At 38.0% G+C, this 72,089-nt stretch overlaps 1 protein-coding gene and 1 non-coding gene across 2 annotated transcripts; both read right to left on the bottom strand.

Annotated features, from left to right (window-relative positions):
• Positions 1–11,452: 11,452 nt before the first annotated feature.
• On the bottom strand, positions 11,453–11,559 carry LOC111827220. The gene has a single exon (XR_002830717.1). It is a non-coding gene; the product is annotated as a U6 spliceosomal RNA (small nuclear RNA).
• Positions 11,560–38,304: 26,745 nt separating this feature from the next.
• AGTR2 (angiotensin II receptor type 2) lies at positions 38,305–41,288 on the bottom strand. The gene is made up of 3 exons (XM_006082200.3): positions 41,177–41,288; positions 40,964–41,025; positions 38,305–39,751 (listed from the first exon to the last, which is right to left on the bottom strand). The coding sequence occupies exon 3, from the start codon at positions 39,713–39,715 to the stop codon at positions 38,627–38,629; it is 1,089 nt and encodes a 362-aa protein (XP_006082262.1). The 5' UTR covers positions 39,716–39,751; positions 40,964–41,025; positions 41,177–41,288; the 3' UTR covers positions 38,305–38,626.
• Positions 41,289–72,089: the final 30,801 nt, after the last annotated feature.

Consider the following 72,089-nt stretch of genomic DNA (forward strand, 5'->3'; position numbering starts at 1 on the left):
CAATTTCCTAAGAAAGACAAAAATTTTAGACTCCAGGAGTATAGATAGAAGTCCGGCAGAGGCACTCCATCCACTAGACTTTCTACTGATACATCATCCCCTTAGTCTCTCCCAACTCCCATCTTGATAGACACTCTCCCTTATGCACTGTAAAATTATTATATCCATCTTGAGAAATCCGGATCCAAACATTAATTGAAATTCAACTAGGTATATAAATGTAATATGCTACAATATAATGAATGGAAAAAGTTATAACTTAGAGATGATATTTAGATAGAGGCTTTGAATCTTTATAAAGTATATTAAGTAATTATATTTCTATAAGGCAAAGCTGAAGGGGAGAGAGGTGGCTTCAGCATATCAGATGTATATAGGAGCTCCAAACATGAGAAGAAGAAAAAAAAATCCTTAAAAGCAAAAAAGGTTTTCTTAATCATTTTTGTGAGTTGATTAGGTAAGAATAATTAAAGTTACATAAAGGTTAATGAAGCACTAGCCAGGGAGCCTTGGCAGCTAATCACTCAAGGATTAGGGAAAGGTGCTATATTTTATTCAAATGCTGCCTTATCTGTGAGTACCTACCATACTTCTACTTTTATATGATGTATTAGAGGCCCGGTGCACAAAAATTTGTGCACTCGGAGGGGGGGGAGAGGGGTCCCCCAGCCCGGCCTGTGCCCTCTCGCAGTCTGGGACCCCTCAGGAGATAACGACCTGCTGGCTTAGGCCTGCTCCCGGGTGACAGAGGGCAGGCCCAATCCCTAAGTGCAGCCTCTGGTCAGGCTCAGAGCAGGGCCGATTGGGGAGTTGGGGTGCTGCCACGTCATGCACAGAGCAGGGCGGATGGGGAGGTTGCAATGCCACCCTCAGTCACGCTCAGGGTAGGGCCGATTGGGGGGTTGGGGCACCGCCCCCTGTCACTCACAGAGTAGGGCCAATAGGGGAGTTGGGGCACTGCCCCCTGTCACACACAGAGCAGGGTGGATCAGGGGGTTGCGGCGCCGCCACTGTCACACTCAGGGCAGGGCCGATGGAGAGGTTATGGCTCTACCCTGTCACACACAGAGCAGGGCCTGTGGGGGGGCGGGGGTTGGGGCGCCGCACCTTGTCACACACAGAGCAGGGCCGATCAGGGGGTTGGTGCGCTGCACCCTGTCAAACACAGAGCTACAGGGCAATCAGGGGATTGGGGAGCTCCCCCCTATCAGGCACAGAGCAGGGCTGATCAGGGGGTTGGGGCGCCTTCCCTTGTCAGGAACAGAGCAGGGCGGATAGGGAGGTTGTGGCCCCACCCCCTGTCACACACAGAGCCGCAGGGCGATCAGGGGGTTTGGGCGCTGCCCCCTGTCACACTGATCCCAGTGCCGGGAGCCTCGCTGCTCCGCTGATCCCAGTGCTGGGAGGCATATTACCCTTTTACTATATAGAATAGAGGCCTGGTGCATGGGTAGGGGCTGGCTGGTTTGCCCTGAAGGGTGTCCTGGATCAGGGTGGGGGTCCCCACTGGGGTGCCTGGCCAGTCTGGGTGAGGGGCTGAGGGCTGTTTTCCGGAAGCGGGTGACTGAAGATCCCAACAGCTCCTTTTTTCTTTTTTTTTTTTTTTTTATTCTGGGCCAGCTTTAGCTCTGAGGCCTCGCTGCTGAAAACATGGATACAATGTTGCAGTCAGGCTGGCTGAAGCCTGGAGGTTTCTAGGGTTTTTGTTTAGCTTCTATATTTGCAACATAGTTGCTTAGAGTTGCAGCTGAGAGGCCGGCAAGTTAGGCGGAGAATGTTGGAGTTCACCGTCACTGGAGCAATCAAGCCTCCCTGCTCGCTTCAGTGCATGGCTGCCAGCCGCCATCTTGGCTGACAGTTAATTTGCATAAGGATATGCTGATTAGCCAATGGGAAGGGTAGCGGTCGTATGCCAATTACCATGTTTCTCTTTTATTAGTGTAGATACTGTAAGACAAGACTAAAGTAAGGAAAATCCCAATGTCAGTGGTCAGGAAGTTAGCAATATGTGGTGGCCTTGAGAAGGTAAACTGTCTTTTGCTATTCCTCACTACAATAGGATAGGGAAAAGGAAATGTGCCAAAATTCCTTGTGCAAAAAAGATACTCTACATCCAGGACTGGTCTAGAAAGATGCCTCACTGACACCATAGGCAAAAGAACCTGTGAGTAAAATGAGTTTCATTGTTAAGCAGGACTGGCTGTCTGCCAGGATCAGCAAAGTGAAGTAAAGGTGTGGTCAGTAAAATGGATAAAAGACAGAGAGTGCTGGGAAGAGAAAAACAACAGTACAGTGATTACCAGAGGGAAGGGGGATGGGGGAGGTAGAAAAAGGTATAGCGGGGATAAATGGTGATGTAAAGAGACTTGACTTTGGATGGTGAACACACAATAGAATATACAGATGTTGTATTATAGAATTGTACACCTAAAAACCTATATAATTTTATTAACTGATGTCACCCCAATAAATTCAATAAAAATTCTATTTAAAGAAATGAAAAAGAAAAACAGCAGTTACAGAAGAATGGTCTTTTGCTCCACTAATGACTAGGAGTGGAAAGTAAGATATTGAGCAGCCATATTCTATGAGATGTGTCTTTGGGCAAAGTTTTGACTCCTCAGAGCCTCAGTTTCTTATGAGAAAAAAAGAGATGCCCTTACCTTAACCAAATAGTATTGCTTTAAGGATCATTTATGGTCCTCTGTGACAGCTCAGTCTCTATAAATGCAAGATACTTTTGTTCCATCTGGAACCTGTGAAGTACTTCCAATAATTTCTGTAACTGCAAAGGAGGGAAGCAGATCATTCTGATGTAGATCTTCCCTCCTTCCCACACCCTCCACGCATCCACAGAAACATATACAGAACTATGCCTGAGGTGGAAGTAGTTACTAGTCACACAAACCATAAACATTGCAGAGGCACATGGTGTCCAGGTTTGGTTCTGGCACTTTCTATCCATGTGATATCTTCTGCTTTTTGTACTGTGTTCATATCATGACTTAGAGCAGTCTACAGGTGACTAAAAAGTAACTGGAGGTTTGGGGGTTGTTTACCTGGAAAGCATGGATATAAGAGAGGCCCAAGAGAGAAAAGATGAAAACAGAACTCCTTGAGAAAGAAATATTTTCACAACAATATTAGCAAGATTCCATGTAGAACCCTGCTTCCATCCTCTGCACCCATTTTTCCTTTCTTAATGTCTCATACACCCCTGACATCTGGGCAATAGAAGCTAATGGAAACTGTATCTGGAGACTTTGTACTTATGGGAGTTTGCTTGCTTACATGCTGGTTAACATCCTCTGAGGGAGACCAGAGATATTGACAATTTGAAAGCAATTGTAAATGTATTAGAAATTAACTCATTTTCTTTCAAATAAATGCTTTTTCTGTAAAGCAGGAGTGGGAAACGTCCAGCCTGTGAAATCATTTGGTCTGGCCCTGCCAAGGCATTAGCGTTGAGTTAATTCAATGTTTGACAAAATATAGTAGGCTATTTTTTTTAATCTTTATTGCTGAGATATTACAGGTGTTCTTTTTCCCCCCGCTATTGCCCACCTCCACCCAGTTCTTACCCCGCCCCAGGCCTTCACCACCCTATTGTCTGTGTCCACAGGTAATGAATATATTCCTATAAGATCTTTGATTAATCCCTGCCTCCCCCTTTTCTCTGAGATTCGTCAGCCTGTTCCATGTTTTCATGCCTCTGATTCTATTTTATTCATCAGTTTATTTTGTTCATTAGACTCCTTGTTCATTTATTTTTATTTTTAGACTCAATTGTTGATAGATATGTATTTATTGCCATTTTATTGTTCATGTTTTCCCTTCTTCTCTTCCTCTTCCTCCTCCTCCTCCTCCTCCTCCTCCTCCTCCTCCTCCTCCTCCTCCTATACTTCCTTCTTCCTCCTGCTTTTTTTTAAAGTATACCCTTCAACATTTTAAGTAATAATGGTTTGGTGATGATGAACTGCTTTAGCTTTTTCTTGTCTGTGAAGCTCTTTATCTAACCTTCAATTCTAAATAATAGCTTTTCTGGGTAATCTTGGTTGTATGTCCTTGCTATTCATCACTTTGAGTATTTCTTACCATTCCCTTCTGGCCTGAAAAATTTCTGTTAAGAAATCAGCTGGCAGTTATATGGGTGCCCCCTTGTAGGTAACTAACTGCTTTTCTCTTGCTGCTTTTAAGATTTTCTCTTTGTCTTTAACCCTTGGCATTTTAATTATGATGTGTCTTGGTGTGGTCCTCTTTGGTTTCCTCTTGTTTGGGACCCTCTAAGCTTCTTGGACTTGTAAGTCTATTTCATTCACAGGTAAGGGAAGTTTATTGTCATTATTTCTTCAAATAGGTTTTCAATATCATGCTCTCTCTCTCCTCCTTCTGGCACCCCCATAATGCGAATGTTGGTATGCTTGAAGTTGTCCCAGAGCAGTGATGGTGAACCTATGACACGCGTGTCAGAGGTGACACGCGAACTCCATTTTTTTGGTTGATTTTTCTTTGTTAAATGGCATTTAAATATATAAAATAAATATCAAAAATATAAGCCTTTGCTTTACTATCAAAATATCAAATATTTTTTGATATTGCAAATATCAAAAAATTTCTATATGTGACATGGCACCAGAGTTAAGTTAGGGTTTTTCAAAATACTGACACGCCTAGCCCAAAAGGTTCGCCATCACTGTCCCAGAGGCTCCTTACACTATCTTCATATTTTTTATTGTTTTTTTCTTTTTGCTCTTCTGAGTGGATGTTTTTGCTTTATCATATTCCAAATTGTTGATTTGGTTCTCAGAATCCTCTACTGTTGAATCACTGTAAATAATTATTTTTTTAAAAAAATTTTTTATTGATTTCAGAGAGGAAAGGAGAGGGAGAGAAAGATAGAAACATCAATGATGAGAGAGAATCATTGATTGGCTGCCTTTTGCATGCCCCCTACTAGGGATCAAACCTGCAACCCAGGTATGAGCCTTTGACTGGAATCAAACCCAGGACCTTTCAGTGCACAGGCTGATGCTCTATCCACTGAGCAAAACCAGCTAGGGCCCTGTAAATTATTCTTTTTTTCAGTTAGTGTATACTTAATTTCTGACTGGTCCTTTTTCATGTCTTTGAAATTCTCACTAAAATCCTTGAAAGTTTCACTAAGTCCCTTGAAGCTCTCTTTGAATCCACTGAAGCCCTGATAAAGATCCTTGAGCAACCTTATAACCATTGCTTTAAACTCTGAATCCAGTAGTTTGCTTTCTTCCATTTCATTTATTTCTCTTTCTGGGTATTTCTTCCATTCTTTCATTTGTGACATGTTTCTTTGTCTCCTCATTTTGGCTGCTTCCCTGTGTTTGTTTCTATATATTAGATAGAACTGCTATGTCTCCTGGAATTGGTAGGGTGGCTTTGTGTAGTAGGTGTCCTGTAGGGCCCAGTAGCTCAGTCTCCCTAGTCACATGGGACCTCTAGGTGCACCCCTGTGTGAGCTGTGTGCACAGTCTTGTAGTTGTGCCTTGATTGTTGTTGGTGTCACTGGGAGGAATTGACATCCAGGCAAATTGGCTGTGAGGATCAGTTGCAACTACAGTGGAAGAGCTGCTGTGCAGGAGACACCCCCTATGGAGCAGGACTTGTTTCAGTGGGGCTTTGATGCTCACTGAGTCTGCCCCTTAAGTGTTTTGCTTGTGGATGTGTAGAGTTATAATCTGCTATGGTCTGACACTGACCACTGAGTTCACTGGCTTTGGGGTCTTCAGGGTGATGCAAAGTCAGCCATTGCCTGAGGCCACCCAGCAGGAGCGACATAGAAATCTGCAGATGGCTTCTATTTGTATTGGGCTTGGAAATCCCTAGGTGAGGCCCAGCTGTGAAGCAAGGCAGGCTGGTGCTAGTGCCCAGTCTTGGGCATCTTATTGATAGGTATGAGGCATGCTGATGCCAGCTGCTGCTTGTTTGAGAGACTTTAGCAAAGTCTGAAGCCTGAGCCAGGACAGGCCATTCATATGGAAAAGCTGCTGCAAACAACTTGGGTGGGGCTGCAAATTGGATGGGGCGGGGCCTCAGAGAATCACCAGGGCAGAGCAAACAGTATGGCTATGCTGATGGAAGCTCAGATATTGCTGCCAGTGACCCCCATGTGCACCCCTATCTAGGAGAAGGCTGCCCCAAAGTTGCTGCCCTGATGCCAGACAATCCAGTTCCTCTCATTAGATCCCTGGTTTCCCCAGTGCTACCACTAGAATGAGCAGGGCTGTGTAATTACCTGCTCTGGCTCTTTGAGAGGGACTGCCTGAGTCTCCAGCAGCCTCTGTGTCCTTCAGCCACAATCCCTGCTGGTTTTTACAGCCAGAAGTTACAGGGACTTCTCTTCCCAGCTATGGAGTCCTGGGCTAGGGGTCTGGTGTCGGGCTTGGACCCCTTGCTCCTCACAGGAGGCCTCCACAGAGATGATTTCCATCCCAATTAAAAACACACCACACATGGGTGTTGACCAGACCATCCTGCCTCTGCCCCTCATGCCAGTTTTGATGTTCTTTCTTCTTTACTTCTCTAGTTGTAGGACTTTCATTCAGCCAGTTTTCAAGTGGTTCTGAATGATGGCTGTTCTGTATTTTAATTGTAATTTTGATGTGGTTATGGGAGGCGACAAGTACCAGCGTTTACCTATGCTGCCATCTTGAGTCTCCCCTGAGTTCAGATTCTAACAGGCTAATTTTTAAGTTGATAATTTTGTATGGCCCTCGAATTCTGATATAAATATCCAAATGGCTAACTTTGCATCACCTTAGCAGAAAAAAAGGTTCCCCACCCCTGTTGTGAAGTTTTCTCCATTTGGTAGGATAGAGCACATTCTCCTATAGAAGCTGGAGCCATAGCCCATCATAATTATAGCCTCCAAGTTGTGTAAGTAGCTTTTCTTATTCTACCCTGAAGAGCAGCTATTACATTAGTAGGTTTAAAATGGAGTTTTGAATTTTGTTAAGAGTAATAAGACTAAATGCTGCACAAAATTAGCTAATTTTATTTTTAGAAAAACCTAATACAGTTCCACAGATGAGCTTATCTGTAAGTCCTCAGCAGGATGTCTATTTAAGATAATGTCTATTTAAAATATTTTCCATCAATGAAATTATAAATTGATTTAATAATTATCAATTTTATTTCATCTTGGGGGAAGTTACAACTCTGAAGATTTAAAATTTGTTGTATTTTAGTAACATTACTCCTAGGACTATCTCACAATGGTAAATTTAAAGAAAAATATAAAATGCAAGAATGTTCACTGTAGCATTACTTCCAATAAATTATAATAGGAGAACATTTATTTAAAGTGTAACTTGGGCCGTAACTGGTTTGGCTCAGTGGATAGAGCGTTGGCCTGCAGACTAAAAGGTCCCAGGTTTGATTCCGGTCAAGGGCATGTACCTTGGTTGCGGGCACATCCCCAGTAGGAGGTGTGCAGAAGGCAGCTGATCGATGTTTCTCTCTCATCGATGTTTCTAACTCTCTCTCTCCTTTCCTCTCTGTAAAAAAATCAATAAAATATATTTTAAAAAAAATAAAGTGTAACATGGGTGCAATACTAATAGCCACAAGCAACATTATTTCAAAGGATAATTAACTATCTGATATGATGTAACAATAGATAAAACATATGATACAAATTTAGTAAGAAAAATGTATATGCACACATGCAAAAAGATTAAAAGGAGACACATGAAAACATTTAAAAAATAAAAATAATAAACCTCCTATTTCCAAAAATGCTGTCATTTTCCATTTTGGAAATAATTCTAACACTAGCCATTATATTGCAGAAAGAAATTATTTTTTAGAAGCATTTAGATACATGTAATGATATACATGTTTTCACTAATTTAACACAAATTGTTTACCACAGCTGGAGATTCATGAGCAAAAAACAAATGAAGAAAAAACTCTCTGGGAAAAATTTCTTTGCATTTCAGTTAGCCTGTATCCATTTTGAGAAGCTAAAGGCAGGGATGGAAAGAGGAGATGGTTAAGAACAAAGGTTGGTGACATTAACAGGAGAATTCCAATCAAAACAGAAACCAATATGAGTTGATAACTGAGGTTATAAACTGTTACATATGGATTATTTCATTTGGGAGTCTAAGGAAGAGGCTTGGATAGACCCACTTCTAAGAGACCAAGCTCTTCAGAAGTGAAAATGGAAACTAAAGAACTCAACATGATTTGTATTCCTCACACCTACCCTTGGAGAGTAATTTATCTGATATTGACCAATTTAATTTGCTAGATAATGATTGCCTCATTTTTTCAAGTGTAACTCATAGTGAATTCTGGAGATTATCTGTTTTTCAGCCTCCAGTTTTTTTTATAATGGACACCAATATATCATATCACACAACTAATTGAAGTAATTTGACATCCCATAGAAATTATTTCTTTCCTTTCAACATTTGAGCACCTTTTTATGTAGGCACTATGGGAAGCCCTGGGGTACCCTCGCCCTCCAAATAAATGGGAGTGAAACTATATGGGTAGGAAGTGAGAGAAGAAAGTGGGGAGGGAGGAACATATTTACAAAATACAGGATGCCCATTTAAATTTAAATTTCAGGTGAACAACAAATAATATTTTAGTATAAGTATGCCCCATGCAATCTTTGGGACATGTATGCATTTTTATTTGCTAAATCTGGCAACCCTAAAATATGTTTATATATCCAAACCCTTTAATAACAGCATAAAAATACAGTAGAAACACTGAGAAGAGAACATCAAATTCTTCATGGGTGGACCAGTATGTTATCTTCTAAGGAAGAATTATCTGCTTTCTTACATGCAGAACTAAAAGGATCACAAAGATGGAGGAAAGGTGTTGGGAGGGTTAAAGGTGAACCCACGTGTAAAAGCAGCCACCAGTATAAATAATCTTGAAAGTTACACACTATCTGAATCTCGGATTTTTTGGTTGTAAAATGTGACTAGTAACTGTGACGATTACATATGACACTGCAAATGGAAGCTCCTACCAAAAGACTTAACTTATAGTAAATTTCAATGAATATTGATTATCCTCCATTGTCACCAGTTCCTGCTCTCTGCCCACCCCTTTCCCCGCCATTATATGGCTGGAACAAGACACAGTCCAAGAAGCAATACTGAACCAGCACTTCAGCAGAGCTGACCATATTATGAAACAACAGACCTCACTCTTAGAGAGCAAGTCTCTCCAAAGTGGTGCGTCAACATTATAAATTACAAAATGATGAAAACTTCCTGCCTGGAAGTATGATAGAAAGTACTCCTTATAGAACAGGTTATGGGACTTTCAGGTACTTATGACTAAATTTTTTCTTTCTCTTAAGGAAACATCACTTAGGGTAATTGTGAACAGAGGGTTTACCAGTAGAGAGCTGTTGGATTCCCAGTGCCAGGTTTACTCATCTACCAGGAGGCAACACAAGAGGGCAAATCAAGCCTCTCATATTAGGAGACTCTCCAATCATTGATAGCAAAGACTAATAAAGAACTTACTGCACACCAGGTACTATTTTAAAACTTTTACTTATATTAACTGATAATCATTTTCTATTGAGAAAATTAACTCTCAGAGAGGTTAAATAACTTATATAAAGTTACACAGAGATAAGATATATATGTAGGCAGTATGGCTCCAGGGTACACTCTCTTAATTTCTGTATTATACTGCCCATGCTACTATGACCATCCTGTAACTGAGCATGCTGCTATGTGAACCACATGTTCAGCATGAAAAAGTAAGATACACTTCTTATGCAAAGCACTTTATAATCTAATAAAAAATAAACACACAAAAGACACACAACAACATAGGTCCAGGCATGATTAAATCCCAAAGTGAGTGATTGGGGCAGCAAGAGTGATAGAAATTCAGAAGTGAGAAAGGACTTCATGGAGAAGGCTGAACTTAAAGGAATAATGTTTTGTGCCTGATCACTTCCTAAAATAGCTTTCTTCTCATGGTTTGGCTTTCTTAATGATTGATGGAGTTTACTGACACATTGATTTAACAACCAAGATGAGCATCATTGCTGGAATGATCAATGAACTATAATGAAGCCTGGCTCCTCATTCAAACTATCCATTCTTCTCCAAGATCCTGGCACATCTTCTTTGTATAGCTTGTGCTTTCTATTGTTTGATTTTTAAATAAGCCCTGTCCACGGCTTTTCTTGGCTGACAATCAATACCATCCTCCCAATAACTTTAAAGATCAATAAACCCAGAAAAATCTTGGCATTCTATATATTTTATGGCAAGGTCCTCTGTACCATGGTTTTGATAAATTTCCATATTGTTAGAAGCAAAATTTGAAATCAAATTTGTGCTTCATTAAAGAAAGAAAGGATTGCTACACAACACTGCCTACCTACCTTTGCCATATTCAAATGACAGTCCCTTAGCTGCCATCTTGTGGTAAACAACACACACTGTAAAAAAAGTATTCAGCATTTCATAGTAAGAATCGAGATTTCCATTTTAATGTCTTCTTAATGGATGGTTCCTATCCCTTTCACCTGCTCTTACGATAAGCACTTTTTCTTTTCTTGGTTTTTTTTTCTTTCTTTCTTTTCATTTGTTTGGTCTGAAGTTTGTTGCATCCCAGAGTAATTTCAATATTTATACTCCAGTAGCTCTTTTATGACACTAATTTCACTTTACATGAGAAATAAAAGATGTTCCATGTTTTGGATGAATGTTTATACTACTAAATGCGAAATAATTTAATATTGCCCTACTTTGAGACAAACTATGAAGTAGTTGAATGTGACCACACACACACACACACACACACACACACACACACACACACAGTATGTTTTAAAATCTCAGCACTGTGTACTTCATTCTAAGAGACCACCAATTAAAGACAGTAAACCTTCACATTTTACTTTCAGTGAGTTCACTTGCTATCCCTAAAGTTAGTTAATTTAATTTTTGAGCCTTATTTATTTTGTTGAGACAGCTTGGCTCCCACCTCTCACACACTTTGATTTGCCCTTGTATATGCTTACTTATTCTAACCTTTAAGTTAATTTACATATTCAGGCCTTAGATATAACTCTGGCTAGAGAATGTATGAAGGAGAATTTGCTCCAGGATCAAGTTTGTGTTGCTATGTAATCAAGGTAGGCAGTATTTATTCGAGATTAGGTGTACTGTGTGTGGACTGGGACTATCTAGGTCTGTATCCTGAATCCTGTCTTTCTGTTTTACTAGCTGTTTGCCCTTGGGCACATCACTTAGCATCTTCATGCCTTCGCTTCCACAGATTTAAAGTGGGGATTATAATGGGATCTATTTCATAAGATTGTTGAAGGGATTACATGAATTAACACATTCATTGAACAGCATCAAACAGAAAGTATTCAAAAAACATTAGCTAATATGACTTACCATTTTATTTTTTTAATTAAAAATATATGGAACGCTTCACGAATTTGCATGTCATCCTTGCACAAGGGCCATGCTAATCTTCTCTGTATCATTCCAATTTTAGTGTATGTGCTGCCAAAGCAAGCACATGACTTACCATTTATTGTTTGTTTTTATACATTCTATATCATTAAATAACATTATTATTATTTATGCCTTTCTTTCTCCCTAATGCCAGGTCACTCTGCTGATGTCTGACTCTCAATGTTCTATCATCTTATTCTTGTAATTGGTTTAGCAAATGTTCACTGAGTCCTCAATATGTGCCACACATAATTCTAGGTACTGAAGCTACAAGAGTGAAAAGCACAGCAATGCCTTAGGTCTCATACAGCTCACAACTTGGAAGGTATTGGATGATAAACAGATAAATTCATGAACCGCATAATTTCAGAAAGTAATATATACTAGAAAAATAGGACAGGGAAGTGTAATAAAAAGTAAGGGAAACAAAATCTGAAGACTCAAAAGCAGGAGTCTAAGTTGTGTACTCATGTCCTACAAGTTCAAAGCAGCTGAATCTACAGTCTTTTGATGATCTTCCTATGTATCATTCTGCCTTTTCCTAGGACAGAGGAATAAAAAAAGAAGTGGTAGCAAATGAGGTTAGAGAAGTAGGTAGAGACCAGATAACATAGGGCTTTGTAGAGCATGTTAAGGACTTTTTCATTCTAGGTGCAATGGGAATCCATCAGAGGGTTTTAAAGCAAGGAGTTATAGGATCAAATATATGTTTGCTTATTTTTATCTTCACCAAAGGTTATGCTAATTGATTTTAGAGAGAAGGAAAGAGAGGGAAGAGAGAGAAGCATCAATGGGAAAGAAAAACATCCATCGGTTGTTGCCTCCTGTATGAGCCCTGTCCAAGGGTCAAACCCACTACCTAGGTATGTGCCCTGAGTGGGAACTGAACCCACAACCTTTTGGTGTATGAGACGATGCTCCAACTAACTGAGCCACACCAGCCAGGGTTTAATGTTTGCTTTGTAAAAGATCATATTTTCTGTTTGTCATCTTAAAAGCTAAGAGGACTTGTATTCAGAGAATGAAGCAGGTGTATAAATAGAAACAAATGTGAGAGATGACAAGTGAGTCCCTTACTCAAAGATGTGCTATATTTATACCTGTGAATTCCACATACCTCTTTATAACAAACTAGAGGCCTGGTGCACGAGATTCATGCACTGGGGGGGGGGTGTCCCTCAGCCCAGCCTGCACCCTCTCACAGTCCAGGACCCCTCAGGGGATGTTCACCTGCTGGCTTAGGCCCAATCCTCTCGCAGTCAGGGACCCCTCGCTTTCTACCACCCACCTGCAGCGGAGGCAAGAGAGGCTCCTGCCACCATCACTGCACTTGCCAACCATGAGCCTGGCTTCTGGCTGAGCGGCGCTCCCCCTGTGCTCCTGTATTGAGCATCTGCCCCCTGGTAGTCAGTGTGAGACATAGCAACCAGTCATTCCACCGTTCGGTTAATTTGCATACTAGGCTCTTATTATATAGGATTCTCCCTTTTTGCATAAGATATTTCTAATTGTTTTCTGTTTATTGCCAACCAACCAAAATATTTCTACTTCACTCTTTCACCTCTAAGCTTACAAAATACATTCTCTCTACCTTTCTCATAATACTGATTTCACCTTTATTTCCCTTATAAACATCTTGACAGCAAATATATATACTAGAGGCCTGGCCTGAGGGGATCAGGCTGAAACCAATCTCTGGGTCCGGGGTGCGGGTGAAGCAGATTTGGAGCCGACAGTGCCCCAGCAGCAATCTAACCCATGGCTAATTCTGCGAGGAATTGGGCTCCCTCCTCTACTATTGAGAGCATCTGCCCCCTGTGGTCATTGCATGTCATAGCTACCAGGCAAATGGTCAATTGGTTAAAAGGTTGGACGATCGCTTAGGCTTTTATATATATACTAGAGGCCCGGTGCATGGAATTTGTGCATGGGTAGAGTCCCTAGGCCTGGCCAGCAATAAGGGCCAATTAGGTTCTCCACCTCCCCACCTCCCCACCTCCTCCTTCCCTTGCTCCCTCAGCACCCTGCCGCTGCTGCTGGTTGCCCGCCATGTTCCGCACCACCCTCTGTGGTCAGCGCACATCATAGTGAGCGATTTAACTCCTGATCTCCCGGTTGAACTCCGAGGAAACACTTTACATATTAGCCTTTTATATATATATATATATAGTCTTCTAATGTCCTACAAGTTCAAAGCAGCTGAATCTACAGTCTTTTGATGATATTCCTGTGTATCATTCTGTCTTTTCCTGTGACAGATCTGGAAGCCAAAGGATTAATAAAACTGGGACACATTGGGGTGCTACAGACTGCGGAAACTGATTAAATGTCAAGTAATGGGAATAGACCCTGCTAGACAGAACAAAGATGGCCTCCAAGAAAATAAATGTTATGTGGCATTGATAAGCTGTTGACATAGTGATAGCAATTTGTTAAAGGATTACCCAACAAGTATACAGAGCAAAACCACAAAAGGTTTAGGAACACAGTATTCAAAGATCTAAGTTTGCAGTCAGCACCAAGGAAAGTCTAGTAGCTAGTAATAGGGCTTTCATCAAAGGAATGTAGCTTGAGTTCAGAACTGGCAAGAACAAGTCAGGGTCCCCATCCCTCAAGAATTGATAGCCTATCCATACAGAAAATTCCCAGGGACCAAGTAAAGACCCAATTACTTGAACTAGGATTAAAAAAATGGAGAAAAACTACAATCAAGTGCCTTGATATTGAATTCCTCATGTCTTGGGTTTCTGTTCCACGTATTTGTCCTAAACCAGGAGATACAGATGAATTTAGAATTGGTAGAAGGTTGAGATCAAAGACCCCAAATGTACAACAAATCTATTACATTGCCTTCATTCATGAATTGCACATCGATGCAGAAAGTAGCAGAAAGCAGTGAGTACTCAACTTATTTGTCTCTCCAACTACTGTTCTCCTTGGGAAAGGTCAGATTTTTGAGAAGCAAGCTTATTCTATAACAACTCAAGTGAAACAAAAAAAATAGCTTCTCAAAGACACTAAACACTTCCAATTTGATAATTTTTTCGGTCTCGAGTCATGGAAATGAATGCCTGTATCGAGAAACAAGAATGAAGGCATGTGTGCACAAGGAATCAGGCAGGTCACTGAACACATTGCTGGCAGAAGAGCGAACTGCATAATAAAGTAATTCAGAGTAACATCTCTGAGAAAATGCATTTTATATCCCTGTCTTCCCCAATCTAAAGGGACAATAAGTGAAGTTAAACCAAGACATGGTCTTGAACAAAAAGCAAAAGCTGATGTTATCTTTCAAGTCCTAATTTAATGTTTATATTGACCTCGCAAAATGCTGCCGTTTCAGTCAAGCAAGGAAACTTTGTGATCTTAGTGAAGTTTTCCAGGTTAAGATTCAAAGAAAAATGTATGTTTTCAATAAGCCATTGACTTTCTGAACCAGAGCAAATCTTGCCAATCTTAAGATGGTTAGGCTTCTTTCCTGAGTCTTTGAGAAAGGAACTGAAATTTTCTATGAAATGCTGTTTTTATTTTCAGCCATGCCTAATGCAAAATTACTGATAGTGCCCAAATATCACAAAAGTCAGAACAGAATCCATATTCTCCATTGCCCTAAAACTAGAGAGAGTCACAGAGAGATGATGGAGAATCTAAACCGCATAGCCTTGAAAAGCTAAATGTTTACTATACAAATTCTGCAGAAGTTTGAGGAATTGCACTTTTGGTGCTCGGTCAACACTTTCCAAGAATCATTGTTTAGTGGCTCTTCCATTAAAAAGCTTTATTAATCACAAAAAGGCTGCTTCCTTGATTTCAGTATTGCATTTCTATCACATTTGTTCTGAAATCACCAGTAACGGATAAATTGATGCTGAATGCTTCTTGAGTGATGATACATAACAGTGTAAATTAATGCCAATCCAAATTCATGAACATTGCCTAGAAATCCTATTACATACTTCATCTCCCATTCCACTGAGGCATTTTCCAAACCTTAACTGCCCTCTTCAGGGCCCTTAATCAGGGCCAACTACATAATTTGCATGGTCCAATACAAAGTGAAAATGCAAGGCTCCTGGTTCAAACAGGAAGATAAAAGCATTTTTCTTCCTTCTGCAGTCTCTGCCTCAATTTGTCAATATTCTTTTCATCTATATATATAGAAAAGCCTAATATGCAAAGTGTCCCCTCAGGAGTTCAACTGACCAGGAAGGAGTTTGATTGCTCCCTATGATGTGTGCTGACCACCAGGGGGTGGCATGGAATGATGGAAGGCCCCAGCTGGCAGGTGGCAATTGGGGAAGGGAGGCCCTGGCTGGCAGTCGGCAGGTGCTAGGAACCCTACCCGTGCATGAATTCTGTGCACTAAGACTCTAATTACTATGTAATGCTGCACTTCTGGGACAAATGTAGACACTCATAATTACCCAGGTCTCTTCCCACCACTTAAGGAATGGGCTGTGCACACCTGACCCTGATCATTAACATGTTCCTAGGCAGGGGCAGGGGAGTAGCCAACCCAGAATCAGTCCTGGGGAGGTGGGAGGTGAGCTAAGACCCAAGGGTGTTCCACTTTCCCATCGGATGTCACGTGTACAAAACAAATTCGAAGATAAAATGATTAAGAATTCCAAGGTGGCAATCACAGAGTATTAAAACCACAAGTGTGGAGCCCCCTTCTGAGTGAGGAGCCCTTTATGACTGCATAGGTCACTCTCTCATAAAGTCCACTCTGCCCTAATGCACTTTTGACCTACTACAAAAAAAATATAGGGGCTTGAAATGTGGACTTCTTCACCTTAATAATCTACCACACACAAATACAGCAATATCCTGTACCCAACCTTTTTTTCATCATTTCATCAAATGAAGTATGTTTCCATCTTGTCAAAGCTAATTCATTTAGGTGTGCTCCATCCCAATACCATTTCCTCTGATACTTTCCTCTGTCAAGTGTATACTCTATCCTGATTAACATATCCTTCTAATTATCCTATTTCCTTAATTATCTGAACAGAGTAAATTTTTCTAGAAATAGTCATCTAGCTTCAAAACGTACCCAAAATCTGACCACTTTTAACCATCTCCATTATTCCTCTAGTCCAAGCCAGAATCATCATTCTCCTAATTTACTGCAATACCCTGCTAAATCGTTTATCTGCTTCCAACTCTTGCCCTTCTAGAATCCATTCTCCACACAGTAATTTTTCAAAACACAAGTCCAGAACTATCGATCTTTCATTCTAAACCTATGGTACATAACATGAATGGGGTACTTTTTATGGATACAGTGTTTTATTTTATTTGGTCTTATTGATCAAGCTCTTCCTTTATGGTTTCTTCCATTAATTTATACTCAAAAAGTTCTTTCTCAGCTAAAGTTAAATAAGTATTCACCATTATTTTTCTGGCCTTTACCTTTTCTTTGTTTCTCATACTCAACTATTTAATAAATCTGATGTAAGGAAATAAGTGCAATATAAATTTATTTTTCAAATATTTAAACAATTGTACCTGTACCATTACCAAATAATTCTATTCCTTCCACTAATTTAGAAGGTCATATTGGTTATATTCTAAATTCTTTATAAATCAAGTGTTTTGTTGCTGTTGGTGAGAGTAGTGGTAATGGTGGTGGTTGTTTTTCTGTTGGACCATGTTTTCCCATTAATTTAGATATTAATTCTTTTTTTTTCTTTATTGATTAAGGTATTACATATGTGTCCTTATTCTCCCATTGCCCCCACTCCCCGACTCATGCCCTCACCCCCCTGGTGTATGTGTCCATTGGTTAGGCTTATATGCATGCATACAAGTCCTTCCGTTGATCTTTCTCCCTCATCTCCACCCTCCCCTACCTTCCCTCTGAGATTTGACGGTCTGATCAATGCTTCTCTATCTCTGGATCTGTTTTTGTTCATCAGTTTATGTTTTTCATTATATTCCACAAATGAGTGAGATCATGTGATATTTATCTTTCTCTGACTGGCTTATTTCACTTAGCATAATGCTCTCCAGTTCCATCCATGCTGTTGCAAATGGTAAGAATTCCTTCTTTTTTACCGCAGAGTAGTATTCCATTGTGTAGATGTACCACAGTTTTCTAATCCATTCATCTGCTGATGGGCACTTAGGCTGATACCAAATCTCAGCTATGGTGAATTGTGCTGCTATGAACACAGGGGTGCACATATCCTTTCTAATTGGTGTTTCTAGTTTCTTGGGATATATTCCTAGAAGTGGGATCACTGGGTCAAATGGGAGTTCCAATTTTAGTTTTTTGAGGAAACTCCATACTGTTCTCCACAGTGGCTGAACCAGTCTGCATTCCCACCAGCAGTGCACAAGGGTTCCTTTTTCTCTACATCCTCGCCAGCACTTGTCATTTGTTGATTTGTTAATGATAGCCATTCTGACAGGTGTGAGATGGTACCTCATTGTCATTTTGATTTGCATCGCTCGTATGATTAGTGACTTTGAGCATGTTTTCATATGTCTCTTGGCCTTCCTTATGTCCTCTTTTGAAAAGTATCTATTTAGTTTTGTTGCCCATTTTTTATTGGATTGTTTATCATTCTTTTGTTAAGTTGTATGAGTTCCCTGTAAATGTTGGAGATTAAACCCTTATTGGAGATATCGTTGGCAAATATGTTCTCCCATTCAGTGGGCTTAATTGTTGTTTTGTTGATGGCTTCTTTTGCTGTAGAGAAGCTTTTTATTTTGATGTAGTCCCATTTTTTTATTTTCTCTTTATTTTCCATTGCAATGGGAGCTGTATCGGTGAAGATACTGCTTCGGCATATGTCTAAGATTTTGCTGCCTGTAGATTCCTCTAATATTTTTATGGTTTCCCATCTTATGTTTAAGTCCTTTATCCATTTTGAGTTTATTTTTGTGTATGGTGAAGTTTGTAGTCTAGTTTCATTTTTTTGCATGTATCTGTCCAATTTTCCCAACACCATTTATTGAAGAAACTGTCTTGACTGTGCTTGTCTCCTTTATCAAATATTAATTGAGCATAGTGGTTTAAGTCAATTTCTGGGTTCTCTATTCTATTCCATTGGTCTATATATCTGTTCTTGTGCCAGTACCAGGCAGTTTTGAGAACAGTGGCTTTGTAATACAGCTTGATATCTGGTATTGAGATCCCTCCTACTTTGTTCTTCTTTCTCAGGATTGCTGCATCTATTCGGGGTCTTTTTTTTACTCCAGATGAATTTTTGGAGAGTTCATTCTAGGTCTGTGAAATATGCCATTGGCATTTTAATGAGGAATGCATTGGATCTATAGATTGCTTTGGGTAGTATGGACTTTTTAATGATGTTGATTCTACCAATCCATGAACATGGTATGTTCTTCCATTTGTTTATGTCTTCCTCAGATATTAATTCTTGAACCAATTCCACATCCCCCAGTTTAAAGGGAGTCATGCAGGTGAGGAGGGTAAAGTTAGAATATGTGATGTGATAAGGCCTTTCTAATGACTCTCCCTTTTCAAAATTTCCTTGGTTAGTCTCACTGGTTTTTCCTCTAGATAATCTTTAGCATCTTTTCAAAATATTCCAATATAAATTCTTTAGGAGGTTAGAATAAAAATTACATTGAACTCATAAATTATTTTGAAAATAATTTAACAATTTAAAATAATTCAGTGTTGCTGTTCAGAATTATGACCTGCCTCTGCACTTAGTTTTCTTCTTTCAAAGTGCTCTATTTTTGCTTTTCTTCACATAAATCCCAAGTCTTGTGGGGTGTTTATTTCTGGGCTTTTAATTTTTTTTCCTAATCTTGGAAAATGAATGTTTGGGAGTAATATTTTCTAATGAGGTTTTGTAATTTAAATGCAAACTATTGATTTAATATGTATATCTGTCCACCTTATTCTTATTTATTCTTATTCTCACAATTTTTAAATTGAACTTCATGGAATTTTTTAGAGGACAATCATATAATCTGCAAATAAAAATATGTTCTTATTTTAAATAGCTATAGTTGTCATTTCTGTTTCATAGTGTATTGTTCTTACTAGAATTTCCATAATATGACAGTAGTAATAATAATAGATATAAATGATAATAATAACAGCAGTAACAGGGATAGGAGGCATTCTTATATTATTTGTGAGATTAAATGCTTTAGTATTTTACCTTCAGAATCATTGTAGCAAAATAATCTGGCCTCATTCTTCACTATTCCCTTACCAACACATATACATCATAAGCACACCAGTTTATTAACTAATGATAGGAGTAGAATATGTATTTTTCTTGGACAATAACTTTTTCTTGATATATACTAAACATACCATAAAATTTACATTTTCAGTGATAAATTCTATTGTCTTTAGTATATTCACAAAGTCATGCAATGACCAACATTATCTAATTTCAGAACATTTTCATCACCCTCATCAGAAATTCCATACTCGTTGGCAGTCACTGCCAATTTTCCCCTTACCCCATCCCTGGCAACCATTAATCTACTTTCTGTCTGTATGGATTTTCCTATTCAGAACACTTCATATAAATGGAATCTTATAATAATGAGGCTTCTTGTTTTCAACTTCTTTCCCTTAGTATAATGTTTGCAAGGTTCATCAATGTTGTAGAATGTATCAGTACTGTGTATCTTTTTTATTGTACTATTCCATTGTATGGTTTTACCAAATGTTGTTTATTCACCCATTGCTGGCTATTTGGGTTGTTTCTATTTTTTTAGTGATAATGAATAATGCTTCTATTAATATTCATGTACAAGTTTTTGTGTGACTATATGTTTTCAATTCTCTTAGGTATATACTTAGGAATGAAATTTCTGGGTCATATGTTAGCTCTCCATTTAACTTTTTGAGGAAGTACGAAATTGTTTTCACAGTAGCTATAACATTTTACATGTGAGAGCATTTACAAATTCATGAGCAATTCAGCAAAGTATGAGCATTCCTATTTCTTCACACCATCTCCAACACCTGTTACTGTTTGTCTTTACCATATAACCAACTTGTTTGTATAAATTGGTGTCTCATGTTGGTTTTGATTTGTATTTCTCTAATAATGAATAATATTGAGCATCTTTTCATGTGCTTAATGATTACTAGTATATCACCGTTTGAGAAATGTCAATTCATGTCCTTTGCCCATTTTTTAGTTGAGTTGTTTGTCTTTTGCTGTTCAGTTGTAAATGTTCTTTATACACTCAGGATATAAGTCCCTTATCACATATATGATTTAGAAATATTTTCTAACATTCTGTGGGTTCTCTTTTCACTTACTTGGTACTGTCCTGTGAATCACAAAAACATTTTTAAAAAATTTTCATGAAGTCCAACTTATCATTTTTGTTGTTGTTGCTTATGTTTTTGATGTCATATCTGAGAATCCATTGCCATATCTAAGATCATGAAGTTTTATGTCTAAGGTTTCTTCTAACAGTTTTATAGCTTCAGCCTTTACATATAAGCGTTTGATCTATTTTGAGTTAACTTTATTTTTTTATTTTTTTTTTTAATCCTCACCTGAGGATATTTTTCCATTGATGTTTTAGAGAGAGTGGAAGGAAGGGGGAGATACAGAGAGAGGGAGTTACATGCCCTTGACTGGAATCGAACCTGAGACCCTTCAGTCCATGGGTCCATGCTCTATCCACTGACTCAAACTGGCTAGGGCTATTTTGAGTTAACTTTAGTTTAAGTGTGATGTAGGGGTCCAATTTCATTTTTTTGCATGTGGATGTACAGTTGTTTCAGCACCATTTGTTGAAACAACAATCCTTTGCCCATTGGATTGTCTTGGTACCTTTGTAGAAAAGCAGTATGAATGTGAGAGCTTATTTCTATAATCTCAAATCTATTCCATTGTTCTATATGTCTATTTTTACATTAGCACTCCACTGTATTGATTATGATAGCTGTGTATTAAATTTCAAAAGGGAACTGTGAATCCTCCCACTTTGCCATTCTTTTCAACATTATTTAGGCTATTCTGAGTCCCTAGCATTTCCTTGTGAATTTTAGGATCAGTTTATTAATTTCTGGTAAAACAGTAGGTGTGATTTTGAAAAGGTTGCATTGAATCATTAAATCAATTTGAGGAGTGTTGCCATTTTAACAATATTAAATCTTGAATCCAAGATTGTGAGATACTTTTCCATTTATTTAGGCCTTTTTTAATTTTCAGCAATGATGCTTTGAATTTGTCAGTGTACAGGTCTTGCACTTCCTTAGTTAATTCATTCCTAAGTATTTTATTCTTTTTGTGCTATTGTAAATGGAAATTTCTTACTTTCATTTTCCTACTGTTAATTGCTATCATAGAGAAATACAATTGATTTTTGTGTATTGATCTTGGGTCCTGCAACCTTGCTAAAGTTTTTGATTGTTTGTTATTAGGGACTTAGTGGATTCTTCAAGATTTTATAAAATCATATTCTGTGTAGGTGGAGATAATTTTACTCTTTTCTTTGTAATCTGGATGCCTTTTATTTCCTTTTCTTGCCCAATTTTCCTTTACTGGTGGTTCCTAGAACCACCAGTGAAATACAGGCATTGAGAGTGGACATCCTTGTCTTGTTCTTGATATTGGGAGAATGCTCTCAGTCTTTCATCATTAAGTATGATGTTAGCTGTGGGACTATTGTGGGTGCCCTTTATAGGGTTCAGAAAACTCTCTTATATTTCTAGTTTTTATTATGAAAAGATATAAGATTTTTCCAATGCTTTTTCTATGTCTATTGGTATGCTTGTAAGGTTTTTATCTTTTATTCTATTGATGTAGTATATTCCATTGATTTTGGATACTAAACCAAATATTCAACCAACCAACCATGGCTTAGATAAACCCATGTTGGTTATGGTGTGCTAGTAGCCCAGTGCACGATATTCGTGCACATTAAAAGGGAATTAATTGCCCTAACCTGTTTGGCTCAGTGGATAGAGCATCGGCCTGCAGACTCAAGGGTCCCAGGTTTGATTTTGGTCAAGGGCATGTACCTTGGTTGCAGGCACATCCCCAGTGGGGAGTGTGCAGGAGGCAGCTGATCGATGTTTCTCTCTCATCGATGTTTCTAACTCTCTATCCCTCTCCCTCCCTCTCTGTAAAAAATCAATATAATATTTTTTAAGAGGGAATTAATTAGCAGAGATATTTTAATATTGCTATTTGCCCTTTGTCTATAATAGAAGTGTGAGAGATGAAAGTAAATTAGTAAAATGTATATGAAAATCATATATAAATTTATTAATAAATAAACAGTAACAAAAGGATATAACAACAGAGGCATGATATAAAAACGAAGAAAACGTGATATGAAAACAACAAAAACATGATATGAAAACAACAAAAACATGATATGACTGATAAAGTGATTAAACTTATTCTAATATCTCCCTGTACACCACATTAAGAGTAAAAACACTTTCTAATATCTCCCTGTACACCACATTAAGAGTAAAAACACTTTCAGAGTGCTTGACTAATTTCCCTTGTGATGAAGTACTTAGAACTTCTTCAAACTTGAGATAAAGCAACATATAACTGACCATGTGCAAAAATGGGTTCAGGTAGGAATATGCCTACTCTGTCTAGCGTTTGTCCTTGTGATTTATTAATAGTCATCACAAATGCTGGCATCACGGGAAACCGTCGTCGAATCAATTTAAATGGGAGGCCAGTGTCAGATGGGGACAAATTAATTCTTGGAATCAGAACAGCCTCTCCCTCTGCAGATCCTGTTAATAATTCAGCTTCGATAATGTTAGGTGATAATCTTTTGATAATAAATCTGGTACCATTACAAAGACCCCATTTACTAGAGATTTCTCAATAGCATGATTGCACCCACTTTCAATTTTAATTTATGACACGGCATTCCCGAAGGAGTAATACTATTAAGAAATTTGATGGGAAAATTTTCCTTTTCAGCATCAACTGTGGAATCAATGGAATCATCACTCAAATATGTGTGAAAATCTCCATCGAGTATATCCAAATTTTCTTCATTTAATTTTTGAACATGCTCATTTTTTGGACAAAAAATTGCACGTTTAGATATATTTTTAATATTATCTATAGCATGGTTCTCAACCTTGGCTGCAATCTTTTGAGAATCTTTTTAAAATCCTGATTCCTGGGCCTCATCCTCCGGAAATTGTTTCTTTGTTATGGGATGGGGCCACACCATTAGTAACAAAGAAACAGAATTAAAACTTTATTGTGGGGAGCCACTACAGTGTTTTGGACAGGTTCAAGCCTTGGACTGAGGAGAGGGCACAGTCCTCTCATTGCCACGTGCAAGTCCCAGCTTGGAGGGCAGGGCCCTCCCAGCACAATTATAGCCAACGGCTGTAGTTGTAAGCTTGAACCTATGGTCCGAACACGTGGCCCCAGGTGCCTGAGTGATGTGGGCTTGATAGAGTTCAGGTGCATGTAGTTGAGTAGAATTGAAACCCAGGAGAATGTTGTAAACATCTTGGTCACGCCCTTACTTTGCCTCGTAGCTTCTGCTATACAATAAAGGCATGGCTGTGGGCATGGTCGCTAACTCTCAGAGAAGCAGCGTCCCACCAAGACCTGGCTTACATTCTCTTGTCTGTCTTTTCTAAGCCTTTCAGCTGCCCCCACTCAGGTTCACCCCTGGCCGTGCTGGCACGCAGCACACTTTAGAAAGATCTGCCTCCACGCTCCCAGGGCGGGTTCCTGCCTCCAACCCCGCGCTTACAGGTAACAGCTCCAGGAAACAGCTCGGGGGAGGGCGCAGCCTTTGCCAAGACAACCCCTGCAGGACTGACTTCCTTCCACTTGGTCTCGGCAGTTCTTCTGGATGTGATGAACACCACCCATGGTTTTTATATAAGTAGATAAGCCTCATGTAATGTAATACATATACAACTGCATAATATGTACCTCTGTTAAATATAATTATATAGCATATATAATATATATTTAATCCTTATATGTTTCTGGATTCAGTTTGCTAGTACTATATATTGTTGAGGACATTTCTGTCCATATTCATAAGGAATATTGGTCTTTAGATTACGTGTGATTTTGTGATCTGGGTAAAACTGGACTTATAGAATGAGTTGGCACATATTTCATATTTTTCTATTTTTAGAAAAGTTTGTGAAGGATTGGTCTTAATTCTTCCTTAAACATTTGGTAGGAATCACCAGCAAATCCATCTGGTCCTGTGCTTTTTTTCCTGAGAAATTTTTGATTGCTGATTCAATTATTTTATTTGCTAAAAGTTTATATACATTTTCTCTTTTTTCTTGATGTAGTTTCAATAGTTGTGTCTAAGAAAATGTCCATTTCATCAAAGTTATCTAATTTGTTGACATATGATTGTTTAGTACTCCCTTGTTATCTTTTTTATTACTGAAAGGTGAATAGGCATATTCCCTTTTTCATTCCTGATTTTAGTAATTGGAGTACTTCTGTTTTTTGTTGTTGTTGTTCATTCTAACTAAAGTTATGTTAATATTGTTGATTTTCCAATCAAGTTTTACTTTCTTTTATTTTCTCTCTTTTATTTTTTATTTTATTTTCATTCGTATGTTTTCTTCTACTTATTTTAAATTTAGTTTGTTTTTCTTTTTGTTAGTTTCTAAAGGTGAAGCTTGGGTTATTGATGTGAGATCAATTTTCCTCCAAGCACCATTTTAGCTAAATCTCATAGGTTGGCGTATAGTGTGTTTAATTTTTCATTCACCCCAAGGTAATTTCTAATTTCCCTTGTGATTTCTACTATGACCTACTGGTTACTTATAAATGTGGTGTTTAATTTCCACATATTTGTGAACTTCCCAAATGTCCTTCTATCATTACGTTCTAATTTCACTCCATTGTGATTGGAGAACATTGTATCATATCAAAAATTGAAATTTGTTGTGGTTTCTTATATAGATCCCTCTACAGAGTTTGTTGTTGCTATTTGTTGGTGGTGTTGTGTTACTTATTTATGGACATTCTGAACTAATTTTGTAAAGTCTGTATTCTGCGTCTCTGCTTGGTTAGCTCAGTGGTCAGCTAATGATTGGACCAAGATTTCATTAAGCACTTGGACCAATAAGTCTTCCAATCTTTGCCAGGAGCTCTGTGTGCATCTTGTGGAATAACATCAACACTCGGGCAATTTCCAGTTCTGCTTTAGCTTTCATTTCCTGAGTGTGCAGAACCTCAAGATCAGCCAGAGTTGAAAGCTTAGTGCCTTCTCAAATCTTTCCGGAGCATGTGCACAGCTGTGCACAGCCTTGGGCATGCACATAGCATTCTAAATTTCCAGGATGTGTCAGAGCTTTTCAAAGCCCCTGTGGACCTCATTCCCCAGCTTTTCTTTCTAAACTTTATGGTTTGTCTATTGTTTGCTTCGACTGTTATCCACGACCTCAGGCAGCTGCAAAGTTAATTACTTCCCTGTAATTGGTTTCAGCATCACCCTTGAGGAAAAGGCTTTCCACATTGGGTTAGCTCTCAATCGGGTCAAGTAAAGATAAGCCTTTGAACTGGGGTTATCCAGGGAACTGCCAGACAAGTCAAATAATAGCAATTTGCTGAAAGGGGGGTTTTGAAAGAGATCCAACCTCATTCTGATTCTTCCAATGGATGTTATTAGGCTCTTAGTTTTCACCAGGATTGTGGGCTTTTGAATTTCAAGTCTAGCATTGCGATTAGGAGAGGGGCATGAATATAGGGCAGGTTATTATGCCACAAGGCTCACTGTTCAGCCATTAAAAAAATAAACATACTACAGAATGGTCCAAACATTTGGTTAATTTCCAGAGGCCTGAAAAAGTTGATTCTGAGAACTTTTGTCACTGTTCTCATTTTGTCATGGAGGAGAGAATTTTCTCTGCTTGGTTACTTTTCAAGAGAACAAACTCAAACTTAAATTTTATTTTAAAAATAGATCAGTTATACAGATTCATTAAATAGCATTAGAAAATAAAATGGGAAAAGTTTAAATCCCAAAATATTACCCTCCATTATTAATATTTTGATGCATGTAAAGGATGTCAAAATATTTCATTTCAATTGCCAATTTTGCTTGCTTTATAATAACTACACTGAAGATGGCATTGACAAGGTTTCTGAGACCATACCTAGGTTTGTATGGACAGTTTCACTACTTATGTCTGCCATTAATGTAGAAAGGGAAGTAGCAGGGAGCATGCTACATATTTTTTAACTTTGGTAAATATTTTTAAATTATTTGTCCTATGTGAACACAAAATAATTTTCTCTGCAATAATGGAACAGTATGATATTTTATTTTGTAACCTTTTTTCACATACCTTCCTTTGTGAATATTTGTGTCAATAAATATCTATATTTGCAATTTTAAACCTTATCTTTATAATATCATATCAATAGATAGATTCATTTTGCTTATTTTTGTTATTTTATTCAAGTTGTTTTTAGTTTTTTACCTTTAAAAACAACATTGTGCTGAACAAAGTGTATGCAACCTTCAGAAATTAGACAAATTACATTGTTCAGGTAAATTTGTAAGATTGAAATTTTTTATTAAAAAGTATTATAATTGTAACATTTTTATATTACTCAGTATTATTCATAAAATGTGTTGCAATTTATAATCCTACCAGGAGCATAGTAAAGTACCTGGTTCCCCAAAACTCTATCAGTATTATATGGTTATATTATAATCTTTGCAATAGGACAGTTAAAAATAATTATTTTATTATTTGTTTTCTTATTCCATTGATTTATTTATCAATAAAATATATTTAAAAAAAAAATAAAAAAAATAAAAAGTATTATAATTGTAACATTTTTATATTACTCAGTATTATTCATAAAATGTGTTGCAATTTATAATCCTACCAGGAGCATAGTAAAGTACCTGGTTCCCCAAAACTCTATCAGTATTATATGGTTATATTATAATCTTTGCAATAGGACAGTTAAAAATAATTATTTTAATATTTGTTTTCTTATTCCATTGATTTATTTATTTTTGGTTAATCCTCAGCAGAGGATTTTTTTCCATTGCTTTTTCAGAGAGCATGGAAAGGAGGGAGGGGAAGAGAGAGAGAGAGAAAAACTTTGATGTGAGAGAGATATGGATTGGTTGCTGTATGTGCCCCAGCCAGAGCCAGGGATCAAACCTGCAACCTAGGTATTTGCCCTTGATTGGGAATCAAACCCATGACCCTTCAGTCCATGAGCCAATGCTCTAACCACTAAACAAACTGGCCAGGACGATGTTCATCCTTTTTAAAACTATTTTTTGCCATATTCATTTTCCCCTTTGGAATGGCCTATTTTAAAGTATTGGGATATTAATCTTTTTCAGTGGTCTTGGAACTAGTACTAACCATATGTTTTTAAAAATTATCTTATGCATGTAAAAATACTTTTCAGATTTAAAAATTTTGCCTACGGAATTTAACAATAAATTAAAATTGCTCTGGAAGCCAAGTAATTTCTTATAAAGTCTCCAGGTACAAATAGATTTGTGTAATCCTGGGACACTTAACAGGAATTTATTATTATTAAAAATATTTTTTATTTCTGGTAAAAATATAAAAACCCTCACAGAGACTTAGAATTTATTACTACGACACTCTTGGACCACTGATCATCACTCATTGTCTTTTTTTCTCCCCAAAGATATAAGTAGTGCTCTGATTTTTTTTGAAAGTTTTTAACCCATTAAGCATATTTGTCTGTTCTCTTCTCACCTCAAAAGATTAATTTGATAAGTATCTCCATCTGTATAAATGTTTACATTTTAATTCAATAGTAATACATAATTATGAGTGTACTTAAATGTAAAAATCCAACATGAAGGGAGGGATAGAGGGAAAACGTACACATGAATCACCAATCTTCCAAACTCACTTTTTCCCCACTACAAAATAAGATCTACAGACAGGATTTTTTTTCTGTTTTGTTTTGTTAATGTGTCCCAAGTACCTAAAACAGTGCCTGGTACTTAAACATTTGCTCCATCAACATCTTTTGAATACCTTAACAAATGAATGAAATAATATTTAAGCATAGATACAGCTAGATTTTTCCCTTACTTTACATAGATCAGTGGTCAGCAAACTCATTAGTCAACAGAGCCAAATATCAACAGTACTTCTTCAAAATAGACTCGCCCAGGCCGAAAACCGACTTCTGCGCATGGGGCATGAAGTTTCAAGCGCACTGTACATGCGCGCCTGCACATGGTATTTTGTGGAAGAGCCACACTCAAGGGGCCAAAGAGCCACATGTGGCTCGCGAGCCCAGTTTGCCGACCATAGATATACAGTATGTAAATACAAGGTGTCCGTCTTATTTTTAAGTCATCATACTAAAATTGTTTTATAATTCAATATTTTTCATAATAATATTATTTGAACAGCTTTCCACTAAATTTTTAAAAAATATATGTTTATTGATTTCAGAGAGGAAGGGAGAGGGAGAGAGGTAGAAACATCAATGATGAGAGAGAATCATTGATTGGCTGCCTCCTGCATGCCCCACACTGTGGACTGACCCTAAAACCCAGGCATGTCCCCAGACTAGAAATTGAACCATGACCTCCTGGTTTATAGGTCGACGCTCAACCACTGAGCTATGCCAGTCGGGCTCCCCTTCATTTTTAACAGGATATTAAAGTGTAATACATTTCCAGAAAATGCACATATCATAAGTATACATCCCAATAATTTTTAACAAACTAAACACACCCATGTAACTAGCCCCCAGATCAAGAATTATAGCATTCCCTATAACCCAGAAGCACCATTCATACTTTCTCTGAGTCACTACGACCCTCCAATGGTAGCTAGCATTCTACCTGCCTATGGTGCCCTGAAAGTCCCTTGGGATTTCTTAACTTTCATTCATTCTTTTTCTTTTTACTCTTCTAACTTGATAATTTTAACTGACTTCTCTTCAAAGTCACTGATTCTTCTCCATGATCAAGTCTGCTGTTGAACTCCAATAGTAAATTTTTCAGTTCCTTTTTAAAAAATATATTTTTATTTATTTCAGAGAGGAAGAGAGAGATAGAAAGATCAATGATGAGAGAGAATCATTGATCGGCTGCATCCTGCACACCCCACCCTGGGCATCCAGCCTCTGCAACCTGGGCATGTGCCCTGACCTGGAATCGAACTGTGACCTCCTGATTCATATGCAGACGCTCAACCACTGAGCCATGCTGGCAGGGCTTCAGTTCTTTCTTATATTACTCTGCTGCAGACTTTCTGTTTGGTTCTTTTTAATACTTTCTATCTCTTTGTTCATATTCTCATTTTGATCAGGCGTTGTTTACTGATTTTTTAGTTGTTTATCTGTGTTCTCTTGTAGGTCATTCAGCTTAAGACAATTATTTTGAATTCTTTGTCAGGTCATTCATAGGTCTCCATTTCTTTGTGGTTGGTTTCTAGAGATTTATTTTATGCAATTGATTGGACCTTGTTTCCTGGTTTATTCATATGCCTTATAATTTTTTACTGAGTTTTATGCATTTGAAGAAATAGCCACTTCTACCAGTTTTTATGTACTGGCCTCATAATGGGGAAAACTTTCACCAATTAGCCTGGCTAGAAATTCAGTGGCCTCTGACATCTTTTTTAGAAGGAATTAAATTATCTGGGATTGTGTATGCAATTTTCTAATTAGAGAATTTTGCTGGTTGTTTCTGTTTTGTTTTTTAGGTGTTTTGTGTTAAGGAACTCATGTGCTCTCTAGTGTCTGTCTTTGGTTCTGCTGCTACAGCAGCAAGTCACACCACTTTTCTTGGTTAGTTATTGGTGGCCCCCAGGGATATGATTTATTCCAGCTCCCCATCAGTGCTCCAAAAGAGCTACCAGTCCCTCTGGTAGCTCTCAAAAATGCTAGAACATCCGATACACAGTTGATTCTTTTTCCTCTTTCCCATGGAAGAAGCCACAGTTGGGTACCTGCTCCTGATGGCACCAAGCCAAACTCAGTCTTAGTCTGTGTCTCTAAAGTCCCTCTAGTGCTACAACAAGTTGCCTCCACTCTCCCTTGCTTTTATCAGCCCCTGGCATCCAAACTATACCTGTTCTGTTAGAGCTCTAAGTCACATGAGAAAGAAACCAGTCCCTCAGGTATTTCTCCAAAAAGTCAGAATGTTGGACAAACATTCCAAGTCTTCTCTTCCTCTGCTCCCTCCTTTGAGAAAGGAACCAGAAACCAAGCTGAACTATGCCAGCTAAGAGGAGTGTCAATTATGGTAACATGAAGTTACTCTTCTTGGCTATTTCAATATGACTGTTTCAACTTTGCACTGGCCTGGGGTACTACAATTTCTTAATTGGTTCTGCAGTTCTCATAAAGGTATTTTGGTTCATACATTGTTCTTAACTTGGTGTCTCTGTGATGCATCAAGTGCAAGAATTCTTATTCTCCCATCTTGCTTATGTCACCATGATGTTGGTGTTTTCACTAGAACATATTAAAGGTATAATTAAATTATGGAGGAATTACATCAATAACATGGTGCCTTTTATCCAAACACAGGGGATGCCTTTCCATTTATTCAATAATTATTCTTTTGTTGTCATCAATATTCTATTTTTATATATTTTTTTATTGATTTTTTACAGAGAGGAAGGGAGAGATAGAGAGCTAGAAACATCGATGAGAGAGAAACATCGATCAGCCGCCTCCTGCACACCTCCTACTGGGGATGTGCCCGCAACCAAGGTACATGCCCTTGGCCAGATTCGAACCTGGGACCTTTCAGTCCGCAGGCTGAAGCTCTATCCACTGAGCCAAACCGGTCAGGGCTGTTGTCATCAATATTTTAAAGTTGCCTTATAAAGTTCATGCAATAGTCTTATTAAATTTATGCTTAGACATTTCATTTTTTATCATTGTTTATATTGTACATGCAAATTAAAACCACAATGAGATATCACCTCACACCTGTGAGAATAGCTATCATCAATAAATCAACAAAAAAATAAGTGTTGCTGAGGAGAAAAAGGAATCCTCATGCACTGTTGGTGAGAATGCAGACTGGTACAACTACTTTGGAAAATAGTATGGAGGGTCCTCAAAAAATTAAAAATGGATCTGCATTATGACCCAGTGATTCCACTTCTGGGGATTCCTCTGAAGAAATATAAAACACTCATTTGACAGAATATATGCAACCCTATGTTCACTGCAGTAGTATTTATAACTAGTGGCCCGGTGCATGAAATTCGTGCACATTAAAAGGGAATTAATTAGAGGAAATATTTTAATATTGCTATTTGCCCTTTCTCTATAATAGAAGTGTGAGCGATGAAAGGAAATTAGTAAAATGTATATGGAAATAATTTATAAATTTATTAATAAATATACAGTAACAAAAGAATATAACAACAACAGAGGCATAATATAAAAACAAAAACATGATATGGAAACAACAAAAACATGATATAAAAACAACAGTGATGCAAACAATAACTGATAAAGTGATTAAACTTATTCTAATATCTCCCTGTACACCACATTAAGAGTGAAAACACTTTCAGAGTGCTTGACTAATTTCCCTTGTGATGAAGTATTTAGCCTCCATGCTCCGAGGGCCATTTCCTGCCTCAAACCTCGCCCTCGCGGGAAACAACTCAGGGAGGGTGCAGCCATTGCCAAGACGACCCAGGACTCAGTGCCTCCATGCTCCGAGGGCCGGTTCCTGACTCAAACCTTGCCCTCCCAGGAAATAGCTCTGGGAGGGCGTAGCTGTTGCCAAGGCGACCCCTGCAGGACTGACTTCCTTCCAGTTCGTTGAGCCTTGGTCATAATGGGTGTTCCACCCAGGGTTTTTATATAGATAGCTAAGATATGGAAGCAACCTAAATGCTCATCAATAGATGAGTTCATAAAAAAGTGGTGGTACATATACACAATGGAATATTACTCAGCCATAAAAGAGAATGAAATATTACCATTTGCAATAACATGGATAGACCTACAGACTATTATGCTAAGTGAAATAAGTCAGCCAGAGAAAGATAAATACCATCAGATTTCACTTATATGTCGAATTTAAAGAACAATATAAATGAGCAAAGAAAACAAAAACAGACTCATAGATGCAGAGAACAGACTGAGGGTTACCAGAGAAAAAGAGGGTTGAGAGACTGGGTGAAAAGGATGAAGAGATTGAGCAGAAAAGATTGGTAGTTACAAAACAGTCAGGGAATGTGAAGTATAGCATAGGAAATATAGTCAATAATATTGTAATAACTGTGTATGGTGCCAGGTAGGTAGTGGAAATATCAGGGGGTGGGGGGAACATTTTGTAAAGTATATGTTTGTCGAACCACTATGCTATACACCTGAAGTGAATACAAAATAATATTGAATATAAACTGTAATTTTAAAAAATAACAGAACATGATATCACCTCACACCTCCCAGAATAGCTATTACCAAAAAGTCAACAAATAGCATGTGTTGGTGAGGATGTGGAGAAAAAGAAACTCACGGGCATTGTTGGTGGGATTGCAAATTGGTGCAGCCACTATGGAAGCAGTATAAAGGTCCCTCAAAAAATAAAAATAAAACTACCATGCAGCCCAGTAATTCTACTTTGGAGTATTTATCCAAATAAAATGAAAACATTAATATGAAAAGATATATGCACCCCTATGTTCACTGTAGCATTATTTACAACACCCAAAATATGGAATCAATCTAGGTGTCTATTAATAGATTAATGGATAAAGGAGATGTGGATAGATAGATAGATAGATAGATAGATAGATAATGTAATATTGTTCACCAGGAAAAGAGAATAAAATCTTGCCATTTATGACAACATGAATGAACCTAGAGGGTATTATGCCAAGTCATACAGAGATAACCTTTTTAATTTTTTAACATTTCTACTCTTTTGTAATAACACTTAATTTAAAACACAAACATTGCACAGCTGTAAAAAATATTTCTTTATATCTTTATACTATATTAATAGCTGTGAATGATGCTTTGTACTACAATATTATGATGGCTATATCACTAGATGATAGGAATTTTTCAGCTTAATTATATCTTATGGAACCACTATTGTATATATAGTTTGACATTGACTGAAAGATCATTTTGCATTGCATAACTATACACAACTACCTGGCTCCTTGCTTCTTACAAATGGTTGATTAGAAATATCCAATAATGATATTTTGTATATATGCATTTCTAGATCATGTCATGAGCTATCAGTACTCTCTTTACTACTATAAATTGAGTCACTACCATCTTTAAGACTAGCTTGATTAGAGAGCCAGTTCTAGAAACCCCAGAACCAATTCAGAAAACTAATCTTTAAAATTCTGTTTCTCGCCGAGACCGGTTTGGCTCAGTGGATAGAGCGTCGGCCTGCGGACTGAAAGGTCCCAGGTTCGATTCCGGTCAAGGGCATGTGCCTGGGTTGCGGGCACATCCCCAGTGGGAGATGTGCGGGAGGCAGCTGATCAATGTTTCTCTCTCATCGATGTTTCTAACTCTCTATCTCTCTCCCTTCCTCTCTGTAAAAAATCAATAAAATATATTTTTAAAAATAAATAAATAAATAAATAAAATAAAATTCTGTTTCTCTAGAACAGTGGTTCTCAAACTTCTGGCCCTTTAAATACAGTTCCTCATGTTGTGACCCAACCATAAAATTATTTTCGTTGCTACTTCATAACTGTAATGTTGCTACTGTTATGAATTGTAATGTAAATATCTGATATGCAGGATGGTCTTAGGCAACCGCTGTGAAAGGGTCGTTCGACCTCCAAAGGGATCGCGACCCACAGGTTGAAAACCGATGCTCTAGAACCATTCTTGGTACTAAAATCTGTATCAGTCCTCTGGGACTGCCATAAAAAATACAATAGACTTGGTGGCTTAAACAACACAAGTTAATTTTCTTATAGTTGTGGAAGCTGGAAGTACAAGATCAGGGTGCCAGCATAGTTGAATTCTGATGCAAATTCTCTTTCTTGCATTCTTTCCACTGTGTGCTCACATGACCTTTCCTCAATGCCTGCATGTGGAGAGAGAGTTCTTTTCATCTTCTCATAAGGCCACCAGTCCTATCAGATTAGGACTCCATCCTTATTACCTCATGTAACCTTAATTCCTAAAAGCCCTTCCCCAAATACAATCACATTTGAGGTTAGGGTTTCAGCATATAAATTTGGGGGAGACACAGTTCAGTCCATAACAATAGATACTAGCATACCCAGTAAGATCATTTCTAACTGCTATCCACAAATATTTCAAGTTGCTAAAACAGGAAAAAAACACTGGAATATTTTTTTGTTATGAAATTATCATTTCAGTGATAACAAATGTATAGTATATAGAAATCCATTATTCAGAGAGAAAAATATAACGGGAAATTTGGCAGTTTGACAATGGTCTGGTGGTTCCAACTTTTCAGGCAAATGGAGCTATGCCAATATGTATATCCCATACATATTGGTATATTGAGGTTGGGGTTTGTGGGGGAGGAGGCAATTGGTAAAGGGGCCTTCTGAAAGGAAGGGAATCATTAATTAGATTCTTTTTCTAGAAGTTCAAAGTTATTACAGTATATCTTATGCATTGAGATGAGACTTACTAATCAAGAAGCAACATCAGCCCTACTAACCACTCCCTTCCCCAAACAGGGATACTCATTTTTATTGAGAAGGAATTTGAAATGTGACTCTAGCTTATAGGACAGCTTCATTTAAGAAAGGAGAGCACTGGTTCCTGGTATGGCATGTTTCTCCTGCTGACTTTCTGATGATCCTCCTGGCTCCATGGAGATACTAAACAAATAAGATGTGTTTGTGATCTGGTCTAATGTAGCATGCATTAGATATAGATGAGTGTAACACTGGAAAAAGAGGGTTCCTTTTTTTTTCTCTTACACCCTTATCAGGTGGCTTGCACACTTAGAAACTCCTTAAAGTGGACAGGAATCTGCACAGATAAGTGAACCATATGTTCTCATGTAGACCAACTGATAATGTAGCAACAGCAGCTGCAGAAAATGGGTCAGTGGTCTTATCAGATTTTCCAATCTTTCCACCACTGGACAGCAACAACCAAGTGAAATCTCTTGGATTGCTTAAAGCCATGAGAATTTGGGACTTATCATAAGAAAGGAGGACTCAACAAGGGAGACAGAAATTTTCCTAGTAAACCAGATGGGAGTTTAGAGATAAAATATTTTGAACATCAAAAGAAATGTTTGTGACAACATGGATTAGACCTTGAGGGTACTATGCTAAGTAAAATAAGTCTGACAGAGAAAGACAAATATTGTCTATCTCACTTATATGTGGAATCTAAAGAACAAAACAAAACTCATACATACAGAGAACAGAATGGTGGTTGCAGGGGTACTGGGAGGTTGGTTTGGGGGATGGGCAAAATGGGTCAAGGGGTCAAGAGGTACAAAATACCAGTTATAAAATGTCATTGAGATGTAATGGTGTATATTGATGTAATTGATGTATAGTCAGGGTGACTATAGTCAATAATATTGTAGTGCATATTTGAAAATTGCCATGATAATAACTCTTACAAGTTTTCATCACAAAATAAATTTTTTGTAAATTTGTGTGTGTAAATAGACTTATTGTGGTGACATTTCACAGGGTATACAAATATCAAATCATTACATTGTATACCTGAAACTAATAGAATGTTATATGTCAATTATACCTCATAAAAGTGTTTTAAAATTTAACCTAAAAATAAAATGTACCATAGGGTAATGAAGAAAGTATCTTATAGATAATAGATAAAAAGAGAAAGAAATATGGATATGGATAAAGAGATAAAAAATTAAGAGAATATACATATAATCTGTGTCTATGTTTGTATTTATATAATAATCTTACCCCATGCTAACAATGATTGTCTCAATGGCTAATTTTTATCTATATATTTTTTTCAACGAGAGAGTATTGATTTTTAATAAGAAATACATACCAATTATAATTTTGAAAAGAAGTCTCTCATTCCCAAAGAATTTCAAGCCCAGCCAGTGTGGCTCAATGGTTGAGCATCAACTTATGAACCAGGAGGTCAGGGTTCAATTCCTGGTCAGGGCACATGCCCAGGTTGTGGGCTCAATTCCCGGGGGCAGCCCATCAATGATTCTCTCTCATCATTGATGTTTCTATCTCTCTCTCTCCCTCTCCCTGAGAGAGGGAGACTAGAAGATTATGGCAAGAAGTCAGGGGTAGGGGCTGAAACGAAGAAGTATCCATGGAAATTAAAGGAGGATATAGATACAAGAGAAGATAAGAATCTATACCTGGAGGTCATAAAATAAAAAAGTAAACATACATGATCTTCAAATTAAAGATTTTATTTATATGCAAAGTCTTACAAAATTAATTAAAATATGAAGTCATAGTTGGTTATACATTTAGCTATTTTTTATTGATAATAACAGATTACATGAAATTAAGAGTTTCCCAGAAAGTGGAGCGAGAGGATTTTTTTATCTGTAGCCCTGGAACCTGGCAGAGACACTATGCCGCTGAAACTTTGTTTCTACCTCAGAGGTCAGCATTGGTCTAGGAAGGTCCTAGATAACCTGATGTAATATGTATACATATGGGCTGGTGAAGAATGAAATCTCTAATTTCTAAAAGTAGGATTCATATTCTAAGTAAACTCTAGATAACTCAGTTTCAGGTAGTTCTCTAATTTAGGAGTTCTAATCATGTTAAGAAGGACATCTATGAATCAGCAATTGGTTTAAAAGAGTTCCACAGAATCCCATAAATACTGAACAAACAGTATTCATAGGTACAGGTTAAAACTACCCTATGTTTTTAAAGCCACATTGCACTGCCCTGACAGGTAGAAATTTTGCATGACAACAAAGTTGTCATTTGCTGGATCTCTTGGTCCTCCCTGGGTCTCAAAATTCTATTCTGACATTACCTTTTCCTGTGCCAGGTAAGGTTTGATTTATTACAAGTTAAAGATTTAAAGAAGCCACCCAGATATTTTGAGGAGCAACCCAGAACCAAAACATCAATAATAAAAGTCAAGTCAACTTCCTATATATCAAAGCACCACATCTAAAAGGTCAAGGATGTAAAAAGTGACCTTTTACGTTTTAAAACACTACACAGTGTTTAGTTATTGTTTAGAAGAAATTATCAGAAAACATAGAAACCTTCAAACAATAGTTCAAATGGATATAAAATTTTAAAAAGTGTTTATTCAGAGTCTAGTGAACACTTAAAAATCTGTTACTCTATGTCTTACTTTCCATAACTGTAAAAATAAGCTAAAATGTAGGAGTACATGTGATCTGTGATCTAATCTATATTCCTAGCCCTACTAAATATGTAGCTATATGAAATAAAAATCTATGCTCAAGTGAAATGTAAAAGGATTATTATTTTTACTATTTTTTAAAGTAAAAAGTATATGCCTGGAGCCCGAATAATTCGGTACCAGTCTGTTGCAGTATACTTCATTAAGAAGTATAGTGTCTCTCTCATAGCATGAAGTCTTCTTGTAAATAATGCAATGAGTTAAAAGACTAACCTTGGTTGAAAAGGAAAGCCTGGTGAAAACAGATATAAAAACCGATTTAATAAAACTTCAGCAGCCGTAGCCTGTTTTGCTCAGTGGGTAGAGCACCAGCCTACAGACTGAAGGGTCCCGGGTTCGATCTTAGTCAAGGAATCGAACATGCCTGGGTTGCGGGCTTGATCCCCAGTAGGGGGCATGCAGGAGGCAGCCAATTAATGATTCTCTCTCATCATTGATGTTTCTATCTCTCTCTCTTACTTCCTTTCTGAAATCAATAAAAACATATTTTTTAAAAAAAACTTCAGCATTGGTCAAGGAGAAATCTGAACCCCCAAATTCTCGTTCACAATTTGTTATTAATTATAATTTGAGATAAATTCCAAGTTACTTCTAGGTTATGGATATCTGCCCAATGACAGTCTTGTGTTAATAGACCAGATAAAAGGGGTGAGGGGGTAATTTCTGACTGTCACTGGAGGATAAAACAGATAGTTTCTGATTCTACAACAGTGAAAGATTACATTAAGGGGGAAAACTAATTTTACGAAAGCCATTAAAAGAGAATTCAAGGGGACCTCAAACCAAATAGCCATGACCTGTATTCCATTCTCATGTTTAAGACACAAAGGTCTCCATTTCTCTAAGGGAACTGCTCTTTCGGCATGACACACTCTCTCTCTTGCCTTGGAGCCAAGTAATTGGAACCCTAAACACACGGCGGAGCTTCTGTTGGAACCGGTTTCCAACAAAACAATACAAAAAGGGATTAACGCAGCTGTTGGTGAATCCCAGGAGGATGGCAAAAGGAAGTGCCAGGTCAATGACTGCTATAACTTCACAGCTAGTAATGACGCCCATCCAGGCCAGAGCATCCAGGAAGGTCAGGACATGGAAGGGAAGCCAGCAAATAATGAACGCCAGGACAACAGCAGCTGCCATCTTCAGGACTTGGTCACGTGTTATTCTGTTCTTCCCATAGCTATTGGTCTTCAGTAAGTGTTTTCTGATTCCAAAATAGCATGTTGCTATGAATATTAAAGGGATAATAAAACCAAGGATATTTTTCATTAAGGCAATCCCAGCAGACCATTGGGCATACTTCTCAGGAGGGAAAGCCATCACACAAGCATTCACTCCTAAATACTCAACGGTTCTGACATCGCGAAAATAAAATGTTGGCAATGAGGACAGACAGGCCATACACCAAACAAGGGGAACTATATAAGATGCTTGCCAGGGATTTCTTCTTTGAGACAGAAAGGGGTAGATGACAGATTGGTACCTATCAACACTCATGCAGGTGATAAAAAAAATGCTAGCAAACATGTTCAGGGTCAGAAAAGAACCAAAAACTTTGCACATCACAGGCCCAAAGAGCCAGTCATATCTGTAAGAATAATAGGACGCCCAGAGAGGAAGAGTGGCCAAAAGCAGTAGGTCAGCCACAGCCAGGTTAAAGATGTAAATGCTGGAAACCTTTTTAGGGCCCTTTTGACAACAGAACAGTGTAACCACAATAGTATTGACAAGAAATCCAATCACAAAAATAATGTAGTAGAGAACAGGAATTGCATCTAAATGCTTATCTGATGGCTTATGTGAGCAGTTAAAGGTAGAGTCATTGCCAGAGATGTTCCCAAGTCCGAAGTCCAGACTGCTGGTGACGTTCTTGTTGATGGTGGCAGGGGTGAAGTTGCCTTTCATGTTGAAATGTCAGCAGCTCTTAATTTTTACCACCTCCTGTGAAAATAAAAAAAAAACTCTCAGAACATCTACAGAATTTAGGACATAGAGTCATTAGCATTTTGAATGTTTGTTAAAAGCAAAACAAGGTGGGTGATTATAGAAAACACCAGGAAACAGAACCATGACATAAAATAAGATTGGATTTTACTTCTTGGGAAAAAAAAATTTTTTTTCACCAGTACCAACAAGTTAAGACATTGCAGCATCAGGGACTGAAAATTCCAAACAAAACTACATTTTTCTCATCCTTCCTATCATATTTTCAAAAGGTCTAATGAAAATTAATATTCCAAAAGATTAGCCAGGATAGGAAATGCATAAAACAAACAAGAAGGAATCAAGAATAAAAAAAGTTAATATTTCAAAAACACGTGAGCACATATCTCAGTCTACATATACTTTCTAGAAAACACACTGCTGTCTGCTATTGCATAGAAAAATGCCTTATTCAAGTAACTAATTATATACAAATCATTACAGCTATGGAAAATATAAGTAACATAAGCTCTGGAAAAAATAAGTAAGTGCACAAAAGATTGAAAGAGAATATGCAAAAGGAACGTATTGGGATAGGGGATTATGGTTGGCTTTTACTAATTAAAAAATAATTCATTTAGTTCTACTTTTCCATTTTTTTCACAATAATAATATAAATAAAAGAAACTTATAGAACACATGCATATTTCTAAAAGTCCCCTATTCACATTTTAATAGAGACTGACTTTAGATCTATTTAAATTTAATCTATTTTTTTAAATAGCCAAATCTAGTTTGGGGTCAAGTAGACATAGTTTTGATTGCTCAATGAAGTAAGAGTCGAACATCAAAGATTAATCATATATAATTATATCATTTTTCTTTTGGTATCTTTTCAAGTTTAACACAACTAAGTAGTAACATTGCTACATAGCTCTCAAATGTTATTACCAATGTTTCAGTTTTTGTGACACTATTGTGCTTGCTTTAAAAGCAACATTATTCTAAAACAAAAGAAAATTAGCTGAAGGTAAACAAAGTAAAGGAAAGACTATTATTTTACATAGTTTGAAAATACATAAAAATAAAGTACTCTATGAAAAATGTCATCACCAAAGAATCTCATAATAAACAGCAAAGTTCTCATTTTTACCTAAAACTCATTCTCTCATAATCTTGACCTAATAAATTAACATAAAAGAATATTTAAAAACCCACTTGAAGACTTACTGGTTGTTGGAGTTTTAAACTTATTTATCATAAACCAGCTTGTCTAGTTCTTCAGTGCACTCCTGTAAGAGAAACAGCAGTTAAATAATTTAGGAGTTTTGCAAATACAGTGTTAAAATACAGAGAAAAAGTACAGTTCATCCATAAAAAATATTTTTGTTTAATGTATGTTCTATTTTTCAAGTGCAGTATGTAGAAATTGTGCAGACCTACCTTAAAACTTCAGGCTGAAGAATGCTTTTAATTCTGTGCTTACTCGTTCCCTTAGACTCAGGGAAGTAATAGCACCAGATCTCTGGTTTCCTTCTTATATGTTCGGTCTGTCCACTGGGAGCCTTCAACCTACATAATTCTAGGGCTGACTTATGAACACTTGCCAGCTTTCCAGAGCTTTTTTTTTTGGCTGCAAAACATTAATCTGAAATTCTCACTGTCTCCAATCATAACAGCTCATTCAAATAAATCTCAAACAAAAAAAATGAAGTTTCCACAAATGTGTTAGAGAATTTTGAAGTCAGTGACTTACTTGAAAAGAAGAATATAATTATTTGTAGAATTTTCTCTTCTTCCCTGATACTGGCATTCTAAAATGCATTAAGGAGTGGAGACTAGGGAATTTATTCTAGTAGCAGTGTCATTGTCCCCCAATGTTCTTTGTAACCTTCATTACTTTTAAAAATCTTTACCCTTGTTTATTAAAGAACAGTAGCAATGTGACTTGAAGTCTAGAATTTCTAAAATTTCTCCCTTGCTTTAAACAATTTCTGATGGCTTGTTGCTGGAGCGGTGGTGATAGGAGGGATATAATTTTCATGTTTTGGAAAAGAGGTATTAACATTTGGTGTTCCCTTTCATAGGTCTCTGTCATATTTGCGGTTTAAATACAAAGCGCACAAGGTGAAGAAGGAGAAAGGCAGCAACTGCAGCCTGGATGGAATTGTTATCTCTTCTTGTGGGCGCTGCAGTGATCAACCTTACAAGATCAGCCCAATAGAAGCAAGAGTAACAAAAGGAAGAAAGAAAAAAAGGTGATGGGAGTGATAATACTAGTTGACAAACTATGTGCCAAACACTGTGCTAGATGCTTTATGCTCAGTAATTTAATAGAGAGGCAATGTAGCATACTGGTATGTAAATGACCTTGGATCCAACTGCCTGGTTTCACAAGCTCAGCTATACCACTTACTACTTCTATGACTTTGGCCAAGTTACTTTCCGTCTTTTGTGTCTCAGCTTTCTCATCTGAGAAATGGGGATGATGTTAATTACCTACATCATAGAGTCAGGAAAATTAAACAAGCTAATGTATTTAAAGTGCTTAAACCCGTGCCTACCACGTGCCATTATAAGCTATTAATATTAACTCCATCTTACAAATCAGGAAACTAAGACTCACAGAGTTTAACTTTTATGTGGTCACATAACTATTAAATGAGGACATTTGAATTTAAAGCGAGACCATCTAATGCCAGAGGCCATGTTCTTAACCTCCATACTACAGGAGGGAGTACTAGCTGGTCCTTTAAACTCACCTACTATCCTGGGAAAAAGAAAACCTGCAACATTTACAGAAAGTGACTGTTGGCCATTCACTAACTGTTAAAAAACACTAAATAGGAGAAAAGAACTTGAAGGATTGTTATGTGGGAGATATTTTTCTTTTTTAAATATATTTTTATTGATTTCAGAGAGGAAGAGAGAGGGAGAAATAGAAACATCAATGATGAGAGAGAATCATTGATCGGCTGCCTCCTGCATGCCCCCTACTGGGGATCGAGCCTGCAACCCCGGGCATGTGCCCTTGACCAGAATCAAAACTGGGACCCTTGAGTCCACAGGCCAATGCTCTATCCACTGAGCCAAACCGGCTAGGGCAGGGAGATATTTTTCTTAAATTTATTCACAAAATGAAGACCATAGAGAGACCAAATGAGTGACTAGATAGTTTATTACAGTGAGTAGAGAAAACCAGAGAAGCCACGACACTTAACTGGGTATAAGGATTCCAGTTATTTGTATGGATCACATCTGTCTGGTAGCAGTCATAGTGAGCCTGTGTTCACTTGCCGGGAGGCTCTGAGGAAGTATCTGGGGACTTAAGCAATTCAGCAGAAGGGGAGCAATGAAGAAGAGAGGGCAGGTGAAAGAAAACAAAATTACAAATGACGTGAGACAAAACAAATGCTTTTGACATTTCTGTTTCTGCATTAACATTGAAGTCAATCCTGCTGTACACAGGCAGATGGCACCAGTAAGAAGTGGTCGCCACTGCCTGAAAAATGTAGTAGATTCAAAGGTGAGCGGCACACCATTTCCGTGCGGTGTGTTTTGGGTTTTTTTGGTAGACTGAGTTTGAATATTGAAAAAATGCCCCTAATATGCATACACACCATTTTATTAAAACTCAAAATATTTTTTTTCGTATGCTCTTGACAGATTCAAGTGGAGGCTCTGTCCAATTGGTGGGAAATGGACTTGGGAAACAAATGAACAGACGGACACATATGATTACGGGCAGAATTGTTGAAATGGGAACTGGTTTCACTTTTTGTTTAAGCCTGGTCTCTCCCTCCTTTTCAAATGTTTGTTTTTGACACATACAAGGGAATTTTCCAGGCCAGAGCCTCCTGAGTGGTCAGCATGGGTCAGATTCCCACCCTGCTCTATTTCTAGCCCCCTCTCATGCCCCTTGCAAAGAAACAGTCAGGAGGTGAGCTATAAACTTGTGAGAAAAAAACTGCAGGCTCGCCTCTGGGAGACCTAGCCTTGAACACCCCCGAGGAGCAGGGGACCTTGTCTAGGGCTTTTGTCCTTCATTACAGTACGTTGTGACGTAAATGAAGTTTAAAGAGGCACACATTTCTCAGAAGATTAAAAAAGGCATTTACTCTGTTTCTTCATAATTTTAGGAGTAAAAGACTTCACAAGTCAAAGAAAAATTTGGTAACTGCAGGGAATTAAAGAAAAAAAAGTAAAAAAAAGGGAGAATAACAATAATATTGACACCACTTGAAGCAAGAAATACAGCATGTTATTGATTCAGCAAAGAACTCTAAATTAATCCAACAATGTAAATACACTTGAGAGTCAAATAAATGTCAGTCACGGGAAACAGTACAACACAAAAAATTTCACTCTCCTGGGGGCAGGGGATAATTTTTCTGCTGGAAGATAGACTTTAAAAAGCCTCGGGTCATTTAAATAAATTATGCAGCTCTTCAGGGCAAGTGTAACTTGGCTAGCAGAATTAAACACACTAAATTAAGGTAAATCACATTAAATTAAGGTTTTTTGGTGAATACCTATTGTGTGTTGAGAGATTATTTAAGAGTATACTAGTAGTTTAAAAGAACAGGTTGTTTTTTGTTTTTTTTAAGAACAGGTTTTTTTAAAAAGACATTCTTTAGAGGAATTTCACCTCCCTAGAAGGATATACAGTTCAGAAAAAGACCTTATTTGTCTCTCTTGCTCCCACTCACAAACACAGATGAGGCTTTAAAGGAGAAAAGGAATTATTAAATGCAAAAGTCTGAATATACATGCCCTGGTTATAAAGGTCAGGTGCAGATCATGGAAGGCTTAAATATATGTGGGCCTTCCTTTTAGTTTAAGTTTCTCTCCTCTCTCTCTCTCTCTCTCTCTCTCTCTCTCTCTCTCTCTCAATCCTCATCCAAGGATATTTTTTCCCACTGATTTTTAAAGAGAGTGGAAGGGAGGGGAGAGACAGAGAGAGAGAGGGAAACATCGATGTCGACTGTTTGCCTCCCGCACCCACCCCAACGGGAACCAGGATCGAGATTGCAACCTAGGCATGTGCCCTTGACAGGAATCAAACCGGGGACCCTTCAGTCAGCTGGCCGACGTGCTATCCACTGAGCAAAACCAGCTAGGCTAGTTTAAATTTTTCACATTTTACTTTTTCCCCACCCCAGCCACCTCTCTGAGTCCCTACCCAAACCGATAGAATTTCCACTTTTCCCAGCTTGAACATACACACACACACACACACACACACATGCGCACACACTTAATACCAATGTTTCTTCAATTTGCTTACCCATAGGGAACCCTTATTTTAATTGCCACTGGACTTTTCCAAACCTGGGATCCCCGAAAAGAGGATAATTAAGAAGACTGCCCATTATTAATACGTCTTTGCAGGTTCTTTTTGTGCCTGTCATTAGTTTCCACTATAATGAGAACAGGAACATCAGGTTGAAAACAAATGAGAAAAAAAATAAGGTCCTCTATTCAAAGCTAACAATCAGATTAACTGTTTTGTACAAACCAGCCTAAAACTTCGCTAAGATGGCCAATATGAGTACATCAAATTGACTGGCTGCCTAGTCTTCACATACAGAGTGACCCGGAGGACTATTAAATCAGTTAACAAGGTTGAATCCATGCAGTGAAATAAGTGGATGCCTGACTCAGTACATTCCTGAGACCAGTTGCTTCCAGCTGAATCTGGTCCCAAGAATATAAGGAGAGGGAAGAGTTCCAATTTCGTTCTGCTCCAAAGGCATCTGCAGGCCTGAGCATCATATTTAGACCAGGATCTCACAGGAGGCACCCTAGTTTTACCAAATAGCATCTCAATGCTATATAACCCAACAAGGGGAATTATAAATTGAAAATTATCTATTTCTTTGGTTCACTTTCAAAATATTAGCTAACTGATCCGACATTTTTCCACACTTATCTGACTAAATTGATATGTAGAGTATCAGAATATACTACCTCAAAATAAGCCACTTTGGCATAAAGATTATTTTGAGCTAGAAACAATTGAGGAGAAACAGGTACAAGAAAAAACTCTCTGCCCTCCCTCATTTGCCTAAAAGCAGAACACAAATTTGTAAACATGTCTCACTTTTCCTTACCAGAAAGAACAGAATTCTGCCAGAACCGGTTTGGCTCAGTGGATAGAGCATCGGCCTGCGGACTCAAGGGTCCCGGGTTCGATTCCGGTCAAGGGCATGTACCTTGGTTGCAGGCACATCCCCAGTGGGGGGGCGTGCAGGAGGCAGCTGATCGATGTTTCTCTCTCACCGATGTTTCTGGCTCTCTATCCCTCTCCCTTCCTCTCTGTAAAAAATCAATAAAATATATTTTAAAAAAAAACAACAACAGAATTCTTTTTTTTTTAAAAAAATATGGTTCTATTGATTTTTAGGGAGAGAGATAGAAACATCAATGAGAGAGAAATACTGATCAGCTGCCTCCGGCACACACTCCTCCTGGGAATCGAGCCCACAACCAGGCATGTGCCCTGACTGGGAATTGAACCATTGACCTTTTGGTTCCTGGGTCAACACTCAACATCTGAGCCACACCAGCCAGGCAAGACAGAACTTTTAATGGACAGGAGAACTTCTAGACTCTTATCAGCCCAGAGATGTGCACCAAGAATAATCTACAAAACAAACCTTACTAAAGAATCCTATCTTCTATTAATTTCCCCCATATACTTACTTTCCTACAGTTTGCCACTTTAAAGCTTAAGCCTGTTTTCCTTTATCTTGTCATTTCTCTAAAAATGTATTGTCCTTTTGTTAAGATGCCGTGTAAACCCAAGTGCAACCACCACTTTGAGTTGGGTATCTCCGAGTTCTCCCATGTGTAACCACAATGCACTCTGTTTTTTACTATTTAATCTGCCTCTTTCTCTACTTAATTTGTACTTTCCAATGACCATAAAGCTTGTGTTCATTGTTTAAAGCATCCTCTCCATCTCCTTCCCGCTATCAATAAAAAGGGGACATCTAGCTTGGTGACTATGCAATCAGACCAGAAAAGCTGGTTACTGAAAAATTCTTATAGCAGAGATTATCATTCTAGAAGCCAGATTGATGAATCTCCCAAACCATTCCCTCCACCAGTTTTGCCTCTATAAACCCTAATTTGTGGTAGCCACCCAATTCTACTGATACATTATTTTAGATACTAGATACCTGGTGCATGAAATTCATGTATGGGTAAGGTCCCTAGGCCTGGCCAGCGATCAGGGCCGATTAGGGCCTTCCTTCCCCAGCTGCCTGCTGCTGGCCAGGGCCTTCCTTCATTCCGTGCCACCCTCTGGTGGTCAATGCACATCATAGTGAGCGATCGAACTCCCAGTCTCCCAGTCAAACTCCCGAGGGGACGCTTTGCATATTAGCCTTTTCTATAGATAAAATATTATTATTACTAATGAACTATAGTCAAGACCCTGCTTCAGGGACTTGACATTCAAGCTTTTGTTTGGTTAATTAGACAAATTCTCAAAGTTGGAGAATGGGATAGGGGGAACAATGCCTCACTGTTTATGCCTACAACAAAGAAAGAGGGAATGGGGTGAAATAATATCTCTTCAAAACAGGCCATCAGTTCAGACAGAATTATAAGAACAAATGGTTACTTGACTTTGTTTCAGGGACTCATTTGCCCCAACCTCTCCCTCAGGTTCCTAAAAGGATAGAAAAGCAATATAAAGTTGTACAGCATTGAATATATTTTGGTTTTGAGGTATAAAATGATTTAGAAGAATAAGCAGAGAGAACAAAATGACAGGAAGTTTGGGGATAGTGTTCTAGAAGGATTTTGGGGTCTTTATTCCAAGGAAATGAAAAATAAGAAACTTATAATTGGGAATTCTGAGACTGCTTGAGTTTTTAGAAGTTTATCCTACAGATATTTGCATTCATGGTTTTCAATATAGATTTGTAAAAATTTATATCTAAAAGCAGAATTTTTATTGTAAATAATATGCAATGTATCCCAAAAGAAAACAGTTCATGTTCAGATATATAGAAGTTGATAGAATTCCTTACAATTATGTTATTGTATATATTTCAGTATTAACACTCTTGTTTTTATATTGGTCCTATTTTATATTGGTCACACAATTGAAATTATTCACCTTGTATTAATTTTTTAAATGGATAATTCACATACCAAAAATTTACCCATTTAAAATGTATGATTTAGTGGTCTTTTGTGTATGCACAAAGTTGTGCAACTATCACCACTATATAATTCCAGAATATTTTCATCACCCCTAAAAGAAACCTGATACCCATTAGCAGTTGCTCCCTACTCCCTGCCTCTATGAAACCTCTATTTTCCTTTTATTTTAAGCAATAACAACAACAACAAATGAGCTGTAGCCTAGAAATTCCATAATACATTGTCTAGAGAAATAAATAACAAATCAATACATAAATGGACTTTAACAACAACATTGCATTACTATTTTCATTGTGCTTTAGCTATTTTTCAATGGCATGAGTCTGTGACCCCACAGATTGCAGGAAACTAAACACTCATTTAGTGAGCATTTAGTACTGAGTGTAAGTCTGCTTCTCCCTAACTGTATACATTCTTGTTGAGTTATTTGTACTAAGATCCCAGTCAAAAGGTTTCTTTGGCGTTAATGCAAAAAATAAATGTTATGTAAATATCTCCAGGGTTGATTCCATCTGAAGGTCCCCAACCTTTGGGGGAAGAGAAGCCACTTTTCATTTCCCTGGACATGAAATCCCCTGGGGGTTGTTAAGGCAGTGCTGACACTAAAGAATATGAATAGAGTATGGGAGAGGACACTAGGCACTATGCTGGACACTCCACATTTCACATATACTTCTCAATGATCTTGAGAGACAGTCATTATCCTTATTTTATAGATGAAGAGAAATTAAGAGAATGGAGTACAAAGAGGTTCAATAACTTGCCCAAGGTTAAACAGCTAGTAAATAATAGACCTGAGTAAGGCTCAAACCTCAGCCATTATTTCCACTATACCGTTCTGTTAAACATGAGGCACAAGATGAATTAATTGCTCCAATTAAGAGGGCCTTCTAGCCTGGCCGGCATGGCTCAGTGGTTAAGCATCGACCTATGAACCAGGAGGTCACAGTTCGATTCCCTGTCAGGGCACATGCCCAGGTTGCAGCCTCGATCCCCAGTGTGGGGCATGCAGGAGGCAGCAGATCAATGATTCTCTCTCATCACTGATGTTTCTATCTTTCCCTCCTTTTCCTTTCCTCTCTGAAATCAATAAAAATATATTTTTAAATATATATATATATATATATATATATATATATAGTGATTTTTTAAGTGGGACTTCTAAACTTTCTGGGAATCTCTGGGTTAATGTCAATCAGAAAAATATTTTAAAAGATTAGCAGTGTAACTCAGCAAATAGAATAATCAGTAAATATAATATACTTAGAGCAAATCTCACGAGTAAAATGTAAAAAGAAGTTGTTTCTTTACTGACTTAATTCAAAGGTAAATGTCCATTGATAGCTAGATGAAGTCAATAAGGAATAAAGAGCTTGAATTGCAGCAGGTTAGATCTTTGTTTATATAATGTAATTGTAAAGATCTCTTTGAAGTACTGAGAAAGCTTTTTTTAAGTCTAAAATGTTATCAATATATAAGAGAACAATATAAACATAATTTGTCCTACACTTTCAAAATAAATTTATTTTCTTCTATCAGATTGTGCATTTCTAAAAGTTTCTATTTTTTTCCCTTGAAATTTTAACAAATATTCTGAGAAGCACGAGGTTCTACAGGCCCTCCTATGTAAGACATAGGACAAATAACAGTCAAAGAGAAATGAGCGCTCCATTAAGTATCCAGCTAGCTAACTTAATAATGCCTTCCCACTGTGCAAGACAGCAAACCCTGGGCCGCGAAGAACAGTAGAGGAGAGAAGTGAAGAGAATCCAAGCTCATTGCTTCAGTTGTCAAAAAGTACAAAAGGCCTGCACTGGCCAAGTGGCTCGGTTGGTGTGTCGTTCCATGCACCAAAAGGTTGCAGTTTCGGTTCCCAATCAAAGCACATACCTAGGTTGGGTGTTTGTTCCCTAATGGGGATGCATATGGGAAGCAACCGATCAATGTTTCTCTCTTTCTCTCTCCCCTTTTCTCTCTCTAAAAATCAATAAAAGCATACCCTTGGATGAAGATTTTAAAAATTATTTTAAATGTACAGTAGTCCCCCCATAAGTGGTTTCACTTTGCAAAGTTTCTGAAAATGTTAAATGGAAAATTCCAGAAGTAAACAATTCAGAAGAATTGTGCACCAATCTCAGTAACATGATAAAATCACACATCCTCTGTTCTGTCCCGCCTGGGATGTACATCATTCCTTTCTCCAGTCCATTAGTCACTTCATAGCCCTCTTGGTTATCAGATCGGTTGAGTGAGAGGGGGGAGAGAGAGAGAGAGAGAGAGAGAGAGAGAGAGAGAGAGAGAAGAAGAAGAAGAAGAAGAAGAAGAAGAAGAAGAAGAAAGATAGACCACATTCACATAACTTTTCTTCCAGTATACTAGTATTATTATATATTTTATTTTAATATTGTTATTATTAATCTCGTACTGTGCTTAATTTATAAATTAAACTTTATCACAAGTATGCTTCCAGTATACTAGTATTATTATATATTTTATTTTAATATTGTTATTATTAATCTCTTACTGTGCTTAATTTATAAATTAAACCTTATCACAAGTATGCATGTATAGGGAAAACATTCTATATAATAAAAGCCTAATATGTTAAGTGTCCAACCATTCGTTGAACCATTCAACCAGTCACTATCATGCGCACTGACCACCAGGGAGCAGACACTCCAACCGGTACGTTAGCTTGCTGCTGGGGTCTGGCAGATTGGGACGGGGAGAGACGGGCAAGACATGCCCGGGAGGAATCCGTGCGCTGAGCTGGTTTCAGCCCAATCTCAGCAGGCTGTGCTGAGGGACCCCACTGGTGCAAAATCCGTACACCAGGGCCTCTAATTATATATATACTAGAGGCCCAGTGCATGAAAATTTGTACACTGGGTGGGGTGTCCCTCATCCAGCCTGCACCCTCTCCAATCTGGGACCCCTGGGGGATGTCTGACTGCTGGTTTAGGCCCTGTGGGATCAGGCCTAAACCGGAAGTTGGACATCCCTCTCACAATCTGGGACTGCTGGCTCCTAACCTCTCGCCTGCCTGCCTGCCTGGTTGCCCCTAACCACTTCTGCCTGCCAGCCTGATCACCCCTTAACCGCTCCTCTGCTGGCCTGATTAACATCTAACTGCTCTCCTGCCAGCCCAATCGTCCCCAACTGCCTTCCCCTACCAGCCTGGTCGCCCCCAATTGCCCTCCCCTGCCAGCCTGATCTTGCCCCCAACTGCCCTCCCCTGCTGGCCTGATCTCGCCCCCAACAGCCCTCCCCTGCTGGCCTGATCTCGCCCCCAACTGCCCTCCCCTGCTGGCCTGATCGCCCCCAACTGCCCTTCCCTGCCGGCCTGATTGCCCCTAACTGCCTCTGCCTGCCTGATCACCCCTAACTGCCCTCCCCTGCTGGCCTGATCTAACCCCCAACTGCCCTCCTCTGCTGGCCAATTTGGTTCTGATTGGTCAGTTTCTATGCCAGTCAGCGTCAAAACCTCCACCTCTTAGGCAGTCATTGGCTCCTCACAGTTCACCCAGATGTGGTTCTGATTGGTTGGTTTCTATTCTAGTCAGCATCAAAAGCTCTGCCTCCTAGGCAGTCATTGGCTCCTCATAGTTGACCCAGATTTGGTTCTGATTGGTCAGTTCCTATGCCAGTCAGCGTCTCTGGGCCTATCAATGGGGCCTGATCAGAAAGGCGGGGCTGATCAGCAGCCTAGGTGGAGGCCTGGAGAGAAATGGAGACGCGGCTGCTGGAGAGAAAGAGAGAGGCAAGTGCTGATCAATAGCTGCCACAGAGGCTATGGATCAGAACCTGCTTCTCTCTTCAAGCCTCTCTCTGGGCCTGATTCAAAGTCCCCTTAGCAGTCAGTGCTGGTTCACCTCGCCTGCAGCTGCAGCAGTCAGTGCTCGGTCACCTCAGCAACCCAGCTGCTGACTGCAGGAAAGACTTCCGTTTGGTCGAGCCTCTGGTCATGACAGACCCAGGGTTTTTATATATTAGGATTTGTAGTTTGGTACTATCCAAGGTTTCAGGCATCCACTGGGGGTCTTGGAACGTATCCCTTCTGGATAATCATTCATGTAAATCTTTGAGAATAATTAATTGATTTGAGCTGTTAAGTTAATTATGGCAGTCCTGTATTTGTTTGGAGGTTCAAGCATGGAAACCAGGGAGAAGAATGGTCCTCCTCGCAAGGAAGGAAGAACATGGAGAATAAAGGAATGAAAGGTTATCTTCTTCACCAATTGGGTAAAATATGGTCAGTACTAAAAAAGCTGGATTCAACATTTTATAATGACACCCCTCTGTGTGCTCACGTAGGATACTGTTGACGTTATCCACAGCATTTTTATAGCTCAGCTTCACTGAGGCACTCATTCTTCCAACAAACATTTTCTTAAGGCCTATCATGTACCAGGCTTGGACGGGTGCTAGAAATACAGAGATAAATGAAATTACTCCCTGGTTCCCAGGAGTTTCCAGTCTAATTTATTTCAAAGAATAAACTTTCATTAAAATTTCTTTCTCTTTACGACTTTGTGAATATGAGGAAGCTTTAGAGGGAGTTTTTAGGATAAGGAGATTAGTGAAAATGAAAGAAAAGTGAGGTTCGCCAGTCCTTTGACATGTTTTCTACTAGGAACGGGGAATAAAAGCAGAATCTTTCAGAATCCAAAGTAGATTGGTGGCTATTGAGAGACTGATGTTGGTAACATATTTCCAGTTTGTCCAGTTTCTCTCCTCCTCCTCCTCCTCCTCCTTCTTTCTCATCCCTTTCCTTCTTGTTGCCTTTCCTCTCCTCTCAGCAACTCATCTTTGTATTTTGTCATTGTTACTATTTTTATAACTTGTGTTGGACAGACTGTAATGACAAATATATTTTTCCACATGGTACATATTCAAAGTGATAGGCACTCCATGGCCATCATTGGTCTCAAGGATCAGACAGTTCAAATGATTAGATAATCAACATATGGATCATATGGACAGATCAAGGTAATAATGTGGCTGATTGTCACAGTGGCTGAACTAGAAGGAACAATACAATTTGCTATGGGTTTATAGGAATAGGTTATATTATTACTCCAAATGGACTTAAGCATCCCACTGAGGATGACTCAATGTTCAGATTACAAGTAAAATGAGTAAAAAGGTGTTGAAATAGGTTACACCAAATACACTTTAAAAGATTCTGAATGCATTAAAATATTTTCACCCACATTTAATCATAAGCAGTAGTTAAAAATTCAAGCCCTGAAGTCAGACATAGTCTTAGTCTCTGTTCTACCACTTACTAGCTATGTGACCTTGGATAAGTTACTTTGCATCTCCGAACTCCAGTTTCCTTGTGTGGGTTATTATATTAATTAAATGAGATAATGCATATAAAGCATTTAGCATTGTAGATAGATAGTATATTCCATTAATATTTGCTTTTGAATGAAGCCCGTTATTGCTTGTCAAAAGCAAATAAGCCAAATAAATCACTATATTGTAATGTTGTCACTATTTATGGAAATAAGATAAATGGAGATTAAGTGACTCATGTTCATGTTTCTGCATATGTAAAATAGAAAAAATAACAGTACCTCTTCACATGTGATTATGAAGATTGTGTGAAACTCACTGTTAAAATGTCTCTATAGAGAGAAAGTACACAAAGCAGGCACTTAGTAAATGGTAGCATTTATGGACATTGTTGCTATTTTTGCTGCTGCTGTTTTTCTTATGATGATTCTTAAAATTAATAGTACTATTATTATTAAACAATAATTATTAATAATAATTATCTAAAACAGCCTAAACTGTTCTGATCATGTTCTTTGACTTCTAAACAAAGTCATGAAGTATGGTCTAGAAATGACTAATAAAGACATTAGAATGAAAGATGCAGTTTATGTAGACAACATGTATATAAATGTACAATCATGTAACTCCTCTGTTCAAAAGTCCCCAGTAGCTTCTCCTCTCTTAACATGGCTTATGAGGCCTTACCTGGTATAGTATGCATGCCCCGCTCCAACGCACATACACACCACCATCACCACTACTTCTAAGATCTCAACACCTACCTCTTTCTTCCAAGTTATTCCACTCCAGTCACACTGACTTTCTTGGTATGCCTCCTACTCCCCAAGCACACTCTGCCCTCAAAGCCTTCACAAACGTTATTCCCACTACATGACCTACTCCCTCAGTTCTTTTCGATCTCTGGTCAAATGTTACCTGATTAAAGAAACTTTTTCATCCCTCCCTAACTAAAATAGCCCTTATCACCATTTGATATCTCTCTCTCTCTCTCTCTCTCTCTCTCTCTCTCTCTCTCTCTCTCTCTCATCAAACAAGAAAGCAACAGCTATTAGCAGGAACTTTGCCCCTTTGGGTCACTAATATATTTGACACAAAATGAAACTTTAATAAATATGTGTTGATTGAATGATTGTCACTTAACAAAATTGTTCTTTAATTAGAAGAGCTTTTTATTAGTTTGAAACAAAGAACCAGGTAGAGAGAATTCTCATATCAGTTATACCTAGATTTCTGACAACTCTATTCAAAAATATGAATTTTTTAACCTACTATGGATCTAAAGATTTCTTTGCTATTTCTTTTCATTGTTGTTCCTACATTCAAAATAATACCACTGTTATGGCAAACATTTGTCATCACTGGGCTTTGATATATTAACATTTCAAAGTCTATTTAAAGTCATGTAATTGAAATGCAATCTGAAGCTCTCTTTTGCTAAACAAATGCATCAGCTGTAGGGCACAGAGCTTTATTTGTACTATTAAAACTGCATTTTAATTATTCAACTACTAATAAAAGAAATAATACCTTATATTATAAACTGTTTAGCAAAATTCCTAATTGTTCTTACTGAATAAGAAAAATTGCTTAATATCTATGCTCCAAGGCAGAATTCAACCAAATAGTTTCTAACTACAATATCTATTTCATCTGATATTAAATATAAAAGCCAAAGACCTTCATCAACTTACTTATTCATTTATTCAAAAAGCATTTCTGCCCTAGCCAGTTTGACTCAATGGATAGAGCATAGGACTGCGGACTGAAGGGTCCTGGGTTCGATTCCGGTCAAGAACATATGCCCTGGTTGCTAGGTCAATCCCCAGTGGGGGATGCGCAGGAGGCAGCCGATCAATGATTCTCTCATCGTTGATGTTTCAATCTCTCCCTCTCCCTTTCTCTCTGAAATCAATAATAATAAAAAAAACCTAAAAGAAACCTCATTGTTAAAATGTTTCTAATTGTATAAAAAGGCATTTCTTGGGCATCTATTTTTATAGGTTAGACACTGTGCCAAGCTCTAGAGTGTGAAACAAAGATGACCAGGAAGTTCTCAGGCCTTAAAAGAAAGTCTAAATTGTTTGAAGGAAATCAATACAAATATCAGCATCCAATGTACATGCAAAGTGTGAATGGAAAACTAACATTGTTTGGGCCAAAGTTTCAAAAAGGAAGTAACTGGACCTAGGTCATGAGGGATTAGTAGGTCAATTAGGTATAAAAAAATGGAAGAAAAAAACTTAACAGAGGATGCAAAGGTGGGGAGGTACAAACTGAGATTGACTTTTGAAGGAATAAGAAGACATTTGGTGGAATTGGGCTTAGGCCACTGTTTCTCAAAGTGAGACAGGATTATCAATTACTTGTTAAAAATTTCAATTCTTAGAAACCACTGCCAGATGTCAAAAGATATGGCCCAAGAATCTATAGTATTTTTAATTAGCTTCTGACCTGATTCTGCTGCACACTAAATGTCAGAACCAGGTGGTTAGAGAAGAGGAAGAAAAATAGAAGTAGAGAACAATAACCTGGAAAATACTAGTATAGGCTGGGACAAAAGTAGGTTCACAGTTGTTTGAAAAAACTAGGTTCACAGTTGTATGGAAAATAATGCAATAATTAATAAATAATAATATAAGAATAACTCTGTGTTTCCTGTACTTGCAACTGTGAAACTACTTTTGCTCAACCCTACATATGTCAAAGCATTACTACATAGGGACTTTATAACCCTACTGTGGAGTTTAGATTTAATCTACTCATTATGGGGAAGTTTCAGACAGAAAATTAGCATACATCATTCCTTTAAAAAATGACTGGACAACAATGGGCAGGATGAATAGGTGTGGATGAAATTATAACTATGCAGACATGTTAGGAGATTTGGTGTAAAAGTCCACACTCTATGCTTGTCACCAAACTCAAATATGATTTGAAATTCAGCATTAAAAATAGTTTTAAAAATCTATGGTTGTGGTATGTACAGAATTTGTTGTTTGGTTTGAAAGAAAGGCTGTTTAGGTTAATCCATTGCTATCACTTCTTAAAAATGTGTGACATTTTCTCCTGTTATGATACAATCTATAGAAAGACAATGTTGCCGAAACCGGTTTGGCTCAGTGGATAGAGCGTCGGCTTGCGGACTGAGGGGTCCCAGGTTCGATTCCGGTCAAGGGCATGTACCTGGGTTGCGGGCACATCCCCAGTGGGAGATGTGCAGGAGGCGGCTGATCGATGTTTCTCTCTCATCGATGTTTCTAACTCTCTATCTCTCTCCCTTCCTCTCTGTAAAAAATCAATAAAATATATTTTTTAAAAAAAAGAAAGAAAGACAATGTTGATCTCTGAAAATAAATTGATTTAGCTTGCATCTGGATTTATTCTGTGAATACAATTGATCAGAAATAACTTTTTATTTACATTTTCTATTGATGACTCTTTGGAGTTAATAACTTTAACAGGCTCCTCAAACTCCTTATAATTTTTTTAAAATACATTTTTATTGATTTCAGATAGGAAGGGAGAGAGAAATAGAAACATCAATGATGAGAGAGAACCATCGATTGGCTGCCACCTGCACACCCCCAACTGGGGATGGAGCCCACAACCTGAGCACATGTGCTTGACCAGAATGGAACCCAGGACCCCTTAGTCCACAGGCTGACGCTCTATCCACTGAGCCAAACCAGCCAGGGCTATAATTTTTTAATAACCTTAAGATTAGCATGTTTCTGACCAAATGTCTAGATATAATTACATTTCATTCCTCCTGAATTTCTAAAGCTTCACATTTTCTACCTGTGTGAAGAAACCTCTGTGAAATGTGAAACAGTTTACTTTTCCTCTCTAGGTTGATACAGTTCTACCAACTAAAGTCCTCAGACTTGGCATTCATGAAATTTCATTTCAAGAGTATTATTCATGTAAATGTTACTCAATAAAAGAGGTAACCATCACACAAACAGAAGCAAATTTTCTATTATACTCTTTGGTTGATATATTAATGCTGCTGCTAAAAATAACTGTGTTAATAATAACTACTATTTCTTCAGTCTCTACTATGTGTAAGGAACTGTATTAAGTAAACATGTTACAAGCACCATTGTCTCTAATTTAACCCTCACAACAACACTTTGAGGTAAGAACTACTACTATGAGTCTCACTTTACAGGTAACTGGGACAATCTGACCAATGTCAATCAGCTGATAAGTGACAAACACAAGATTGGCTTTCAGGTCTGCCTGCCTCAAGAAATGACATTCTTGCCCTGACTGGTTTGTGCTCAGTGGATAGGGCGTCAGCCTGCGGACTGAAGGGTCCTGGGTTTGATTCCAGTCAAGGGCATGTACCTTGGTTGTGGGCGCAGCCTCCATAGGGGGTGTGCAGGTGGCAGCTGATCGATGTTTTTCTCTCATCAATGTTTCTAACTCCCTATCCCTCTCCTTTCCTCTCTGTAAGAAATCGATAAAATATATATTTTTTAAATGACATTCTTGACTCCCACCCTATGAAACACCATGTTGGCTGAGTTTAACTCTACCTAGTTTCCTTGTGATAATGAGTCATTACCATGCTTCATACATTTCTTTGTTCTAAGACATCAAAAGGTCCTGTGATCCTGACTTCCAAAGTTCCAGGGATTAGGGATTTCCCTTGAGACTATTTTAGCTTATTGTGAGTTATTCTCCATAAATATATGCAAACTTTAATTTCTTGTACATGTCCTAAATTGCTTCATGTATACTTTCTTTCCCTAGGGATACACTACATCAAAGCTAAAAACCTACTCCCCTTCTCACATTAAATCACTGCTGACATGGAGAGCTCTCAAAGGGAACCATAGTCCACACTGACAGCATCTCAAAATTTAGACAGTCTGAGCTATAGGAATTCTGAGCATCCACTTTTCCTCATCATAATAGTAATAGTAAAATTACTTGACATTAATGTTTTTCAAGTTCTGTCACCTCTGTTATCTTCGTCAATACTCACAAAAACAAAGTGGGCAAGATAGAAATTATGTTGACTTATTACATGGCAAATAACACTCAAGAGCAGTTACGTGATTTGGTTAAGGTCATATGACTAATACATCTCTTATCCCTATGCCAGTTCTCATCCATCCCCTTTAGTATTTCTTCTCAATATAATTTTTAACACAAACATATGATAAATAATTCACACTAAAGGAAATAATAATAATAGATGTTTTTCATTTAATCAGTCTCCAAGTTAGTTTTTGTATATGCCACATATATAATGGTCAAAAAAACCTTATACAGCAAGTGCTATTATACACATTTTTTCAACTGAAATAACAAAGCTAGGAAGTGGTAGAGCTGAATTTAAATCTAGATCTGTTTGACCCCAAAGTACATGGTCTTTCACTAAGTGAAAAGAGTAAATGAACACCAAAAAAAGTGTTCATACCTCCTAATATTCAAGTAAATTATAATTATAGCAATCTTTTCTTTTCCCTTTTTTCAGCTTAATAAAATAGTAAAAAAATAACACTCCAAATCAATAAGCTTTTATTAGTCAATGGTGGGATTAATAACTGCCACACTTTTGGAAAGCAATATGACCATACTTAGCAAAATCAATTATTCTACTCTTAATAATGTATTCCGAAGAATTAACTCATCAGAAATAATATATACATGCTGAAAGCCATTGTATCATAATATATAATAACAAAAATTGGAAGCTACTGCTAACTAGTTTTCTACATATTACTATTACAATGTTGATATAATAAAATATGATTACTGAAAAGCTATGTACAAAATAAAAATGTTTAAGTATTTAGTTAAAATAGCATAAGCCAAAATTGGGTCTACTGGTTAGACACTTGAAAAAATAATGCTAAATCAAGTTGGATTCCCTAATTCCCAATTTATATGAAAATAAATTCCAGGTGAATAAAAAATTTGAACATAAAAAGCCAAAGTATAAAAACAGCAAAAAGAGGTCTTTTTAAGCCTAACGCAAAATCCAGAAGCCATCAGATGAAAAACTAATAAATTTAAACACCTAAATGTTTTTATAATTCTGCATGTCAAGAAAATACTGTTAAAAAGTAAAAAAAAAAAAAGGTACACACTGGGAAAATGGGTAAATGCAATACACACAACAAAAGGCTAATCTCCTTAACATATAAAGAGCTCCTATAAACCAATAAGAAAAAGATAACCAAACTAATAGAAATATAAAGGAAAGTCATGAACAGAGTTCACAGAAAAGGAAAAAAATGTCAAACAAATTTTTAAAAATTGTCAAATTCACTAATAGAGTACCACAAAAATTACAAGATATCATTTCTCAACTATACTGTTTGAGATTTTTTAAAAGTTTGTTAATATACTACATTGATGAATTGAGTACACATACATTGTTGGATAGAATCTGAATTGGAACCATTTCTATAGAGGAATATTTAGTAATGATGTCTACATCCTTTGTACCAACAACTTATTTTATGGATCTACCTGTATATATATGCAAAAAGTATGTACAAAGATATTCATTACAGTATTGTTTAAAACCAAAAATTAAAAAGAACCTAAGCACTCATCTATTGGAGATTATTAAATGAAAAGATATTCATATAATGGACAATTATGCACCTGTTAAAAAGAACACAGAGGTGCTGAATGTTGTTATATGAAACAATTTTCAAGATAAATTATTAACTGAAAAATACATAGTGCAGATACTTCTGGTTTCTGGTCCAGCATGTATGGAGCTTAGATGTCATCACTTTATCCTAACAACTAAAAGGCTGAACAAGCTGAAAAATAAAATATTTTTCTTACCTTTGTCAGAGAACTGAGGAAAAACCACTACCCCCAAAATTGGAGTGGCAGAGAGAATATAATCACAACTTATTGGAGGAGAAAACCATATGGAAACCAGTACCAAAGACAGGAAAATCTGAACGGACAAATTGATGAATTTCCAAATCACAGTAGGCTCAGTGTGGACATGTCTGAAAGTTAAAAACTTCAGCGAAGGCCAATTCGTAGGAAAGTCCCCACACTTTTGTGAGTTTTACCTCAAGGAACTCTCCCAGGTTCTCACAGTGTACATGAAAGAAAAATCTCCTTGTGCTTCCCACAAGAGAACGGAAAATGTAACCATTATGAAATACACCAGAGGGTTTTGCTCTTTTTAATAAGGCCTGCCCTCAAGAGAAACTATTTTACCAGAGCTTAACATTCCCGAGTTTTATTAGAGTTTCACTAACCTGGAGGAAGGGAAATATCCGACTCCTGCTCTCCTAGCCATCCTGTCTCAACTAAGAAGAGGATAAAACTGAGAAACACTTTTATTTTTTATTTTTTTGCTTGTTTATTTAAGTTTATCTTTATTGTTGAAAGTATTACAGATGTCCCATTTTTTCCCCATTGACCTGCTACACCTCGCGCAGGCCCTCCCCAGGACTTCATCACACTTTTGTCTGTGTCCATGGGTTATGCATATATGCATACAAGTTCTTTGGTTAATCTCTTGCTGCCCGCCTCCCCTCTGAGATCTGTCAGTCTGTTTTATGCATACATGTCTCTGGATCTAATTTGTTCATCATTTTATTTTGTTCATTAGATTCCACATATAAGTGAGATTATGTGATGTTGTCTTTCTCTGACTGGCTTATTTTGATTAGCATAATACTCTCCAGGTCCCTCTTTCTGTCTCAAAGGGTAAGAAAAACACTTTTAAAGTTCACAGCCCAGGAGCATAGGCTCACAAAAGACTTAAAACTAATCATAGCACTATAGAATGCTTCCTTTCCCCCCAGCACATCATTAAAGGTCCATTTACCAGAGTTCCTTTTGCACAGTATATTATGTCCAGCTTTCAACAAAAAATTACAAAGCATACTAAAAGACAAAAAACACAGTTTGAGAGATAACGAAAGCATTAGAACTCCACTCACATATGGCAGGAATGTTGGGATGATCAGACTGGGAATTTAAAATAACCGTGATTAATGTGCTAAGGATCTAAGGCAAAAAGTAGACAACATGTAAAAATATCTGTGTAATATAAGCAGAAAGAAGTAAAATATAAGAAAAAAATAAAATGCTAGAGAAGGTCTCCCCTGAGAAGTGAAGGGGCCTAGCATCACACCAGGCCCCCCAGCCCAGAATTCCAGTAGCAGGAAGGGAAGTAAAAACCAGTGGGGATTGTGGCTGAGTGAGATGGAGGGCTGCTGGAGTCCTAGGTGTTCCTCTTAAAGGTCACACACATGGACTTACTCATACTCACTCCACTCACTCTGAGTTCCAGCGCTGGAGCAGTAGTTAAAAAATGGGGATATCTGTAATACTTTCAACAATAAAGATAAATTTAATAATAATAAAAAAATACTTGATTAATTAATTAATTTAATTTTTTAAAGGCACCAGAGATATACAGGGATGAAATGACTTGTCTGGCATCAGAATGAGAGCTAGAAGGGCAACTTTCTCCCAGAAAGAAGTGCTAACAGAGGACATTGTTCCTTTTATGAGTCTCCACACACACACGGAGCTGGCATATCTGAGTCTCCATCAACCTGGCTAACACTGTTCACCTTGACCTGGTAATTCCCTGAGACCCCTGCCCCACCCAACTTGCACACCCTCCCAAACTGTTTCTAGTGGCTTTTCCATAGTACTGGCCTGTGTTGGATCATGCTTCAAACTTTCCTAAAATCTCTCAAACAGGCAGCCTCTGATCTTGCTAAGTGGACCCAGGCCCAACACTAGCAGTAGCCAGCCTTGGTTCATAGCTTGGGGTTGCCTGGGCATCTCCAAATAAGCACAAGAAGCAGCCATCTTCAGATCACTTTGTAGCTCATGCTGGGTGGCCCTGAGCAGGACACAGATGGAGACAGACTTTGACCTGTACTTCCCAGGAAGCTCCAGAGCCAGAATGCCAGATGGACAGCTTTAGGCCAATTCTAACCACCACAAGCGACATACTCAAGGGGAAAACTCAGAAGGCACCAGAACCCCACTGAAGTAAGTCCTGCTCTGTGGGTCAGCCCTGCACACAAGATCCTCCACAGTGGTCACAGCCAGTCCTTACAGCCAATTGACCTGGGAGTATATTACTCTCATTGTGGTGCCAAGAGCAATCAAGGCTCAATTACAAGAGGAGGGTGTACACAGCCCACAAGGGGGGAGCATCTGGAGAGCCCAGCTAGGGAAATCAGGGAGGCTGTGCCACTAGACCCTACAGGACACCTACTACACAAGGCCACTCTACCAAACCCGGAAAACATAACAGCTCTACCTAATACATAGAAATAAACCACAAGGAAGTAGCCAAAATGAGGAGACAAAGAAATATGTTCCAAATGACAGAACAGAACAAAACTCCAGAAAAAGAACTAACCAAATGGAGATAAGCAATTTACCAGCTGCAGAGTTCAAAACAATGGTTATGCCCTAGCTGGTTTGGCTCAATGGATAGAGCGTCAGCCTGCGGACTGAAGGGTCCCAGCCGATTACAACCAAAGGCACATGCCTGGGTTCTGGGCTTGATCCCCAGTAGGGGGCATGCAGGAGGCAGCCAATCAATGATTCTCTCTCATCATTGATGTTTCTATCTCTCCCTCTCCCTTCTTCTCTAAAATATATATATATATATATATATATATATATATATATATATATATAATAAATTTTTAAAAAATGGTTATAAGGATGCTCAATGAACTTAAAGGAAGAGTAGATAAACTTAGTGAGAACTTCAACAAAGAGATAGGAAACATAAAAATGGAAATAGAAACATAAAAAAGAACCAGTCAGAAATTAAGAATACATTAACTGAAATGAAGAACGCATTACAGGCTATCAATAGTGGAGTAAATGAAGAAGACTATGAAAGAAGAAATCTGGAAGATAAGGAAACAGTAGACACTCAATCAGAACAGCAAAAAGAAAAAATAATTTAAAAATATGAGGATGGTATAAGGAGCCTCTGGAACAACTTCAAGAGTAGCCACATTCACATCATGGGAGTGTAGGAAGGAGAAGAGAGAGAGCAAGAAATTGAAAACCTATGTTTAAAAAATAATGGCCAAAAATTTCCATAACCTGATAAAGGAAATATACATACTAGTCCAGGAAGTGCAGAGTCCCAAACAAGATGAACCCTAAAAGGCCCACACCAAGACACATTATAATTGGGGAAGTGAACACACAATACATTATACAGATGATATGAAATAAAATTGTGCACCTGAAACCTGTATAATTTTGTTAACAAGTACTCCAATAAATTCAATAAAAAGGAAAAAAGACACATCATAATTCAAATAACAAAGGTTAAAGACAAAGGGAGAATCTTAAAGGCAGCAAGAGAAAAGCACTTAATTACCTACAAGGGAGCTAACATAACATGGTCAGTTGACTCCTCAACAGAAACTTTCCAGGCCAGAAGGGATCAACAAGAAGTATTCAAAGTGATGACAAATAAGGACCTACAATCAATATTACTCTACCCAGCAAAGCTATCATTAGGATCGATGGAGAGATAAACAGCTTCCCAGATAAGAAAAGGATAAGGAATTCATGATCACTAAACTAGTATTACAAGAAATGTTAAAGGGTCTTCTTGAAGAAGAATATTTTTAAGAAGATCAAAAATACAAATAATAAAATGGCAATAAATACATATCAACCAATGATTACTTTAAATGCAAATGGATTAAATGCTCCATTCAAAAGACATATGAAGGCTGAATGGATAACAGAACAAGACCCTTACAAATGCTGTCTACAAGAGACTCACTTGAGATTGAAAGACACACAGACTAAAAATAATAATACTAATAATAATAATAAAGGGATGGAAAAAGATATTTAATGAAAATGGAAACAATCAAGAAAGCTGGGGTAGCAATATTTATACCAGACTTTAAAACAAAGGAAATATAGCAAAAGACAAAGAAGTACCCAGCAATTCCGCTTCTGGGTATTTATCCAAAGAAACCCAAAACACTAAATCAGAAAACATATATTTCCATATGTTCTTGCAGCATTATTTACATTAGCCAAAATATGGAAGCAACCTAAGTGTCTATTAATAGATGAATGAATAAAGAAGAAATGGTACATGTATCAAATGGAATATGATTCAGCCATAAAAAAGAATGTAATATTTTCATCTGCAACAACATGGATGGACCTGAAGGGTATTGTACTGTGTGAAATAAATCAGATAGAGAAAGATAAATGCCAGATGATTTCACTTGTATGCGGAATCTTAAAAATAAATAGATAGATAAATAACAAGCAGAACCAAAACAGACTCATAGATACAGATAATGTTTTGATAGTTGTCAGATGGAGAGACTTTGGGGATATAGATGAAAAAGGTGAAGGAATTAAGAAGTACAAACTGGCATGCCTCAGTGATTGAGCATTGACCTATGAATCAGGAGGTCATGATTGGATTCCAGGTCAGAGCACATGCCCAGGTTGTGTGCTCAATCCCCAGTCAGGGGCATGGGGGAGGCGGCCAATCAATGGCTCTCTCTCATCATTGATGTTTTTGTCTCTCCCTCTCCCATCCTCTCTGAAATCAATAAAAATAGTTTTTTTTAAAAAAGAAGTACAAATTGGTAGTTACAGAATAGTCATGAAGCTATAAAGTACAGCACAGGGAATATAGTCAATAATATTGTAATAATGATGTATGGTACCAGATGGGTACTAGATTTATTGGGGTGATCACATAGTGAGTTATATAATGTTTAGTCACTGAGTTGTACACCTTAAACTAATATAATATTTTATGTAAACTGTAATTAAAAAATAAAAAATTATTATAGAAAATGCTAGAGGTCAGAAACGATGCAGCAAAAATAAAAAATGCATTTAAACGGCTTATTACTAGAATAAACACAGCTAAGGAAAGAATTCCTGAGCTCGAGGATGAACCAATAGAAACTTCCAAAACTGAAAAGCAAAGAGAAAAAAGACTGGAAAAAACACACAGAACATCATATCCAAGAATAGTAGGACAACTATAAAAGGTATAACTTATGCATAATGAGAATATCAGATGAAGAACAAGAAAAAAAATATTTGAAACAATAGGGTTGTAAATTTAACCCCAATTAATGTCAAACACCAAACCACACAGAGCCAGGAAGCTAAGAGAACACAAATCTGGATTTAAAAAAAAAAAAAACTACATTTAGGCATATCATAGTCAAATTTCAGAAAATCAAAGAAAAAAATCTTGAAAGAGGGAAAATCCTTTTACCTTACAGAAGCAATTTTCAACTGGTGTGCCTCAGAATTTTTAAAGCATACAAAACCTGACTATTTGTCAGGGGCACTGACCTCTTATCCTTAAGATTGTCAAATTAAAAAATTCCAACAGCCAACAAAACAATAGCTATCCAGTGTGAATGAATCAAAATTATATCTTTTTTGTCATATCAGCAAAAAATATACCTTTGGTGTACTGCAGAATTTAGTAATTAGTTTGTGTGCCATGAGATGAAAAGAGTTGAAAATCGCTGCCTTAGAGAAACAAAGCTAAGAATTACATCAGACTTCTCAGCACCATACAAACAAATGAGTGGAGTGAATTATGTTAAGTGTTGAAAGAAAAAAAATACAAACCTGGAATTCTGTACCCTGAGAAATTATTCTTCAAAAGTGACAAGGAAACAAGAACTTTCTCTGACAAATAAAAATTGAGCAAATTTGTTCCATTAAGCCTGCCTTGCAAGAAATGTAAAAGAGGTTCTTAAGACAGAAGGAAAATGATATATGATAAATTTGAAGCTATATAAAGAAAGAAAAAGCATTGGAGAAAAAATGAAGGTAAAATTAAAACTTTCATTTTTCTTATTCTAAATTGATCTAACAGATACTCACTTGTTCAAGATAAATAATAGCAACAATTATTAGTTTATATATATACTAGAGGCCTGATGCATGAAATTCATGCAAGGGGCTCGGCCCTCGCAGCCCTGGCTTCCTCAGCCAGCCCTCGCAGCCTCGGCTGGCCCTCAGAGCCGTTGCTTCATCCAGAAGGTCATCCAGATGATCGTTCAGAACGTCATCCAGATGGTTGTTCAGCTGTTCGGTCTAATTAGCATATTAGCTCTTTATTATAAAGGACTAGAGGCCCAGTGCATGAAATTCATGCACTGGGGGGGGGGGCGGTCCCTCAGCCTGCACCCTCTCCAATCCATGACCCCTCGGGGGATGTCCGACTGCCGGTTTAGGCCCAATCCCTGTGGGACTTCCCTCTCACAATCCGGGACTGCTGGCTCCCAACCACTCTCCTGCCTGCCTGCCTGATTGCCCCGAGCAGCTTCTGCCTGCCACCCCTTAACCACTCCCCTGCCAGCCTGACCGATACCTAACTGCTCCCCTGCCAGCCCGATCACCTCCAACTGCCCTCCCATGCAGGCCCAGTCCCCCCCAACTGCCCTCCCCTGCAGGCCTGGTCGCCCCCAACTGCCCTCCCCTGCCAGTCTGGTCCCCCTCAACTGCCCTCCCCTGCTAGCCTGGTCACCCCTAACTACCCTCCCCTGCTGGCCTGGTTGCCCCTAACTGCCCTCCCCTGCAGGCCTGGTCCCCCCCAACTGCCCTTCCCTGCCAGCCATCTTGTGGCTGTGAGCGCTGCCATCTTTGAGGGTGTGGCAGTCAATTAGCATATTCCCTCCTTATTGGCTGTGGGTGCCACCATCTTTTGTGATGGTGTGAGGGTCAATTAGCATATTCCCTCTTTATTAGATAGGTCTAGAGGCCCAGTGCATGGATTCATGCACCAGTGGGGTCCCTCAGCATGGCCTGAGGGGATCAGGCAGAATCCGGCAGTCCAACATCCCTTGAGGGATATAGTAGTGTGCAAAGCGGCTGGTGGCTGGGGAGGAGCCCAAGCCCAGGGTGCTGTGCCACTCCCTCTCATCATACCCCCACTGCGCTTGCCTCTGCCACCACTCAGTAGGCTTGCTGCCACTCCACTGCAGTCTCCGCACGCCCATCCTAGGGCAATACCGGCTCACCCATCACCGAGAAGTGGCCATGGGCTCGTGCCAGTCAGTCCCGATGATGGTCCTGATGCTGGTTCTGCTCCGGATGGGGGAGGGGTGTGCGGGAGAGCGTCTGTAAGAGAGGCTCGCACCGCCGCAACAGTGCTCGCCAGCCATGAGCCTGGCATCTGGCACCCATCAGTCAGCTGAGCAGCACTCCCACTGTGGTAGCGCAGTGACCACCAGTGGGCAGCTCCTGCATTGAGCATCATAGTGACCAGTCGAACGGTCAAATGGTCGCTTAGGCTTTTAGATAGATAGATAGATAGATAGATAGATAGATAGATAGATAGATAGATAGATAGATAGATTAGATAGATAGATAGATAGATAGATAGATAGATAGATAGATAGATAGATATGTAAGTGAAATGAATGACAGCAAAGATATAAGGGATAGGAGGAAAGAACTGGGAAAATTTTGTTATGATAGCTACTTGCATTAGTGAAATTGTATAATGTTATTTGAAAGTGGACTTGAGCCTGGCCAGTATGGCTCAGTGGTTGTGCCTTGACCTATGAACAGGAAGTCACAGTTCAATTCCTGGTCAAGTCACATGCCCAGGTTGTGGTTTCAATCCCTAGGAGGGGGTGTGCAGGAGGCAGCCCATCGATGATTCTCTCTCATCATTGATGTCTCTATCTCTCTCTCCCTCTCCCTTCCTCTCTGAAATCAGTAAAAAAAAAATTTTTTTTAAAGAAAGCATACTTGGGTTTGGTGTGTGTATTACAAACTCTAGGGCAACCTCTAAAGAAAGTAAAGAAAGAAGTATATAACTGATATGCTAAGAAAGGAGGGGAAATTGAATCATACAAAATGCTCAATTAAAGCCACAAAGGCAAAAAAAAAGAAAAAAAGAATGGGAGATAAAGATAGGAATAAAGAACAAGGACAGCTAATAGACAACAGTAACAAATATGACAGATATTAATTCAACCATATTAATAATTCATATGCTATATGATTCATCCACTTAAGTCCACAATGCAATGTTTTGGGGTGTCATATTAAGTTTTAACTTTCTGTAAAATATCTATAATAATAAAAGGGTAATATGCTAATCGAACTAGACATCTTCCAGATGTCCTTCCTGACCAAGCCAGGGCCTGAGGGAAGCCAGCCCGGGCCCCAGGTGCCTGCGGGCAGCCCGAGGGAAGCCAGACTCGGTTCCGGGTGCCTGCCAGCGGCCAGAATAGGGAAGCCCGGGTCCCGGGTCCTGGGTCCTGGGTCCTGGGTGCGGGAGGGAAGCCTGAGCTAGCAGCCCAGGTCCTGGGTGCCAGAGGGAAGCCGGTGCCAGCCACCAGGGGAAGGAAGGCCTACTCTTGCACCAATTTTCGTATACTGGGCCTCTAGCATATAACATAAAATGTGCCATTTAAAAAATACATGGTGCAAAATGTGCATTTTTTCACTAATCACTCAGGGTACTTTTTCCCACTAAAAACCCTGGTGAAACTTCAGAATCCTTCTCAACATAGTATTCCAGCTTTCACTACTACTGAACCAGAGCAATCCCAAATGAAAAATATAATCGCAAGTATGTAAAGAAATGTACACACTGAAAATATCTTACATTAGAGATCTCTCTATAAACAAGATTTCCCAAGCATCTCGGCTATTACATTAAACAATGTACCTTTTAAATGGTACTTTCCGAGAAAATATAATTAAAACAAAGATGAATAAATATGCTAAAATGAACCATGTTGCTATGATTTCTGATTGTTTAAATTTCTTTGCCAGATTAAAGACAAGAAAAACAGCATTTAAGAACTTATATACTTATCCATATGTGGAATATTCCAAACTATGTACCATTTCAACATATCCTGGCAGGTTATCTAACAATGCTGCAACATTTTTAAAGTAGTACGACTGCCAAATCTCACAGTGTGGGATCCAGATGTGGAAGGTATTTGGAATCTTGTATTTTCTTCTAGGCAAACCTGGGATCAGTCCATGTGAAAGAATTCCAGCTTCCTCACCCCTGGAGTGTAGGTTAGTAACCATGACTGGTGGTATGCATGGCTGGTGGCTCTAGTACAAGAATGATCCTATCTCGCATTTGCAACTAGCCAAAGATTTGTAAAGAGCCTTTCTTGGCAGAAAGTCATTTTCAATCTAAGTCAAACGCTCAAGTTCATGGCATTTCTTTATCAAAGTGAGTAGAGATTATGGTTTTGCAATCTCCAACACGCACGCACACTTCCAAGCACGCACGCGTGTGCACATACACATGCACACCCCTCCATTGCTCTAATCCCATCCTCCCTTTAGGAGAAGCAGAGAGGTAACACTTTCTCATATTTCATGGACTAGAATTAAAATTTCTCTGACATGATTTTAATATAAAGTATCAGTATTATATCCAGAAAGAAAAACTCATATCATCATTCAACCATAGGTGTGGTCTTATAAAAAGAGGTGTTACTTGTTTCCTCATCTGTAAAATGAAATAATTTCATTTGATCCTGTCTAATTTGAACATTCCTAAATAATAAGAATTATTCACTATAAATAGCTTTACATAAGAACAGAAGCAATATTCAACCCCTGTTAACAATTAATATACCTTGAGGCTGGGATACAAGGACTAAACTAGGTCATCTTTCATCTTTTATGGTCTCTTCCAAATCTAAGATTCTATTGGCACTCTGCGTGTCAGTTTCGTAAGCTAATATATGTGCTTTTTCTTTCTTAGATCACTGGAAAAGATCAACTCATTAAAGTTAAATACTTCAGCTCTTGCTCTATTGAACAAAACATGAATAGAAATCTAAGGTATTCCTATTAACTGTGGTCAACACTGAAGTTGTACAGACAGGAATGTAGCCATGCATACATTCCTAATAAAAGCAAACAGAGCTTTACCATAAGATAAATCAAAATTTCTATCCCTGTCTTATACAGATCAGGATTTGCCTGGAGACCTTCAGCCTCCTTCAGAGTCAGATAAATACCACCTGTCCTAGGGCCACCTACACTAAGCATGTCAAACTCCCAGCCTGCGGGCCCCATGCGGCCCACAACGAATACTTTTGCGGCCCAGCCAATATAACGGTATGTAAGAAACATTTTAATAAAAATTTCGTAACTTAATTTTTACAATATCCTGTTATACATAATTATTAATAACGAACTACAACGTTTGCTAATGACTGATTACTATAATCGTGCTGCATTCAATTCCCTTACGCGCCTTATGCGCAGGTGCACCATTTCTCTCCACTAATACTTGCAGTGAATATTTTAGCAGTCGATTGCCATATCATTAGTCTTGGACTGACTTGCTTGGTGTGCACAACAGGAAATATTTCGCTTTTGGAGAACAAGAAAAATAGGTTTATTTGCGTTACGCTTATTAATTTGTGCAGTTATTCAGTGTCTGGTAAGTTAATGTTCAAGAAAAAATATTAATTTTATTAAAATGTTCTATTATTTTTTGTTAACGATTACTCATTTATTTCAGCCCTTTGTCTTCAGCATGTCTCTATTGAAATAAACCTATGTTTCTATGAAAATTGAAGCTTTTGTTTTTTTGCGGCCCACATAAACTTAAACCTTGTTTATTTGGCCTGTGTTAGCCTTTGAGTTTGACATGCTTGACCTATACCCAAAAAATAATATAAAATAGTACAGAAAATAATATAAAATATTTGTCTGATGGGATCAAAATTCAAAATCCTGTTAAATGGGAGGCAATAAAGTAGCTTTAAAGAAAGAAAGATGAAGCTCAGATTTCAGATCTACCACTTATTAGTTGTATCATCCTGGATAAGATATTTAACCCCTCCATGTCTCAATTTCCACATTAATTCAATGGAAATGATGATACCTCATTTTTTTCAAGATGATCCCTTTTTATTTTAATTTTTACTTATTGATGAGAGAGAGAGAGAGAGAGAGAGAGAGAGAGATTTGTTGTTCTATTTATTTATGCATTCACTGGTTGCTTCTTGTATGTGTCCTGACCAGAGATTGAATTCACAACCATGGCGATTTCAGTACCTCATTATTATTTTTTAAATGTTGTTTTTACATTGATTTTAGCAAGAGAGGAAGGGAGAGGGAGAGAGAGGGAAACATTGATCGGCTACCTCCCCCGTATGAACCCTGACCAGAAATCAAACCACCAACCTGGATATATGCCCTGACCAGGAATTGAACCAGTGACCTTTCGGTAGAAGGGATGACACTCAACTAACTGAGCCACACTGGCCAGGGCTCAAATACTTCATTCTTAAATCTAATGGTCCCAAAACACTAAAGGCACTCAAGATATAGTAACTATTATACCAATCAATGTTTCCTTCTGGACTCTAGACCATGTATCTTGTTCTACCTTAGCAAGTCTCCAGATGTCATTTAGATATCTCTCTCTCTCTCTCTCTCTCTCTCTCTCTCTCTCTCTCACTATCCAGATGTGGAATATTTTGTAGATTGCTTCTACTTATCTAAACCATGAAGCCTAACCCCTGTGGCTAGTTCACTAATAGAGAAGGCCAAAAATATCCATTATATCACTTTTTCCATTTGAGATGACTATATGTTATTTTATTTTCGATCAATATTATGATTGCTGGCCCTTAAGCAATGTAAAAATTTATCAATCATAACATAAACATTTATAAAAGAAAGCTAAGAATGAACACGGCATTTATGCTAACCGTCTATCAGCTGCACCGGCTAATGCCTAGAACAAAAATTAAAACTTACAAATTGTGTGTGACAAAACATCTGCCTTCTCTCTAGCATCAACTTCTCTTGTAGCAAAAAGAGGTGTATATAGACCTGAATTCTATAGTTTCGTTTGGAATTGCAG

Source organism: Myotis lucifugus, unplaced genomic scaffold (genome assembly GCF_000147115.1).
Source record: "Myotis lucifugus unplaced genomic scaffold, Myoluc2.0 scaffold_2, whole genome shotgun sequence".
Taxonomy (NCBI): domain Eukaryota; kingdom Metazoa; phylum Chordata; class Mammalia; order Chiroptera; family Vespertilionidae; genus Myotis; species Myotis lucifugus.

Excerpts from the sequence above, each read along its gene's own strand:
- AGTR2 (XM_006082200.3), bottom strand. The coding sequence starts at position 39,715 with ATGAAAGGCAACTTCACCCCTGCCACCATCAACAAGAACGTCACCAGC.